The 60,948-nt window shown below is 36.9% G+C and overlaps 1 protein-coding gene across 2 annotated transcripts; it reads left to right on the top strand.

Annotated features, from left to right (window-relative positions):
* Positions 1-4,575: 4,575 nt before the first annotated feature.
* On the top strand, positions 4,576-38,493 carry LOC145781351 (uncharacterized). Of its 2 annotated transcripts, none has more exons than XM_082593135.1 (10): positions 4,576-4,712; positions 10,959-11,068; positions 16,847-16,940; positions 23,105-23,229; positions 26,194-26,247; positions 26,954-27,120; positions 28,178-28,260; positions 30,465-30,592; positions 31,526-31,663; positions 34,235-38,493. In XM_082593135.1, exons 2-10 carry the CDS (start codon positions 10,991-10,993, stop codon positions 34,937-34,939), a joined length of 1,572 nt encoding a protein of 523 aa, XP_082449261.1. In that variant the 5' UTR covers positions 4,576-4,712; positions 10,959-10,990; the 3' UTR covers positions 34,940-38,493. The 2 variants fall into 2 exon arrangements, with proteins under 2 accessions (XP_082449261.1, XP_082449260.1); XM_082593134.1 differs by lacking the exon at positions 4,576-4,712 and adding an exon at positions 9,786-9,848.
* Positions 38,494-60,948: the final 22,455 nt, after the last annotated feature.

Below are 60,948 nucleotides of genomic sequence, written 5' to 3'. Positions count from 1 at the left end.
CCAGTACTAGAACACTTACAAGACTCACATCAATTGTCAAAAACACTGATGATTTTTCTTTTCTTCGGAACGTTTTTGCTTCATTAGATCAGAGGCAAAAGACATGTCTGCTTTTAATCGATGACGTTTATGTAAAGGCAATGCTGCAATACCACGGTGGTGCCCTCTTTGGCAAAGCTGTAAATAAGCCAGATTTGCTTGCAAATACAATGCTGAGTTTTATGGTAGTATCTCTTTTTGGAGGCCCCAAGTTTGTTTGCAAAATGTTGCCTGTTAGAAAACTCGATGCAAAGTTTCTTTTTCAACAAACTCAGCAGCTTATTTCAGTAATTAAAAATTCTGGTGGAAAATTAGTTGCAATACTTTGCGATGGTAACGGGGTTAATCAAGCTTTTTTCAAATCATTTTCTACCAAACCTGGTGCTCCATGGCGAACGGTTGACGACATCTTCTTGCTGTATGATTACGTGCATTTGCTCAAGAGCGTACGCAACAATTGGATAACAGAAAAAACTCAAGAAATACAATATACTAGTGCCGGAAGAAAACGCATCGCAAAGTGGTCTGATCTGAAAGCACTTCATTGTCATGAGAAAGAAAAGCTGGTAAAACTTTCTAAACTTACTGATGTATCCATATCGCCGAAGCCTATCGAAAGACAAAAAGTATCGACTTGCCTTCAAGTTTTCTGTGACGAAACGTTGTCTGCGCTAAGAACGCACCCACTTCTTATTGATGATGCAAGCGACACTGCCATTTTCCTGCAAACCTTCATTGGCTTCTGGAAAATAGTTAATGTCACGGTCCTTATGAAGATACCAAGTTCAATGACCAACGACGTGCAGTTATCCGATCAGTGTCTGATAACAATTTGCGATACTTAACAAGCGTTGGTGATCTCGCAAAAAATTTGTCTCCAGTACTTGCTAGCTCACGCGTGAAGTCGTTGACTCGAGATACCTCATCGAACTTGGCTCATACTTGCTACGGACTGGTTGATTTGACGAAGTTTCTTCTTGTCTCTGGTACTCATGATTATGTTACTCTGGGAAGTTTTACAACAGACCCACTGGAGAAAGAGTTTGGCAAGCTTCGACAGGGTTCCGGAGGCACCTACTTTATATCCGTCCAACAAGATTTAGAAAAACATCAAATACGCAAAACCAAGCTGTGCTTGAGGTTAAACACTGATTTATTTGAAGCCACTGCGCAAGTGTCTCACACTCATAGCTGTCCTAAATGCTGCTTCAGTTTATCAGAACGTTTTTGTGATATGATTGACAGTTTGCCACAACTAGAAACATGCTTATCTGAAGATACTAAAATGGCTCTAGTGTACATTGCAGGCTATGTTTCACGACTTGATCACGATGATGAGGACACGTACAGTATTTATTCGCAGTATGGCTCTTATCTTAATGAGTTGAATCGAGGTAAATTAAAAGTACCTGGTGATTGCTTGTGTCATTGGTCATTTTTTTGCTACATCATGTTTCACGCTATTGCTGATTTAACCTGCATCTCATCACTTTGTAAGGTATTTCTAGTGATTTCAGACTTCTATGGATTTCATGTTTCGAAAGCTCACTGTCGTATTTTAAGCAATATCTTTTTTAACAACTATTCTTCACTTTATTGTCCCAGATCTGACAAAGAGCCGAGACAGAAAATTCTCAAGCTTGGGAGTTAATTATCATGGATTAGTTAACGTTAGTTTATGAGCTTTTCTGGATATTTATCTTGTTTTTTTCTTGAGTGTTCTCATTAATACTACTATAAGTCGGGTTAGCATAATAGTCAAATTATATTGACCTACTAAAGATGATGCGTATCAGCCTTGTCTCGATATTGACTTGTTTATAAGGCTTGGTGAATGATGCATTACTTTTTACACGTTAACAATTAATCTTTTAACTAACCGAGTCTAGGCTACGAGTAGCTGGTGCATTGTTTTTTACATACTTTTGGCTAGTGATGTTACCACTTTTTTAAATATCTCAGTGTTATCATGGCTCATCCACCGCAATTTTCAAGGTTGGTGTGGTACAATATCAGTATCACGAACGATTTAATTGTATTTTTCCTTTTACAAGTTTGTGATGGGCCCGTTTGATACAAGATTAAAAAATACTTAAATTGTTTACAAGACGAGTAGCGTAGCCTGCTTGGCGATTTATTTCAACTTTCAGTAGGCGACCGTTCTGTAACAACATACAGTATTAATTTTTTAAAGCTGCCACAGCTTTCGTTTCAGTGTTATAAATCTTAACGTTCAATGTCGGTTCAATTGAAGACAATGGCACTATGACGTCACTATCTGCCCCCAGTTTTAACAATCCCATTGTACGTTGTCATGGCCTCTAATATTGTCCGTCTTGGCTTCAACCAATCGAGAGCCGACCAGCCGCTCCCTGGTTTGTTTGTTTATCTTTATCCTGCATTGCGGGAAAGCGGACTTGAGCGCTATGCATCGGTGTACGCCTTCCGACGTACACCTGACCCACGCTGCAGCCGACGACAATGTCTGTTTCCGGTTGTCTACTCTGCTTATGACTTTAATTTGGAACTACCCATTACTCGAAATCGATCACTGGGTAGAGGCAATTGTCGTAAAGTTTCTTGCCCAGAGAAACAACAGCAGGTGCGGGTGGCTGGAGTCGAACACGCAGGCTCTCGACTGTGAGCCCAACGCGCTAACCACTCGGCCACTCGGCCACTGCTGGTAACAGTGGAGCTGTTAGCTCTCGCGCCGTGCGGAGGGGATCCGACCCCGTCTTGTTGTTCACCGTGTGTCATTTCTGTGTGATGTTGTCCTACTACGCATTGTGTGCCTCTCCTGCTTCATGTCCTTGCTGCAAACATCTTCATCAGAAGTCAAACGGCCACCCCGTTTAACTTCTTGCCGGGGTGTCTTGTAGCGTCTTCGGCTTTTTTTGTGTTTGCTTTAGTCTAATTGCCGTTGTGAAATTTGTGCTTGGTAGGAATTTGAAACGCTGGCTGAAAATTAGGGCCTTTCCTCGGAATTTGCACCACTTATGATGGTTGATTTACATACGTAGTTTTACGTTGTTGTAGCGTTGCGCATTTGACACTATGCTGCATTGCTTGAAGCAATAAGCCTCCTTTAAATCAATCGTTCAGCGTGAAACACAGTCAGTTTGTTAGTTTTACAGTTTTCAGTGTGGTTTCGTCTGTCGGCCAGTTGTGTGGTGCCTTATTTTCTCAGTCAGTTTGCCACGGATTCCTTTCTTGGAAGTCACGGTGTTAGTTTAATTATGGTTGTAGTGTAGTTTTTTATGTTCTAAATTAGTTTAACTCGTTCTATTTGAATTCCAGGCATTATTTGGTTACAACGTTCCGATGTGGAAGTTCATGCATTTTTTTGGAATAAACTCATACTCGCAAAAGGAGCAAGGTATTGTTCTCAAAATCATCCCCACTAAACGCTAGTAGCCTACCCGGGATGTTGCTGTAGCAGCCACAGCTAGGTATGGGCGGATGTTCAGACCACTCGACGTCCGCTACATAGACTATAAAAATATCTGGATTGTGGTTGATAGCCTTATTTTACGTCTGGAGTCGGATTGGATTGAGTGTTGCCCAGCTTTCCAGTTATTTTATTGTTTATGAACCAGTCTACTTAAAATTTCAAATTTTTTACTAAGGTTAGTGCAATTCAGAAATGTTATTCTTTTTCACTATTAGATTAGCTTAAGTTTTAGCCTACAAGCTATAATGATAACAAAAGAAAAATTTTGATGCATTATAAAAATTTCTGTTTAACCAAGCAAAAACACCAAAGAAATGCTGAAACATGCGATTTACAGAAGCGAAGCAGCTTGAATTAAAGCCCATGAAATATCAAGTTTCAATTTTCTATTACGTAATCTGTTGCATTTTTGAACACAGAGGTATAGAATCAACATTTTGTTGAAGTGATTCAATTCATTAATTTAGCCAAATCCAGAATTTAAATGTCTTCTTTTATGAAAAAAATAAAAGCAAAACATGTGGGTGGCTGCAGTCTCTGTATTTTTTATGGACGAGCCATCACTGTCTGGGAGAATAATTATGTTTAATTAAAAGGGTAGACTTATGGGAACCCCTGCAAAATACGAAAACAAAAGAAATTGTTTTGGAAGCGCGCCCCCATGCGAACAAATAAAATACGTTATTAGTAACCCACCAGAACAGCCTAAACCTAACAAAGCCTAGATTAATATTTAGAAAAAATCTACCGAGCCTCAGTCGTCCAAAGCCCCAACTGTTGGTAAATGGCTTTGCATCTCACGTTTTATAAAATTTGTTCATAGAGCTCATCTTAAGCTCTGGAAATTACTTACGTTTAACGTTTGTCCTTGCTGAAACTACTTCACCACCTGCTCAACAGTCGAAGTGACGTCATCGATGTGTTGTTCATATGCTAACTTTTGGTGTGATGAAGGCTTATGTTTTGCATATAAGATTGGATATGCCTTAGGCTAAGGAGTGGTAGGCTTTGTGGTTATTTTGAGTGTTTTTTTTTTTAAATGTGCAATTAATAAGGCTGTACATGTTAAGATTTGCCATATTCTTGGATACTTCTCAAGAAGAGTTGTCGCAACTTCTCAAAAAGTGTCTGATAATTTTTCTGCATCAACTTTTGAACCTTTCCAGTCTTTGACATATTCAGTAATTTTGCTGGAAATTGTTAGGCTATTATTATATTGAAGGTATGTGTTATTTTATCAATGTGGTTTAATGTACGATGTCTTGCCTAAGCTTTAAGGTCTAAACTAAACCTTTATACTTGACTTAAAACATGTTTTATGGCAAAACTAAATGTGATGTCATCAAAAGTGGTGTATATTGTGAGAAGTCATGTGTAATGTAAATGTGATGTTTTTCTACTTTATATCCTATCAATTATTTTTTGACTTCGCATTAATAGCCTAGCTGGTTATTACCTAAAAATCTGTTAGCAAAAGTAAAAAATTAAATAACCTGATTTATCATATATTACATTGATATCTTTTAAGCTCAAACTATCATTATTATAGCAATAGCATAGCCTAGTCATAATCTTGTTCTTGTGTATGCCTACAAATCTTCAACAATATTTCTCAACTAACAATGGTGTGTAATATGCAGAAGTAGCCAACACACTTAAATTTTTATGGGTTTCTTTTTCATATTTATTTGTAAATAAATTTTGAAATGAAATATAGGTTAGGACAGTGTTAAAACTTATGAAGAAAAACTGAACATCACCTAGGCTTAAGCATAATCATAGCTTATGTTCAAGCAAGTTTTGTTTAGGCCCTAACCCTAATGTTTGCGTGGGAAGTGCTAGCCATTAATTTTGAAACTTAAATTAAAAATAAACCTTTAGTCAAGTTCCAAAAAAATATATTGCGCACTGCAGTCCGAAGTAAAAACATGACATAAAAGGTATGGTAGGCTATGCAATTAGGCCTATATAGGTGTTAGCTAGTATTTTACTGGCTGCTCTAAACAAAACTGACTGTTTAGTTCACTTACAATACAGATGAGTTTAAAAAAATGTGGATTTTTTACAGATTGAAGAAGACATGACTATGTTTATTGTCATAAACTATTTAGCTGGCAATTAATACAAGAGTTCTTGGTGAAGCTATTCATTTTTAGAATTTTTGTTTGGTACGGTACCATTCATTGGCTTTTGAGACTAATATTAGTAGAGTATTAAATAATTTTTATGATAGCCTTTATGAATTTTCATAATGAAAACATAGATAGATGATGTTCATTATGATTTCAAACTTATCATTTTGTCATTTCTATTAATATTCTTCTGAAACTGAGCTATTTATATACTTTCCTACCCATGATATCAACATAGCCTTTTTTCTTTTGCTTAAATACTATGATCTGCTATCACTTTTAGTTTCAATCATAATGAAAAAAGCATCAGTTGGTGATATTTTCGACTGTATAGTTTACCGCTCAAAAAGCAATGTCGTCTGCAACTAACGAACAAACAAAAACATGACTCAACTTTTTAGCTGAAATGTTATTCTTTATTAAAAGAAAAAAAGGTATCAAACTGGTGCAAACTACTACCTATTTTTGCAAATTCAGCAAAACTCCTTTTATCATTATTCTTAGAAAAAAGTTTCTCTTTCTGTGGAATGTCTTAAAACTGAACGTTGTTGAAAGTAAAAATTTGAAATATTTGAAAGTAACCACATTTGCGGTACAACTGTTAGGTCATCGAAATAATGTAGGTTAGTGAGACAGTTTTATTCTTAGAAGGTACTGGCTTTCAAGTTTAAACTTTACTTTTAGTAGATGTGAACAGATGTGTAGCCTGTTTTATCAAGGTTTAATCTGCTGTTAGTAATAAATGATTTTTTTAATGCCAGTCAGGGTGATTCACTGTTGAATATAAGAAAAAGAAAAGGTTTATTTCAGCTTAAAATACGTTAAACACTGTTTATATAGTATTTGCAGCAAATATATCATGGGTTAAGTTGGTATTTACCAATGCATTTCTAATACAATAAAACATGGTTTGTTGTATGATCATCTTTGAAATATTGCGCATTAACCTGGTGTACGGTGTGTCATTATTCTTATCAGTAGAAAACGATGGCTAGTGGTGTGGCATGTAAAATCTTTATGCAATCAAACATCTTAAATGCAAAACAACCATTTTTATTTCAATCTGTAAAACTAAAATATATATTGTTTTTTTTGTGAGTAAGTAGTGTATGTTGAATTGGCAAAGGCAGTGACAACTATTAAGGTGTTTGTATGCTTTTTTGTATTATACTTAGTTGTTTCCAAGGACATATATGTAAATTAGTCATGCTTTGGCATTCCAGGGTTGTCGGTATTTTACCCAACCCAAAAAAACCCGGGTGGTTTTTTTTGAAAAAACCCACTTAAAAAAACCCAAAAAAACCCAGAGCATCATATTTGTCCAGTTTTTATTAGAAAATTAAAAAAAATGAACAAAAACACTACAAGGCACTTAAAACAAACTTTAAATTAGGACTTAAGGATGTGATTATGAAGTAAATTTCTAAGAATAAACTGAAAACGCAGTGGATATTGTACAGTACACAAAAATCAAGTAATGCCACTTTGTGTATGTATACTACATTGATTGATTGATTGAATTTTTATCCTCGGACTGGGAAAGCTTCAATGCAGAGCTTAATCCTGGCAGTTTTGCATACTTGTAGAGGCTTTGAATCACTGACGCAGGCCCGGTCACCGAGATTGACAGAGTGAAGTTTCCGATTGTTGAAGTCTTGTTGCCGGGGAACTATTCCATCCATTAGATGTCGCTGAATGGAGAGCAGTCCCTAACGTGCGTTGCTTAAGCGCACACCCCGAGAGTCGAACCAGCGCTGCTTGATCTTGAAGCTTCTTCGTTCCAGAAGTGACGCGCTAACCAATTGAGCTATCGGGGCAGACATTAAAACTCATTCATGCAAGAAGGCCTTATTGTTAAACTGGTGAAAGTACTACTCTACTGTAGTCTGTATATATGATGTGAAATACAATTTAGGAGGCTATTTACCAATTACAGATTCTGGATTCTAACGCATGGCTGTTTCAGAGCATTTGCCTAAATGGCCAATGGCCGCTCAATTGCTCAATGCTCATCCATTACTATATATAATATATATATAAATGATAAACAATATTTAAACATGATGGCATAAATGCTCCTTGCCTTCAAATCTAAAGCAAATGATGCAATAATGTGATTTCTACCACGGTAGCATCAACTTGGTATAGAAATCAGTGGATGATGCGACATCCAACTTGATCTTGAAATTAATGGATGATGCAACATTCAAGCAACAACAGCCCTAGTGCATTATTTTATTGAGTTATGCAAGCATGTACTGTGAGTGAAAGGCACTTCATTCGTAAAATGTAGTTTTGAGGTGAAATAAGCATGAATCTACCTTTTTTTGCATCTTTTAAAAAAAAAAAAAAAAAACCCGGGTTTTTCTCAACCCTGTGGCATTCCGGTACCAAGATTGCTATCATCATGTACAACTTGTTTTTAGTAAATTTGTAAGAAGAATATTATCCAACTGGCTGTAAGTGAATAATCACCAAGTTCTCTGAGCAAAAATAAGTCAGGATTAAAGTATAATAGTAAAGTAGTCTTCGCTTATTAATCCCATGGTTAATAAGCAAAGATTACTAACTTATTAAATCCTATTTGGTCCAATCCGAAATTGCTTCTATTCATTCTGCTATAAAAAACACTGCTTAGTAAACCCATAATGTTGCTTAAGCCTAATTTTCGATTACATTTGCTTGAAATTGTGTTGAAAGGCAATGCATTTTTCATCTTGCTTTTGATATAAATATCAATTTCTTTTGACGATTATTACGCTGCTAATTCAGTTTTTAATGCTCTGTGATTGTTTAGTTGTAGGCTACAAAACATGGCACAATGCTGACACAGCTCGCAAAAAAAGAAAATTTCTGCACGTTGCCAAAAATGTGTGGCATACAACAGGAAAGAACCAATCGTTGTGTCTGGTTGTTAACAAATTTAGCAACTTTCAGCTATTATGCAGTCGGCCATAAACAATCATACACATAGGAGTGGCAAAAATTCGAGGCCCGCTTAATTGGCCAACTTGCTTAATAAGCTCAAAACCATTCGATTCCGAAGAGCAGAATAAGCAGGATCTTTTGTAAATGTATATCAACAATTCTACGATTAACATGGTCTCTAAGTATGACTGCAAGTTCAGCTAACACATCTAAAATATTGATTTATGTTCAGTGTTACCCAGTAGGCGGAGTAGTTTAGATTGAAACAAAAGGCTGCACAGAGTTTAGCAGGCATTTTTAGTACTGTTTGAAGTTAAACTTGGTTTACAGCTATGTGTAAAATGTTTTCTTGAGAATTATAATAACAGTCATTTTTCATTTTGTGCCCATTGCGGCAACATACAGTACAGTTCACTGCGATCACAGATGCGATACGACAGACAACAGGAAGCAGCAAAGTGACATTATTCTTCGAGTCAAATGCTCCCCCTATTTTCGCATGTTGTTAAATGTCTTAGTCAAGACACAGCTTCATGCTCTGGAGCAGTGTTGAACCCATGTCCTTTTGAATGTCATGCAGACGTTCTCACCACTTGGCCATGCAGTCGACAAAACACAATATTCTTAATTACAAGTTGATCTTGAGTAGAAGCCTCATGGAAATAACATAAATCATCATGTTACTTACTACTAAATGAACTGCAGTTTACTATTTTATTTAGCTAACAACTGCCAATTTTTTTATGTCCCACTTGTGATGCCTACTTGAAACTTTTAAACTGAATAATATTCAGTACTGAATATTCTTCAGTTTAATCCGATTAAAATAGTTCAGAATTTGAAAGCATTTGGATTCAGTATTTTAAATTAGTACTCCTCTCTGATGAGCACCACTTCAACAGATGTACGATTGTACGTTGCAGTTTTAGTTAGTCGTATCTTCAATCAGTCTTTTTTGTAGAGCACCTTTCTCTGTTGTTAATAATGGTGGAGTATGTGGGTAGACCATTTAATGTAAAAGCAGACTGTAAAAACTAGATTTATTTTTAAATTTACAAAGTTAATTTGAACCAATCGCTTGCCTGATAGCTTTTTTAAATATTTAAAATATGTATTAATGTTATGATTGACAGAATAGATGCACTTTACTTTTTGTTTTTTATTATAATTTTATATAAAATCATTGTTATGAAATAAGCAGCTGTCAATGTTATACCTTGTCACACTATCATATCACCTTTAACAATTGGATGAAACAGTAGCGACTATGGCTACGAATATGATAAAGCGGGAAAGAGGTATTCATTCTGTTTACGTTGTTCCTCTTCTGCACACTTCTTATTAAAGTTTACAATATATCGCTGTTATATACTAGTTGCAACGGAACATAATTAGTTGCGTATATAATTGTTTTTTGAGGTGTTATGCATATCATTGGGTTGTTCAATTGGTCAGCATTAAAACAGACACATTCACCTTTATTGAAATACATTCATGCTATTTAAAACTTTTTTTATAACTAAACCCGGTGCTTTTACAGCAAGGTACATCATAATATGTGCAAAGTGCACAAACAGTATGCTTTGGTACAAATTAAACATTTACTAGTTCAAACCATAAGGACCCAAATAAAGACTCTATCTAGACCCAAAGAATGTTTTCTAAAGTATTGGTAAAATTCTGGACCTAATTTTTTTGTGCTTTTTGAAAGCTCAGTAAAAAGTTTATTGATACAATTTCTGCGTAGGTGCTGGTACAGTAGTTATGATTTCTTGTTCAGATATATATATGAGCAAGGTGCTTGTGTAATCATTGAAATGGTTTGAACCATCTCACATTAGTTCAATGTCATTCAAAATATAATGATGATTCAGTTAATTTCCTTCATACAGTATTGTGCAAATTCTACGTTTTGAAAATTTGTTTAAATTCTTGAAAGTTATTTATTGAACTTTTTGATTGTGAGAATCTTTGATACCTAGTTATTTCTGATATGAAATGAACTTTTTAAACTGCAAATGCAATGAAAAGAGAGCATAAATTTGATATATGTACTGTAGGCTATGTGATAAAATTGTCATGGAAACAACTAAAAGTTTCATTGAATGATAGAGCTAGTAGCAATGAAAATAACACTTTTTTTTTTTTTTTTTCTTAACATTTATAATAGAGTTCATATTCACATCCATTTACTGTATATAATATGATACATTTGCACCATGATGCACTGATATTGGCTTCAATTTGTCTTCCATTGCACAAAGGAAACAATTTGTAAAGTCAACCCAAATGTTGTGATTTGCATAACTGAGAAATTGTTTACAATTACCGCCTGAAATCTCATTTGGTGGCCTTTGTAGCTGTTTTTCATTTGACGGATCTTTTAAAACAGCTGATGTTTTATTTAGTGAAACGAACGCATTCCTCTGAACAATTTGAAATGGATCAACATTCCGCGTACAACCATTCTGTGCATTCTCAGCAACACGTTTCTGGCTTTAATTTACCAGAAGATTTGGTAAGCATGTTCATTGCAATTAGAAAAAAAAACATATAAAATCTATTTATGAAGCCTTTGATCTAATTTGTTTGAAGCAAACTTTTTATGCTGCTAATTTAAAAGTGGGCGTCAATGTTTTCTAATTGATTCAAAAACATAAACCGCCTTTACCTCATAACCTGCATGCAGGTATCCCACCTCATGCCACTTGTTCTGTTAGTCATAAATACCGTTGGTCAATGAACAAATTTCTTCTATTATTTGATGACGGAATGGCCCGTTTCGGCGAGTCCGATTCGGCGAGTCCGATTCGACGAGTCCGATTCGGCGAGAGCCTTTTTCGGCGAGAGCCTTTTTCGGCGAGTGCCCTATTCGGCGAGTTTTTGAAATTTTTAAAAGGAAATTATCGGGTACCGTAGCCTAATTACAATTGCCGTTTTTACATCGTTTTAACGTCGCTAAACGTTGAAATCGTGCAGAAAGGAATAAAAATAAAATGTTTGAACTATTAAATTAAAATTCGTCATGTCAGTTCAGTTAGTTTTATTTCTGACCATCATATCAAAAACAATACACGTCAACATAGCAAAGGTCGAGAAAAATGTAGAAGCGACAAAACGCGAAGTTAAAACGTGCTTGTGACCAAAGTAAGTTATTGAGTTGAAAGAAATTTGGCACGGTCGCAACACCTTCAGAAAAATTTAAGATATGAAGGGAAAATAACACAAAGACAATGTTACAAAAAAATCATGTTTATGTCTATAAGTTAGTACTTTTGAATAGTTAAAATGATTAGTTTGGATCAACAAATGTGTGACCTACAGCTTAGATTGAAAGGAAATTATCGGGTACCGTAGCCTAGTTATCCCGACCAGCAAAAATTTGTTCCAAGAACCCAGTTAGCCTAACAGTTCATTTTTACATTGTAGTAACAGAATAAAAAGGCTAACCAAATGTGTGGCCTATCGTTTTAACGTCGCTAAACGTTGAAATCGTGTAGAAAAGAAAACTTTGCTGACTAGGATACGTTGAAACTGAAAAACATTCACAGAAGCCCTACGATACGTTGCATTTGTAAGATAATGTATTCAGACGTTGAATCAATGTACAAATGAAATGTTATGCTAAATGGGTTCTTGGAACAATTCGAAAGGCTTCTGTGAATGTTTCTCAGCTTCAACGTATCCTAGTCAGCAAAGTTCTCTTTTCTATACGATTTCAACATTTAGCGACGTTAAAACGATGTAAAAACGGCAATTTTTGCTGGTCGGGATAACTGGGCTACGGCACCTGATAATTTCCTTTCAATCCAAGCTGTAGGCGGCCTACAGTAGGCCACACATTTGGTTAGCCTTTTTATTCTGTTACTACAATGTAAAAATGAACTGTTAGGCTAACTGGGTTCTTGGAACAAATCGAAAGGCTTCTGTGAATGTTTCTCAGTTTCAAAGTATCCTAGTCAGCAAAAGCTCCCTTTTCTACACGATTTCAACGTTTAGCGACGTTAACACGATAGGCCACACATTTGGTTAGCCTTTTCATTCTGTTACTACAATGTAAAAATGAACTGTGTTCTTGGAACAAATTTTTGCTGGTCGGGATAACTAGGCTACGGTACCCGATAATTTCCTTTCAATCCAAGCTGTAGGCCACACATTTGTTGATCCAAACTAATCATTTTAACTATTCAAAAGTACTAACTTATAGACATAAACAAAATTTATTTTATTTTTTTTTTGTAACATTTTCTTTATTTTATTTTCCCTTCATATCTTAAATTTTTCTGAAAGTGTTGCGACCGTGCCAAATTTCTTTCCATAGGCGCCGACTTTTCAAAAAACCTTGGGGGGCGAGAAAGGTGATGACGTCATAACCATAACGCTATTTTACTCAATTAAAATAGTCTTTGATTAAGCTTAGTGTCTTGTTTATATTAACAAATAGGTCCCAAACCGAATTTATTAGAAGCGCTGCTTGAAAGGATTAGTTTTACGCATGCAGTACGCCTAGTCGTAAAAATTTTGATATTGTTAGCTCATAATTGGAACTGTTGGAAAACAAGCCGATTCATTTCCTTTTCGTGCGAGTGAATAACAACGACCAAGACAGTGAAGTTATCGAAATAAAACGCAAAAAATCATGATCTCAAGCAGAGTGAAAACCCGCTATCAGTTTTATTAACCTCGTTTCGCTAATTTCAAAGCGTTAACAACTGCGAAGTGTTTTCTCTTCTGTTTTTTATCGAAAGTCTTTATAGTCTTTTATTGAATACAGTAGGCTATACTCGAGTAAAGGTCGAGATGTTCGCAAGTGATTTTCACCTCAAAAAGACAAGTTCAACTAACACGGGACAAGCTGTTGTCTCCTGCTCGGCAATTTTCAAAATGAACGCACTAAAAATCATTGTCGACGTAGATTACGGAGTGTGAAATCGCGTCGGCCTAAGTAAAACTTTTGAATACGTTTTTTTGACTAAAGACTAAAGCTAAAGACGCTTTTAATAGACTACGACCTATTCTATTGGATCGCAAGCTTTCTATTCTTCTGAAGGTGCGACTTCTCAAAGTGTTAGTGTGGTCTGTTCTCCAGTATGGTTGTGAAACATGGACTTTCAACACAGAAACTAGGCGTAACATTGAAGCAGCAGAAATGTGGTTTTACAGAAGAATGCTCAGGATTTCATATACTGATCACATCACAAATGCAGAAGTTTTGAACCAAGTACATCAAGATAAGGAACTATTGAACAACATAACTCAAAGGCAACTCAAATTTCTCGGTCACATTATCAGAAAGGAAGATTTCGAAAATCTCTGTCTAAGCGGCCGCCTTCTCGGGAAACGTGCTCGTGGCAGACAAAGAACAACATTTATATCCAATTTCAATACATCAATCAGCCAACCAAGAACACTTTGGGACACTGCGCGACAAAGGGAACACTGGAAAAATTTACGAACTGAGCATCTAGTTCATCAAAGGCCGCATCGGCTATGATACTGTTGATGATGATTTGCAGTGATTCAAACTTAATTTTCAAATTCAATGATTTCTTGTCAATTCTAAACTTTATGCACTTGTTGAGCAATATGCAAAGCTCACGAGACAAAACAGAAAGAGGAGATCATTTTTTTATTTTTGCGTGTAGGATATAATCGTTCTTATTATAACGTAACATTCCATGATCGTTGAAGTCGATGTCAAACCTTAGCGGCCGCATAAAACAATGATGTCAGGTTAGCTAGGTGATAATAGCGGTAAGAGACGTCGTTAATGCAGGCAATATCTGCGACCAAGACCATTAAACACCTTTTCTTTTATCGGTTTTCGATTTAATTCTCACACATTGCGAAGAAAACAATGCGTTCTGTTGAATCATAATTGTCTCACAGCGGGAAGGCCTCGTTAAAAATAGCGCGTCTAATTTAGCTGGTTTACTTAATATTGCAGTGAATAGTTACGTGACTATTCCAGCAGTGCAAGTTACTCTACCATCTACTTTGAAACTTCCATACCGTATGAGAAAGCCATGCGATCAGCTGCTGTTTTGCGGGCAAGAGCAACGTAGGCTTTTCTTGCTTTCGGCATTCTTTAAGTCCGTTTAAATTATCTAAATCTCTTTCACGAAGTGTTTTATCTTTGAAACACCACTTGTCATCACCATTTTTGTTGCCCTTCAACCATAAATTTACGGGGGGCGCCGCCCCCCGGAGGTCGGCGCGTATGTTTCTTTCAACTCAATAACTTACTTCGGTCACAAGCACGTTTCAACGTTCGTGTTTTGTCGCTTCTACCTTTTTCTACACCTTTGCTATGTTGACGTGTATTGTTTTTCATATGATGGTCAGAAATAAAAACAACTGAACTGACATGACGAATTGTAATTTAATAGTTTAAACATTTAATTTTTTTTCCTTTCTGCACGATTTCAACGTTTAGCGACGTTAAAACGATGTAAAAACGGCAATTGTAATTAGGCTACGGTATCCGATAATTTCCTTTCACAAATTTCAAAAACTCGCCGAATAGGGCACTCGCCGAAAAAGGCTCTCGCCGAATAGGGAACTCGCCGAATCGGACTAGTCGAATCGGACTCGCCGAATCGGACTCGCCGAATAGTAGCAGACCCATTTGATGAAGTGTGTAATTAAGCGATGCAACATAAAAGTATAAAATGGTTCAATGTTTGTTGACTTTCACTTGCTGTTTCTTCTCAGATAGCCAACCAGTCGGTTTTTACATTGATTCAACGTCTGCCGACATTAAATCAATACAAAAAATGACTGATTTGCTGTCTGGGTTGTATTATCAGCATTGTGTGTTGTTTGCTTCAAATATAGCATACAGTAGAACACATACCATAGCATACCGGGTTTGAAAATAAAATTTGTACAGTAGTTACATACTGACCACACATGTTTTGGCAGTGAAACATTAACTATTGGAACTGCTTCGAGTTGCAAATATTTGCATATTTACAAATAATATCAATCAGTTGCTGGCGGTTATATTATGAATTTAAGACAGCATTATAGAAAACGCTGTGAAGTAAAAGTCATTGAAGTGCTTTTTGGCAGCTATGCAGTTTATTTCAAGCGAAAAATCTGCTCATTGTTGCAGTCATTATATAGTCTAGTGTCCAATATATACTTATATTATATTGTATGTAATTTTGTATTAATTTGTATTTTTATAGTTTAAGAAAAACTAGTGGAAGTTTGTACTGATAGGCTATTATGCTTTTTCTCTAACTGTCCAGTTAAACTTAAATATTCACTTTTTCAATCTGGTTTGTTCTACGAAAAATAAGCAAGAAATCTGTTGGAACAGATTTTTTATGCTTTACATTTATTTCTTATTTTTATAAATGATTGTTTTATTCAATTTCAATTAGTTTTTTGTGAATAGACATCATTGTGAATTCCTTGATACTAGTATTTATGTTGAAAGGCGTGCTATCTTTTTTTTATCTTGAGTTACTAAAGCTTTATCAACACTGTAGCTCTAGTACTTGACTATTTATATGCTACGATGGCTTATGATAAACATAGTGTGCAATTTCTTGCTTATTTTGTTATAATGTGTAATGTGTATGTTTCATTGTTTATAGGAGAGGTACTTTCAGATTTGAATTTTGTGATGTTTCTTACAAGTGTTTTAAGGCATGCTTTAACATTGCAGACTTTGAGAACGATCCCTTAGCTATGTGTAGAAATTGCAAATCACAATTAAGGGTGATTTGCATATGAGTTAATCACACCATTGCTTACTATACCAATCTCCTGACAAACTGAGAGCTGAAATTTGCATGTAACACAGCACCATGATTACAAGTGACGTGTTTCTTCAGACGCGGTTCTTCATGATTCGTGTTATGCACTCAAAAGCGGCTGTCCAAAATTGGCATGTTTTCACTCGTGTATTGATCACACTTCTTATGACATAATATTACCAGAAGAGGTTCTAAGTTGCTTAAAAACTGAGCCTGTTCTGTTAACCATGCGGCACGTATCTTCGATCGTTTTGGGCAATTTTTCAGCTAGAAAAATGGAACGATACCTAGGCTACTGAAGCATGCTGGTTTAACTTCAGGCATTATACTTCATTTCAATCTTGGATTAAAACATCAGACCTGTGCAGAAACACACGTCTAGTCACGTGGTCAAGTATTCACCTGGCATACCGTTTGTGTTAAATAAAACCATATATATAGAGATGTTTTTTGATCAACTTATCAAGCATTTTCCCCACTTTACAATAAGATTCATGCTGTTAAATTCATTTTGGGTTGTTTTACAGTCAGAAAAGAAAATCCGGCCAAGCAGTGAGATCCTGTACGAGGACTCGATTTCTGCTTACCTCCCAAACAGGTTTTCAAATCATCATACTCCTGGTAAGTGCCTTTCATTAAACACTTTTGATCATTTTTACACAGCCCATTCTTAAAGCCCCTTCTACCGTGAGATTAACGTATCTTGCCTCACGTATGCAGCTTTGGATATTGGTTTATTATTGATTTATGCTCATACCAAAGTATGAAGCCCCACCATTGAATGCATTTTAATCAGTTTTTTTTTTTATATCGTACCGCAGGCGCTGTATGGTGTCAGGCACATCTGTTTAGTTTCTAACTTTGTTTTCATTTATATAATAGCTTGATACTTTTTTCGATGAATTCTTTTGACAGTAGAGTGTATTTCCATTTTTAGATTACTATTGAAAACGACAGTTGTCAGTTGTTGAAAATTTTTTGTTTTGAGCATCTGTCTCTTTAAATGTTCAAAAACAACTTTGACTGTGTTAAACTCTGTTAAATCTACTTTTATAATTCAGAGCTTATTTTTTACAACCGGTTTCAAACAAATGGATCTGACAGAAATACCACAGGTTTATTGAGCAGCAAAATACATGCATCGGACAATAGAAATACGTGTCAGGCGTTTTAACCACTTTTATTCACTTAACCTAACTTCATAGCATACATAATTATTCCGGATTAAACAAACGACGAAAAAGTAACATGATTGACTAACCAATGCATATTAAATGTAAAGAAAGTTGAATTTTTTGTTGGGATGCAAGTCCAGTAGTTGTTATGAGGTGCTCCTAACAGTAAACAAAGCACAACTGGCGCAAGTCGTGAGCGGCCTAGCAATCTTTCCTGCATAATTTTTAGAATGTTTTGCTTCATGCGGACGTTACACCAATATTCACCCGACACCTCACCAGAAAAAAATGGTCGTAGTTTGGCCGAAGGTTGTTCCATCACTAATGTTTTATGGGTCTTTCTGGGGTTGTGCAATGTGCATGCAACGTTTTCTGCGAAGTACGGAGAGCTTAGTTTGAAGAACAGTCATAGATGACCGGTGAAAGCAATGATTTAAAAAGTGCTTCATGGCAGAAACAACGTGAAATTGTCTGATTCGTTTATAGATAAGCAAGGTTGGGAATAAACAAGAAAGCATACGGAAATTTCTTTCAGCTTGGCTGACTACTTTCCACTGTTCAGTATTTTCTATACATTCTGATCCATGCGTCTATTTTGGTTTATAGACAATAAACAATTGGCTAACAAAAATAAGCATCCATGACAACAGCAATATTTCGCTTTCAAACGAACTTACTCTTGTTCTTGCATAATTCCAAAAAAATTCTTCACTTCGTGCCAAATACGTTGTTCTGACGGTTTCTTTGACGTATTTATTTTTCAAACCGTCACCAAACAACAAAAGCCCACTTGCATGATTTTGCCACAAGTTGTGGCTTGTGAATGATGAGTTATGGCTTGCACGCTAGTCCTGATTGATGGCAACCAAAGCTGATAGTAATGTGGGGGTCTTGTTGTGTTGGATCATCGTGGTTAGTGGGCCTAAATCTATTGCTTGAAGCCTTTATCCTTTTTTATCCCACAGGCAAACCACTTCCATAGCTTCTGAAACAAACTTTATTGTCCCTCCCTGTTTTATTTTACCACACTGCTTGGTCGCTGCCCTCTTGGTGCTTGCATTCTTTTGAAGTGGTGGCGTCATGGCACTTTTTAAAGTATGAACTCGTCAGAAAAAATGGGGATTCTCGAGTCTTGACCTCAAAAGTCAAAATATCTATTGCTTGGTCAATGGTCATATGCATTCGCAGTAAAGTTTTTAAGTAATCTAATTCTAAGTTACGGTACTCTTTATCGATGCAAATCTGCCAAAAATTCTTTAATGATTTCATTGAAATGGTTAAAGAAACCAAGCGATCAAAGCGGGGGAGACGCCATGAAGTTTGTGAACGTAAAATACATAAGTTGTGGACTACGTGAGATAGCTGACTCGAACTGGCCTTCACCTTGTGGAATGTAGAATTGTGAATGTCACATTATGGACTTGTCATCTGTATTGTGTTTTTGTTGTGAAATAATAATGTGTTGCCTTGCGAGAAAGTACGTTGATGGAATGTTGTTTGGTGGAAAAAAATCTTGTTTAGAAAAGTTAGGAAAAAAATAAAATGTGTAATAGATTAGGCCTGAAGACACGGGCATATTGCTCTTGCAAGCAGTGTAATGCATATGGCTAAAAGCCTGATTACCGTGCTGTTGGTATTTGCAACTTCACACATGCGAAGAGTTGGCTTTATTTTTGACTTGATTTTCTTCGAACTGAGATTGTTTTTCATTCTCAAGTATGGGAAGCCTCAGATATGTGAATTTTGGCTGATATTCAATTAAGAAATCAGCGTTAACTTTCACATGAACGATTAACACTAAAAAAGACGTCATCAAGACGTCGTATTACCGTGAAGCAATGCAAAAATATTATTTTTTTGCGGGCGTTTGATCAATTATGATTTCTGCTTCCTGTCCTTTATTATGAGCGTGACGAAGCTCTATGAAAGCAAGCCAGTGCGTTTGCTGTTACTCTGTGCAGGGACAAACGAAAACAACCGGGCTTGTGTATTTTGTTTCAGCTAATCAAAGCCATAGTTAGTGATAGACATTTGCTTGCGATTTTCTGTGGAAACTAATCAGAGATAAAGTTGTTATACAATGGCTATGTGTCTTTTGTAATAATTTTTTTTGACAAAACACAATTTTTTATCTTTTGGTCAAATCCTATCACGTTTGAAAACCTTACCGAAAACAATAGTGAAATTTCACGCTCTTGGTGCACGACTCCTTGCTGCGCAATTAAAGTATATTTATGCATATGTATCGAGAAAAGCTCAATTTGTTTGATATTTTTCCATTATAGAAAAGATGAACGCACCCGTAAAAGTTATTTGCTAATTAGCAAACAAAAAAAAATGCGCACTTCTAAGGCAAGAATACCTTCGCCACCGGATAGGCATATGAATATGAGCCATTGTATAAATAGAGTTGGTATCCTGTTACTGTTTTTATACGGGTTGGCTTGCGCTTTTGATTTTAAACGTAAATTATAAAGCTGGTGTGAAGACCAGTGCTTTGTTGTTTGTGTGAGACATTTTTTAGCACGAAAAAGTTGAAGTTTTCTACGATTAGACGTTGTGCTGATACAGGATTCATTCCGATCAAAGTCACTGCTATATTGGTACTGTATATAAGCTATTGGTTTTTCTAGTCAATTTGTTGATTTTGTATTTTTTACTATCGTACAGTCGGTGAAAAATAAGAAAATATTGTATATATTATATACATATAGTTCGTTGCTTGGTCGCCATTGGGTCCACCCTGATTGTTTTCTTATTGGATAAAGTCTCTGTTTTTGGGTCTGCTAAGCGTTGGTTCGATACCCTGTCGGCTCTATAAAGTGCTTAGCCTTCAAGCAGTGCGTGACAATTAGTGAGAAAATAGTTTACTTGTCTGCATCTTTACTTACAGTGCAGTGCTACACAAAAACTCTAAGTTATTAATATCGTTCCGCATACATTTTGTTAAGATTAGCAATATATTTGCGATATTACCTAGAGATATGGCGTGATTTGTTACACTCTGCAGACTTTTCCAGATTTTGACACCTTTTGCTAACTGTCTAAATGAAATTTTTTAATAGTTTAATTTTCTCATTGTTGTTCCAAGGTGACAAATTGGGTTTTAACATCACCAGGCTTTGGAAAACTAAGACAAAATGATTCAGAAAACTTCAATCAGATTGTTAGCCGCTTGTCAACACTACAAGTTTTGCAAAAAATGAAAAATAATCTTTAAAAATATCAGCCAGACCGTAGCGGTAGTCAAAATTGCAAAATGTGACAAACCAAGGCGCATCTCTAGGCAGCCATGTAGCAAATTTTATTACATTTTACATAAATTCATGTTTCCCATTCTAGGGCAATAGCACGGTGATTAGTTTTTGTCAATATTTTGTGCAGTTGCCAACCAAGTAAGTGGCTACATTAAAACATTTTGTGCTGCATTTATGTTTTATTAAAATATTTAAATCGTGCTCAATAAAAGTCGCCGACTCCACTGTAAGAAGTCGGATCGATTAGAATTGCATTAAATTTGCACATTGACACAAACTTGCCACTTTATCATTTCTCTTTTAGCCATGCTGATTAATTGCTTCCTTTTCAATATCTATCCACCACGGCCGCTATCGTGTATCAGCGTTCCAAGCAGCAAAAAGTCAGAATAAAATCTGCGTTGGACTCTACTGGGTTTTTTTTCGCTGAGGCTTTTCGGTCATTCGTCCAAAATGACTTGAAAAAATTCGGTCATTTTTTCTGATGAAAATATTTCCTTTCAAGTAGCTGATACAAACCAAAACTTGCACTTCCTGACTAGCTACAACATTAAGTTTTGCTAAAGAACGTTGTTTTTTCGGACATTTTGACCGAATTGACTATATTTTTTTCGGACATTTTGATAAAAAATCGGTCAATAACCGAAAAAAAAAACCAGCGTTGGAGTAATTTTGTAATATTTTTAGAAATAAACGCTTTGTTAAAGGAAACGTGAAGTAAACTTTGCCTTTTTGGGTACCGTTTCTTAAAAATTCCATTTTTTAAAAATTAAAGAAGACAGGAAAAATCCCCTCCATAGGTAATAGGTATGTTGCTAATATGCCCTGCTATCACCTAAATGAAATTGACATCATCTCTCCAGCCCTTGGTAGTTTTAAGGATTTTGTGGCGATTGTAAATTTTTAATCAAATTTAAAATGCTGTAACTGTTTGATACTTCGGCCTATTTTAAAAGTAGTAACGTTTTTGGACAGACTGTCACAAGCTCTTTCCGGCAATACACAGTTTGTTGTAGCTTGGATGAAAGTTAGTGGTTTATGTGCGCATTTATTACGAAATTACGAATACTATATTAGCCGGTTCTAAGTAGTAGTGCACCCACACCCAGAAATTAAGTGAAAAGAGCTAAATAACCGTATTTGAGTTGTTGAACATAAAAATAAATCAACTTTAGACTATTTTTGAATAAGTTTGCGGAAAGTCCAAGTTTGAATTTTTTTGGCTTTACTTGTAACTTTGCTCTCGAGTTTTGCATAATGAATTAAACTATTGAAAACTTGGACCTGGGCTGCAGCCATTTTGGCCTAGTACCCTAGTCCAATTTACAAGGGCCATGCAAAGTTTGTGTACTTAATTTAACGCGTTTTTTCATTTTGAAACATCACAAGCCACCATAATCAAATGAACGCAAGCCTAAAAGATAAAAAAGTGCTTTTTTATTCCCGTTTGCCAACCCCATCTCAGCGTTGGAAATTTTCGCTTAAAATATTTCAGTTTCACTTTCGACGTAAATGCCGCGATTGGGCGTTCTAGACAACGACTGATCATGTAATGTTGCCTACTAATGCTTAAAATATGTCAATAGCTTGTTGTAAGTAATACATACTGAGCTTTGGCATATCGCAATGTTCTTTAGTTGAAAGAGTCTGCGGTAGGTATTTTTGTCTTTCTCCATTGCATCAATAATTAAATTCAATACCAAAACCATGCAGTCTAAACTATCAAACCCTCAAACTGGTTAATTTCTTTTACAAACAGACTTTGAATTTTGTCACTTTTAATTGACACGAGTGATCACACCAAACTCGCTATTTTGCGCTAAAGCATCGGACTTCAAGCATTTGTGTAACAAGCCTTTACATATTTTTACAAAACCGAACTTACTTTAACCATGGCCACCTAAAGATACGGCCTGATTTGTCACATTTTGCAGAAATTTCCAGGTTTTTCTAACTTTGGGCGAACGTTTAAGTAAATTTTTCTAAAAATTAGATTTTTACTCTTTCTTTATTCTTTTCCCCAAATGACACAATAGGTTTTAACATTCTCACATGTTGAAAAACAAAGAAAATTTGATTTCGAAGATTTTAGTCAGACTGTTAATTTTCAATAACAGTCTGATTTTGCGTTTTTCAACTTACTTTTTCTCATTTGCTACTGCTTCCCCAAGGCAACAAAAAAGTTTTTTGTCATTAGGAAACCGCAAAAAGTAAAAACATCTCAAAAAATGTCAGTTAAGCACCAGCAGTAGCTGTAATCAAAATCTGCAAAATGTGACAAATCAGGCCGCATCTCCAGGTGGCCATGCTTTAACTAAGTTAATTAGGTATTTTACTAGCTGCATATGTTTAGGAAAAGACAAGGTTGGCGACATCGAAAAACGACTCTCAAAAAGACTCCCTTCTGCAGAGGAGGAAGTTGCCATGCGTGCCTCCCCTGACAGTGACTCCATCCTGGACCATTCCGAAGATTGTTTGGTGAGGCTCAACAGAACCATAGAATCTAGACGAAGCAATAATTCAATTTATGATTTAGTCTGTGTTCTACCACTGCACTGTCTACTACAGACTAATGTCAGAAGTCTGTGGTCCTGTTGGATTACCAAACTTGCAACAAACTGGTTTTCTTGATCTTTTTGTTAAAATCTGTTGTCTCAAGGTTTTGTGAGGCAAAGGTTAAATTTGTATGCTGATGGTCATTTTTAGACGTTGTAAATTTAATAGTGTTGAAACAACACTGGTTGGACAGCAAAACAAAAAATACTTTAAAGCAAAGTAGACAGTATCACACTTAATCAGAAACATCGGTTTATTTATAGAGCTTCCGCCACACAAGTGTGGCTACGGCAGCGGTTCCCAAACTGGGGTCCGCGGACTTACTGCCCGGGTCCTTGCAGCAGTTTCAGAGGGTCCGCAATGAGATTTTTTTTATTGTGATTCGATAATGAAGCTTTCTCGCGTGTAATGCTTGCTTTATTATTAGTCTTTAGTTAGCGAATGTTTTATTCTTTTAAACATTATAGCTGTACTATTATGCTGTACCAGAAAAAAAATATTAAAAAGTTTTTAAACATTAGGTGTTATGAATCCCCTTCAAATCTAATCGTTCTTTGCAATCGTAAAATTCTTTATCGACTGTCGTTGTCGTGACGTCATCTCGCGGTCGCTTTTGAATTGTCTTTTTGAGACCGACATCGTTAGAGTCAGGACGTATTTTGCTGCCTCTTAACTAGGCAGTGGTTGTTTAAATATTATTACTGAATCTCTCAACTTTGTCAACCTGGCTTTGCAAGGAAAAAAAATAAACGCTCTTCACTCCCATGAAAAGTTGACAGCTTTTAATACGAAAATAGTGCTGTGGGGTTCCAAATTGGAAAAGAAAAACTTTGTCCCTTTTCCAGAGCTTAATCAATTTTTGGATGATAACGAACTTGAAGCAGATGATGATATTATGGAAGTGATGAAATAGCACTTGTCCATTATCAGTTTTTTTTTTTTTTTTTTTGAAGAAATCTCACATTATTTTCCAAATTTAGCCTACAGGAATTTGACAAATTGCACATTTTCATTTAACACCCCATTTGCACTCAAGTTGGACGATTTACCTTCAGAATCGAATGAAATTCAAGAAGGGTTTATTGATATGATTAACGATGATGGCGCAAAACTTCTTCACGGAGAAATGCGCTGCAGTGACTTTTAGATAGAAATGGGACACTGGGACAGTCTTATCCAAATCTTTCCAAAATGGCTCTAAAAGTGCTGGTTCCTTTTGTAATCACCTATGAGTGTGAGACAGCCTTTTCCACTCTACTCAATATGAAAAACAAATACAGAAACGGATTGGATGTAGTACACGACATGAGAGATGTGCTATCCAAAACCAAACCAAAAATTGATGACTTAATTGCAGCAAAACAAGTGCACCCATCACATTGAATGCTTACCGTATTTCATAGTTTTTGCTTTTTCTTTAAATGGTGTGGTTTTTGCATTTTTCCTATAGCATTCTCTGATTTTTATAGGGCCGCAAAATATCAAAATAATTGCACAAGGTCCACCAGGAAAATTTTTTAGAAAAGTTTGGGAACCGCTGGGCTACAGTCTTATTCAAATTAGTTCTATTGGAATAAGACTATATACTGAAGAGAAGCCACACTTGTGTGGCGAAAGCTTTATGAATAAACTGATTTTTGTGATTTGATGTGATACTGCCTACTTTGTTTCAAATATTTTATCACACTACGCAATACGCATCCTAATCGGATCATCAGTTAAATCATAAGAAGATTTGATGAAAAGTTTAATAACGAAGTTTTGTTATTAAATACCCTAAAACATTGCGAATTGCTGAAGCAAAGTCACCTATTGCGGCTTTAAAGGACAAGATTCTTACAGACGACAACCGTTTGCTGAAAAAAAGTATAAAATCATAGTTTGAATATTCGGAAAAAATCAATAAGCAGCAGAGCCTTTGCTAAGCTTGTGGGTTACGTTGTTGATGGTTAGTAGCTGCTAGGTCGCGTCGCAACTGAGTACTCTTCTTCACCCTGTTGTTGTGTTATTTAGTTTCTTATCGATGGCATGCAAATGCCCATATTTTTACTCCATTCATTTCAATCAATACTTTGTCATTGTCATTGGGGTTTTGAATGGAAGACTTCCTTACTATTGTGCAACTTCAATGACTTTATGTCGCCGAATTGTCGCCAATAGAACGTTTATTTTTATTAAGAAAACTTTGCCAAAGTAAACAGCCAGCAATTTCATTCTGAAAGTTAGTAGCCTATGTACTAAGAAACCATAAAAATACGATCATATAATCGCCATTATGATGGCTCATTGCTAAACGTGGTTTTTAAAAGGGAAATTAGAAGTAATTTTTTTTTTGCTATGTTTCCATGTTCTGCTGTTTTTTTAAGTCAGTTGCTCTGGAATTAATTCCATTAGACTTTTCATCCATTTATCAAAGTTACCATTTTGCATCACTTCAACTTCGAAAAGTCAATTTTTGTGACTGAAAAATCTATTTTTTGGTTGGCCAAATATTTGCGTCCATTGCAAAAATGGTGGATTTTGTCTTTTGTTATACCGTGGCAACTTAGCAATTTGACCCGTTGTTCGGCGATGGTGGATTGTCTTATTTGCTTCCTCGATCCATTTCGTATATTCGAACTGCCAAGAAAATTTTGCCCAAGAATTTTTTCTCATTTTTGCAGTTAATGTGAGGTTATATTTCTGTAGTGACTTTCAAAGGAAATCCATTCAATGCGCATTAAATATTTATATCGTGCAGAAAGTAACCAAGAACTTCCCAAAAGAGTTCTTCATTGTGTAATGGAATGTGTCTAAAGTCTTCAATCTTTGTTTACTTATTGAATAAATATAGAACCATTCTTGGCGCAATCTGTTTTAAAATTATATCATACGATTTTCTTTTAGAATCCTGCTAACAGCATGCACGAGTTTGGCCTGAATGGACGTCCTTATCAGTTGGTAAGCAGTGTTTCCAAACTACTTTTTTCAACTAAAATATTAATTTTAACGATGCTTGAACGATATCTCTCACAACGCTGCTCATTTGTTTTTTATTTTTACATTTATTTCTACAATTATTAGCAAACCCCCAGACTTTTTCAAACATCTGCAGATGTTGACTCAATGTTAGAGGACTAATTAATATTGTCTTATCTTGATAAAATTGCAAATTTTCAATCGTCTCACTTTACAAACGGATAATTTCTGATACTGTAATAATTGCTGCTTAATTTCAGATTGATCTGCTTTTAAAAGTACAGTGATCACATGCATTATTCAAATTATTTTCTTAAAAATAATCCGGTTTTGTTGAAGCATTCGGGTGGTGATAAGAAAAAATGAACTCCCTCGATCTTTTCGAAAACTTTTGCACAAGCGTTCTTAAAATGCTCGCCGGTTTTTCATTCAGTGTGCCCCTCATGGTTGCTGAACTTCAGTGCTATCATTTCTTCGACTTTATTGTTTTATTTGTCTTCTTTCATCGTCGTGCTGGGTTTCAAGCATTAACTGCCTTTTGTATGAAAAGTTCCCAAGATTATCGGCTTTTGCTGTGTGTATTAGGTCTATGTTGGTGGTGTCTGTTTGTTTGTTTATTAGTTTAAGTAGATTAATCTTTGTCTGCCTTGTGCACGCTTTCCTTCAGTTTTTCTTAACTTATTCACAGAACGAGACGACACAGCTTGAAACACTGGAAAATTTTGCCAAAGAATTTAAGCAGAAGCGTATCAAGTTGGGTTACACCCAGGGAGATGTGGGTCTCGCCATGGGGAAGTTTTTCAAGCACGACTTCAGCCAAACGACCATTTCTAGATTTGAAGCCCTTAATTTAAGGTTGGTCAACTTGTATTGCGGTTTCTGTGAAGGATTTTGTGAAAGCTTGTATGAACCAAGCGACTTAGCCAGATAATGACGCATTTTAGCTTGTGCTTTTTTGAAAACGGCAAATATTTAACTTTAGTTTAAAAAGTCAACTTTCACATACTTTTGAAGTAATTTTCTCAATGTTTACAGCAACATGGCCATTCGCTCACCTCGGTGCGCCCGCCACGACCAGCGTTTTGTTAGTTGTTATTTACCCTAGTAAGAAAATTGCCCTAAGCGTATCCAGCTAAATATGCACCGCATTTCCTCGAGGCGTTTGAATCATGAGCTGTTACAAAGCGGCTATTGTATAACTGATGACCGACCGAGTAACCACAGTCGCTGAGTATTTCAAATATCTTTCTAATTTGTTTTTGTTACCACGCACAAAAAAGTCGTTGGTTGTTGCTGACTTTCCTATTCACGACCTGCTCACTTGCTCTGTAACAATTGAAGGCCTGAGTTGGAGAACTACTTGAGTCACATTTTTGTGGAAATTAAGTAAACACCAAAAATATGTTAAATGCTGGTCAATGTATGTCCCCGCGCAAAAATTGATAAAACTGTCTAACTTTGCTATAACCCTTCTTGCTTTATCTCAAAAGTCGTACTTTGGACTTGCAGTTTTTCAACCCAGGTCTTCAATTGTTGTTTACAGTGCATAAAATAAAAAACGAAACCTCGATCACTTGTTTGCTGGGAATCTCCTGCTTGGATCGACCATTATTGCGCTTGATGTGCGTCATAAATAGTCTTTGTGTGTTTCTTACTATCTCTTTACAATTCCGTTAATAGTTTGAATCATGAACGTGTTAGCTCGTTGGCAATGACGTGTTCACACGTTGGTGAACTTCTAGTCTTTTTGCATTCAAAGTCCTATCTTGGAATTTCTTGACATATTCCGGCCACCAAACCAGTCATTTTTATAACAAGTCATAAATTTATTGCCAGCCGTAAACAAATAACTGGTTTGCTGACTGGGGTGGGACCGATACATGATTGTGACAGCTTGACACTGTCGTTCCAGCTTCAAGAACATGTGCAAATTACGTCCAATGCTTGAAAAGTGGCTGGAATACACTCACCGTTTGGCAGAGCTATCGAAAGAAGGTGATTTATTTTCATTATTGTTTTCAGTTTTCAATAATCACTGAAAGATAATAACAGATCTTGGGGTTTATAGGCCCTGTTCTTTTTTGTTTTTTTTGCGTTGATTCAACATCTGCAGATTGCACGAAAGAATGATTTGCTGGCTAGGTAAGCAGCTGTCGGGTTCATGGGCTGTTCGCGCTCAAGCTTATCTAAAATTATAATTCCACCTCCCTTTCGGAAATCCTTGACTTTTTGACTTTAGACTCAACTTTGCAAGTTGCAAGCTAATGCAGCACACTCATGTCACACCATGTTCAACTACAGACACATCCTACCACTCACTCCGGCACCAGGAACAATAACAGTGATGGGAAGGGGTCACCGACACACTTGAGCAAAAATTATGTTAGTAGCCTATTACAACAAGTATTACATGTGGCCGTTTACCTGGTTGTGGGCATATTAGTTCCCAACCGGCAAAAAATTGGTCCTTTTCACATTGGTTCAACGTAGTAAAAACGACCAATACAGCTGTCTCGGTTCATGCTAGATCCATTTTTGAAATCCAAGATCATTCCTTGCAGTCATGTCCCTATTTATCGCCAGCCAACGGCTTACCACCAACGTCTGTGTGGTCCGGCTACCCGAAACAAGCACAGCCAGCTCTAGAATTCCAAACATGAATCGTAAATGTTATCATCGCTTATCATAGTTTTTCCTCTGGTTGTGGTAAAGGTTTGAAGGTCACTAACCGCTGCCGAGCTAACAAAACCTGTTCTTTAACATTTATTAACCTCAAAGTATGAAATCATTGGAAAAAAAGGACGAATTTTGCGAATTTGGGGAGTAGTCATTTGGCTTCGGAACATATCATCTTATGTGAACCTCGGCGTTCCGTTTGTGGTCATCATGATATGTCGCAAGTAACATGGATGAAATTCGATGTTTTTATGATGTCTGCTTTGCAAAGCGCTGAGAGCAACGCATATAAAAATACATATTATTATTATTATACAATGCTGAAGTTAACTGTTTCTTTCATTTGATTTGAATTTTTTGTTTCAAGCCAGCTCAGTGGTTGACCGGCTTTGTGGTCTCCGATAGAACTGCAACATGACATCAGTTTGCCGCAAACTGATGTTTGATCGACGCCAAACAATCCATTGTGTGGTTGCAACCAAGATTTCTTTTTATTTGAATAAAATTTGAGCTGCTTCCTGAACTCCGACACGTCTTCCGATAACCCCAACCGCTTTAAATCTTCTATTGTTACTCATCCATTTCCTCCCGTTCCCTCATACACGGACCAATCTACCATATGTGTACGAAATTTTCAATAAATTCGAGGCTGCTGCCAGCTGCTGCACAACTGGCCTCGAAGGACCCTCTGCTGCTCAACTGGCCTCCACTCAGACAGCAGAATTCGTCATTTTTACATTGATTGAACGTCTGCATACGTTGAATCAATGTAAAAATGATAGATTTTGCAGTCTGGGGAAGATGACCCTCTCCGGAAGTTGGCCTTTTCGTTGAATATGATGTTGCCATTGCATCAACGCCACAACAACTTCAGCCACATATTCTTGATGTCACATCTACACTCTACAGTGTTCGCATTCATCCTTAGCATAATTTCACTGCACTTGCACAAGAAAGAGCACAACTTGTATTATTTTAATTTAAGTCTTTGATGCAACCCAACATAAAAGCGAACCCAAGCTGACCAGAAGACAGTAGCGGCTAAAGTGGTGATAAAAGCGACGAAGCGTTCTTATTTTTCGAAATTCGTTGCATTATTTTTGCTCATCTCTGGCCAAACTTTACTCAACATTTAGTCGGCATAAAATTGGTTAATTTTTTCATGTACTGGTACACTTGATCATAGTTTGCTATTGTTGCTAAAACGCTACAAGAGACTGAAAGATATCTATGCATAAGCAATCGATCCTGTTATTTCTTTCCTCGAAATTGTTATCATGCATTCAGCCAACCAGTCCTCGATCATATAGATTCAACGTTTCCAGACTTTGATTCAATGTAAAAAGACGATTTGCTTTGCTGGCTGGGGTTAGATATGGTTCCAACACGAGCTGAAATACAAGTAAATGAAGTTGCAAAATCCCAGACAATCGAAATCATCTGCAGAGGTTGAATCAATGTAAAAATGACGGATTTTGTTGTCTGGGTAGATATTTCCGTGACGTTGAGATTTGTGATTGCAGGTAAAGAAGTAAGTTCCCTCCCTTACGATCTGCAAGTAGAGGGTGACGCAAGCAACGGACGTAGGCGTAAGAAACGCACAAGTATCGACCAGAAACGTAGAGACCTTCTGGATAAAATCTTCAACAAAGTCAGTGCAATTATTTCGCTATGCTATTTTTACGCTTTCTTTTGCTTAACTTTTGTGTTTCTAGCCAATTGCAGCACGATTGAATATCCAACTACTACAGATTGTACCTTGATCATAATCCTAAAATCGGACAGAAAAAGACAATTCGGCTTAATTTTATAGGCATATAGGCTTCAGCAAGAGGCTATTTTCACTACAAGCAGTAAACAATTAAACATAGCTTATGCTTATAAAATTAACCCAATTTGTTGTCTTCTGTACGAATTTTAGGCCACTTGACAACCGCAGTTTGCACGTAGTGGAGACGTTGTAAATGTTAACTACAAGAGAACGCCAAATTTCACACTTCGACATCTATCTTATTGCTTATTGTCAGCCCCCCTTTAAAAAATACAGGTAGCCTATTGCTGAAGCAATGTCATAACCCCTCACTTTACGCGATTCCATATTTCATTAAACCGGTTTCGACCAGTTTAAAGGAGTTTTCTTTGTACATGTTTTGCTATCCCTCCCTGCCTGACCAGTAAGTGTACTCGATCATCTGCTTGCGCTGCCCCGGTTACGTTGGTGTGAAAGTACATGTTATGTTTTCTCATTTATTTATTTCATTTAGTTGGAATTCGTAACTTTTGCATTTGCTTCTTCCCAAGAAAACCACGTCTTGCACGTGTGTTTCTGCGAAGAAGGTTTCATTTGCTTTTTTCTCATTCTTTGTGTTTTCTATTTTTCTTTCAAAAACCACAATTTATGAAGTGTTTTTCGTTATTCAAACATGATGACCTGTCGGTTTTATCGCTTTGTCTTTTCCACTAAACCAGTCTTTTCTATATTTTAACGTCTGCAGACGTTAAATCAACGTAAAAAAGACTGGTGTTTTGCCAAAGTTGTGGTTTTGCATGACCTCCTCCAAACAAGTTGATGTCGTTTCTGTAGAATCCAAAACCGACCTCAGATGACCTCCACAGCATCGCGGAAGAGTGCGGGCTCGATAAGGAAGTCGTCCGCGTGTGGTTCTGTAATCGTCGCCAGAAAGAAAAACGCATCCAGATCCACGAGCAGCAGTCGCACGAGGTAAGCTCGAAAAAAGACACGTTTTGCGTTGATTCAATATCCGGCATCGCTTTTCTTCGAGATGCTTGCGATTGGAAATGATATTTCGTGATCACTTTCACTAAAAAGTCCACGTCGATGGTCTTACTGATTTTATTGGTAAATCCTATATTGGAAACCGGTACTTTTTTCAACTGACGCTTTTTCGTGGTTTCCTCGTATGTTTTTGATTATTTGTTAAGCAAAAAAAGTGAAAACGAATTTGAAGAAAACAAATATTTATTAGTAATTTTTTTTTTTCAAAATGGACATCATTAGTTCATTACCCTTTTCTTTTATCATAGTACTCCTCCGGTCTAGAAAATTTGCACCGAGCTCGAAAGATGTTTTGTTCATTAAGTGTTTCTAGAAATGTTTGGAATATTAAAACCACAGAAGGTTTATGACTTGACACAAAGAAATTAAGTTTTTTTCTCAGCCACGACATCGCCTGGAGCCAAAACTTGACCGTGTGATGCACGTGACCCGAGTGGTATTAACTTTTGTTTACTCATTTCTCGTTGAAACAAACCTTCCTGATGTAAAATCGATTCGAATTTACTGTTTTTTTTCACCAACTTGTTTATTGAAAATTTTGTCCAAATTCCGTTCTGCTAGACAGCTAGAGTGTAAACTGCCCTACTCACGTTTTTAAAACTGGAAAATTTATTCAAACCTAAACTACAAAATTCGTCATTTTTAGATTAATTCAACGTCTGCAGACGTTGTATCAATGTAAAAATGACGGATTTTGTTGACTGGGAAGTTTCCAGCTCAAATTGATTGATAATATCATCATTAATGATCATAATCAGTTTTGGTGATAATATCTCAGCCAGCGAATGTTGCACGTCTTCAGGCGTTGAAACTTTGCAAAAAAAGAAACTTTCTCCGCCTGAGATAACGCAAAAACGACCTTATTACAACATGAAATAACATAAAATTGTGTTTTATACACAAGTTTATTCTCACTAATTTACGAACAACAGCATCGGCTTTTGAAAAGTTGAATAGCCCTTCAACTGCAGTTGCTTTGTTTTTGGCAACCTTTAGCTCTGATTTTCACTGAATTAGAAGAAGCCATTTTTGAGAAGCTGTCCGGTTCAAAGGACATTTCTATAAATCCTAGAAAGGTTTTGCATGGTCCGTTTGATTGGTGAAGATTGCTGGAGTGTGGAGTCATGTAAAAACGACTGATTGGCCAGCTGAAAAAGTGCTCAACCCAGACAGCAAATCAACCGTTTTTTGCATTGATTCAAGTCAACGTCTGCAAACGTTGAAAACTGTAAAAAATAATTGATTTGGTGTCTGGGTGTGCAGTGTGCACCTCGACCAGGGCTTTAACATCCGGGTGGGAATTACCGCGATCTAATGACTTCTTCGCTTTTTCGTTTCACTTTTTTTTTGTTAGCTCAGTACTGTACTGTATTTGTACAAAAGTTAACATTTTTTTACTTTTTAAAGCTAAAGTTTGTGTGGACACAGACCAGGAGGGAAAAATGTACACCGCAGTTTGAAGCACTGTAATAGACAAATCTTTAAATGTCATATTTGTTACGCAGCTATTGAACTAAAAATGAATAAGTCAAACTGGTGAACATGTGTAATTGTGTATTCAAGAAAATGAAGTATCTTCTGACAGGTGTCAAACCCACAACAATGCTTGATATGAACGACTCGGTTACATGTCTTGTAATGCAAAGAAAAGTAAACATGTGTTTTTGCTTGCCGAATTTTAATGTAATCTATACTGGGTGAAAACGAGAAGGGAAAAAAGGACTGAAGAATTGTTGGATATGCTAGAGATGAGAGAGACCATAGACCAACTGGCAAGGGCAAATGGAGTAAGATGGTATGGACATGTGATAAGGAGGGAGGAAGGAAGTTTTCTTAGCAAGGCACTAGATCTAAAGGTGGATGGGAAGAGGAAACGCGGTCGTCCAAGAAGAACGTGGAAACAACAAGTGAAGGATGAGTTTAAAAAAGTCGGACTGAAGGAGGAAGATGCAAGGGACAGGGTGAAATGGAGAAAAGGGATTAAGACAATTGCTGCGCGGAAACAATCGGCCACCCCCACTAGTGGGGAACAAACCGACGATGGATTATGATGATGATGATGACTGTATTCCTAATCGTTTAGCTTCATACGTCGACCGCAATAGAAAGCTTTATTACTTAGAGGTTTATGTCCCAGAATACAATTGTATCCTATACGTACGGTCCATCATGTTTCTTCGAATTTTCCTGGACAGTTATATTTTACCGTTTTTCCGGTTTTGTAAAAACGTTCGGGAAATTGAAAGCCTTGATAACAGCAGTTGTCGTATCCAGGCTTACACCCGGTGGTTGAAGATTTAGATTAATTGGACGGGAAGTCAAGGAAGCCAATCTTCGTGTCCACCTTCAGGCATGCCTTTAAGTGTCCTGCCAAAGACACAGCCGCATGCTCTTGAGCGGCGTCGAACCGGCGCCCTTTTGATTGCCGTTCCAATGTTCTATAATCCTAATACATGTACTTATTCAAATAGAATAAAGTGTGTTTTTTATCTTTAGGAAGACGTAACTCCTCCAGACTCTCCACGATCCAACATTTTTTCTATACCTCATCAAAGAGACTCCTCTTCAAGATACGAAAGCTTACCTCAACGCAATGATCTCATTCATCCTCCATTATCTGTTCCGGGATCCGTGGCCATGGCAACATCGAATCCCAAGATGGAAGATGAAATTCCAGCAAAGCGACGGAACGTGACTGCTCTTCTTGGCTTGCAAGCTCAAGACAAACAGCGGGTCGCTAAAGACGAACCTTTTAGCCCCATGGGGAAGTACCCTAACCTCGTATCGAACCCAATGGGGTTTAGCAACTCTAATTCAATCAGTCACACCATTTTACGCTCTGCTCACGCCGCACAAGGGAGTGACTTTATTCCTCCCGCGTACTCCGCGTTGGACCATGATCAATATCGAAAATCAGTGTCTAGCGCCAAAACTACCGACCTAGCCATGCATATACCTCATCCGAATTTCTACTCATCGCCAACCAGCACCAACGCCACCTCATTAGCCGCCGTCATTGGAAAAACTCTCGCGACCCCTTCTGGTGGTTCCTCGGCCGTTTTGGCAGGTATAAACAGGGCAATGCAGCCTTCTGTGCCGACTGGGTCTCAGCAGGCCCTCAACTCTTTGCTCCATCATGCATCGCCGGCCTCACTTAACCATAGCTTTCAAATCAACTCTGGCAATGCCACTACTACTTGATTAGCGGACTTTCTAACATACTTTGATAAGACGTTTGATTAATATTAGAAAGACGCCAAATTCTGAGAACTTTTACAAAGCGAAATAATTACCTGTCGTTGTGCGTTCCCAGACAGCAAAAGTCGTCATTTTTACATTGATTCAACGTAATCAATGTAAAAATGACTGATATTGCTGTCTGGATTGGTAACTGAATGTTAACGTTTATTTGCGTTGTTTGAAAATAGTGTGAAAATGGGCATTGTTCGACATACAGTGACGTGTTTTTATAAACAAACTAACAATGTTGTTCTGTTCTTTGTTTTATGTCGCCCTTGCGTCACATTGCCGGAAAAACGGCGGCAATTTCAAATGAAATATTGTTTTGAAATTAACAGAGAGAATCTATGAATCAATCAATCAAATTATCGATCACATAAACACAATATCAGTTCACGTCAATATCATTGCTTCGTTAGCAAAAAATCTTGTGAGCCATGTTATTTGAATAAATAGGAAAAGATGAAGTTGCAACTGGGCTGCAAAAGCTCCATTCAACAAGGCATTGATTTCAGGGATTTCAATTAACACAATTTCCTGTCAGAAAAGAATGTTTGTATTTTGCAGCTATGCATTGTTACCAAGTGGGTGTACACATTATGACATAGAATTAATTATCTGACTTTACATTTGTGTTATATTACGATTGCTTTTGTTTTCAGTTTGTTGAAAGCCTCCACCCTGTCAGCAAATCAGTCCCTTTTCTGCAGACGTTGAATCAATGTAAAAAATGACTGATTTGCTGGCTGGGTAGATGATAATCCTGAGCTGCAGCTTTTGTTGTTTTTTTTTAGATTATTTTGATCACGTGTTGGTATGTAACATTAATTATCAGTTTGTAAGTGAATCGTTGTGTCAACCATCGTATTGCGTTGCGTTATTAATGAGTTTTAAAAGCAAATTAGTGCAAGATAACATTTCTTGAAGAACGGGTAAAGCTGCGTTCTGTCCGACTACAATTTGTAGGCTGTTGCTAACAGTCTGACTGAAATTTTGTAAATTTCTCATTTTTTCATTGCTTGGTAGTGCAACAGCTTATGTTGCTTGGGAACGAAAAATAACTTGAGTTTTACAAAATTTCTGTCAGACTTTTAGCAACAGCCTGCAAATTGTGACAATCCAGAACGTACCTTCAGATGGTCATGGTTCAAGCAAGGCAGCTTTTATGCTAATCAGTCTATCGTGTATTTTTTACAAGTTGAACTAACCCAGACAGAAAATCAACCGTTTTTTACATTGACGTCTGCAGACGTTGAATCAATGTAAAAAATGGTTGATTTGCTGGCTGGAAAGTTTTCCAGTAAAACAAATCTTCTGCAAAAATCTCAAAACCCTGTTGCTTCCCGTTTACAATTTACTCGATAAAATTTCCTTGCACCAATCTGAGATAGAGTTTTCTTAAATAACCAAAGACTGCAAGAATAAAGTTCATTGATCAAGATAGTTGAGAACTTTTGATTTTACTTTGCATTTTATTATAAACAAACACCATAGAATTGTGTACTATTGCTTATTCTTAAGCTCACCCCCATGGCTCATGCTGATTCAATTTCCGAACCTCATGACAATAATTTCGCTTGGGTAAATTTGGTCGCAGCTATGGAGGATGGAAACTTCTGTGTGAGACTTTTTTTGCTACTACATCCCAGCTAGCTAAATCTGCAAACGTTGAATCAATGGAAAAATACCGGATTTTGCTAGCTGAGGTGTATTGGTGTATTTGAAGTTGCTATTTTTTTTACTTCTGTTCAACACACAGAACTGTTGAAGCGATGTGAAAAGTGGAAAACATTTGAATTTCTGTCAAACAAGTTCAAATTCCATGTGCCGAAAAAATGTTTCTTTTTTAAACTTGTTTGTTCTTGATTGTAACCGGTTGTCAACAACTCTTCGTTACGTCACAATAATAGTCACTGGCCGGTTAACAATTCCTGTACGTTACGTTATTGTAACGTTATTTCTCGACAAAGCGGCGCAAGCTGAAAACTCTTTATTCGTGTCCTGGACTGGTGTATTTTTGCGCTTTCTGTTATTTTCACTGAGCTTGGACTAAGTTTATGACAAAAATCCCAAATAGCACATCAGTCGTCTTTTTCATTGATTCAACGTCTGTAGACGTTGAATCAATGTAAAAAAAAAACGACTGATCTGCTGTCTGAGTCTATATCGCAAAAACAAACGTTGCACAACGTCAATGCATGGTAGAAGAACGTGGCAATGGTAATTTGCTGGAGACTCGGCCTTTTAACAGCTCTTCTGTAAATATCGTATGTTTTGAGTATATTTTTATGACATTTTGTACCTCAGGTCGTTCTCAAGTGTGATCACTGATCAGTCTAACCTTACAACCACAGTGGCAGAGGTGAGAACGAAACGTACTTGTCACATATGAAAAAAAAATTCCGATCTCTGTTAACAAGCCATTAATCTCAAATACCCTGGCAAGACATCTACACCAGAAAAAGTGCCTTTATTGGCTTAGGTGCCAATTTTATGTACAGATATCTTGGCAATGGGTTCATGGGTGCAGATGCTTGACGTGAATTAAGTTTGAATTTAATTTTGTGAATTTATGTTATTCAAATGTGACTTTTTTCACCTCTTCAATTTACAACAAACGACAGAATGTTGGTTTCAACGTCTAAAAAACAATGAAACTCCCAAACCAGTTCAATCAAATTTTATTTGTGACATCGCATCTTTGTTTTTTTCATTCAAGTTCCACTTCCATGGGCTGTAATAAAACTCATTTTGACATCTTCGACAAAGTCTTACCAGTGAAATCAATTATTTTTGCATTGGTTTAACGTTAGCAGACCTTGAATCAATGTGAAAAGTGGTTGCTAACTGAGAACGTTGTGAAGAAAATAAACCAGAGTTTATTGCATTATCAGAGGAAAAAGTTTTCTGCATAAAAAAATTCACTGACAAATGAATGTTAAAGTGCTTTTATATAAGTAACCGAACTGTTCGTCTTCTGTTTAATTAAATACCTCTCTTAGCAGGTAAATCAGTCCATTTTTACAATGTCTGCAAACGTGGAATCAAAGGTTGACTTTCTGACCGGACTGGGGATTATAATCACTCCGACAAAGCTACAAAACCTTATTGTAGCCACATGTTACAGTTTATTTCTTTAACCACTTTGGTTAGTGTTTCCATCTCTTTTCTATTTACTCAAGTTAAGAAATGCAAGATTGCTAATTTATCATTTTATTTGACCACACACGCAAATGTAATGTTTGTTACCCAGACAGCAAATCAGTCGTTTTTACATCGTTTCAACGTCTGCAGACGTTGAATCAATATAAAAAAACGACTGATTTGTTGTCTGGGAATCTCGTAGCCTACATAACGAAAATATACTCTTGGTCTGTGTTCCAGTTCAGTTATGTTTTTATTGTTTTATTTTTATGACGTAATTATGAAATTCACTTTGGTGTAATTTTTTGCCAGTACAATATTACTGAACGTTTGTTTTTTGTTGTGCGACGTATAAACGACTGATTTTCAACTAGTGCAAATTCAGATGTTTTTGTTTGCCAGCCGCAAAGACCAATTAGATATTGAATTTACATTCTTTTGCATCAATTCAACGCGAAGTGCCATGCTATTGGCGATAGTATCGTCCATTAACGTTACAAACAACATAAAATTGCTCTAAAGCTCCTCCACTACAAACTTTAACAGATTCTGTTCCCCTAACCGGTCTCTAAATAAATTCTAATGAATATTTTTTTCCAGTATTGACCGAGATGGTAAACTCGGCCCTTTTTGACGGAGTGCCGCATAGGGGGCTAATTAACTTGTTCTGTTTTGGGAGAAGTCTTGATGGCTAGTGTGGAGGCTAAGCTGGTATGGTTAGCGAAACACAATGCTCGCTGTTCTATAGTGAGTAGTCAGGTAGTGCTGACTGCTGACGCCAGGAAGATCGCTCCTTATCAGCTTACTTGTTCTCATTGCACAACCCATTGGTTGCTCTTCTCATTGATCGCTCTTCTCATTGCTCATGCTCACATTTGAAAGCTTTGTCCTTCCCGTTAGCTTAGTGGTTACGCGCCCTGCTCAAGATCACGCGGCACTGGTTCGGCTCTCGGGGTGTGCGCTTGAGCAACGCATTTCAGGACTGCTCTCCATCCAGCGGCATCTAGTGAATGGAATAATTTCCCGGCAACAATACTTTAACAATCGGAAAATTTCACTCTGTCAATCTCGGTAACCGGCCCTGCGTTAAGAGTCTCTACAAGTGTGCGAAACTACCAGGAATAGCCTATCAAAGCTTTGTCAGTCCGAGGATAAAGATTTAAAAACCAACCAAACATACTCTTGTTTTTTGCGATACCAGGAATCTATCAAGGCTTTGTCAGTCCGAGGATAAAGATTTAAAAATCAACCAACCATACTCTTGTTTTTGCGACAAGAAAATTTTTAAGCTTATTATAAAGTGTATTGACTTGGGCAACCAAAAAAACGACAAGCGTGGTCCATTCACTCGTTCGGAACAGTGTTTGTTAGTTGCACCATCAATGAACAAAGGCTAGAAATTTAGATGAGGTTAGTGTAGGCCTATGTATGCAAAGAATTTTTTGCGCCTCAAGACACAAATGGATTTGCGGTGAACCTAATCCTGAGGAATGTGGTTATATATTTGAGAAAAGCTCATTCTCTACCTGACAAGTTCGATCGGGTCTAGACGAGCCATTAAGTTCGCAAACTTCTACAACGTAGACGAAACATCATCAGCAAAATGTCAACCAATAATAATGCTTCACGTTTTCGAAGCTTTTTATTTTGAAAGAGATTCGGCAATCGTTAAATTCGTGTGTAAGATTTGTCAATTTTTTAGCAGTTTTCATTTAATCATTTGGTGATGATCATTAGGCTACGGCACACAAAAATGATTCTGAAACAAAATGGTTTAGATAGAATATTGGAATAATTTTTGTACATTTTTCAAACATTATTCAGTAGCCTACCGGAAGTTTCTATGTCTGTTTTGTGAAACAAAAAAAACTTTTCTCACTTTTGAAGAAAAAAAAGTTTTTGTTATTGTATATGCCCAATATTACTTTATAGGCTAAGAATCTGAACTGCTGCAATCTTTCTTTCATCAGGAATTACTGCAATGTCGTTCACAATTTCATTTCTGAAAAAAGATAGAGTTGTTGAAAACGAATTTTATTTCGGATAAAGCGAAACCATAGCCAACCATATGAAAGCGGTTATTGTTTACAAACAAAAAAAAGTAGGCCATTGTAAGCTCCAACAACAAACCTATGACTCAAGACTACCTATTTTATTTTGAAGAGTTGTAGGCCATAGTACTTTTTACAGTGTAGATTTTTGTGGATTTTACAGTAGGCCACTTCAACTTGGTAACCAAAAAAAAAAAAAGTTTTATTTAAAAGAAACGTACGAAAGAAATACAAAGGATTTCGTATCGAAACTTGGCTTCACGAAAAATTTTCCTTCATTTTATTTTTTTCTCAACAGCGGCTTAAAACCGGGATGCAAGCCATTTAGCCGCGCAGAAAGTTCCCTTACAATTACCAAATCTTTGGTTACCGTGATTAGCAGGATTTCGAATAATTTCTTTCATGCAAATTTTATAACCTATGTTAAATGAAATTGTATGCATAGAACTTAAATGCAGCAAACTAACTCCTGCCACCTAGAAATTGTAAATCCACAATATTGTAATGTCATTTTGCGATATCATAACATTTAACTGAATGCTGCACTACTTTCTCAGCATGTCAACGTTAAATGGTCGATTACTCAACGAATAAAATATAAATAGCAGTAACTTGACTAAAAGTGTTTAGAAAAACTATCCGCCACGCTTAATGACCCAAAGACCTTTCAGATTAGCACCAATCAGTGGGCAAGAGACACGCAGCGACCCAGAGCTTGATTCTCACTAGAAAGGTGTTTCCGGTTGCCTTTTTGCAACGTGAGAATTATGACGTATTAAAGGACCTTTTTTATTCTTGGTATCACCACTGTGATCTGGGTCAAGCATGAAATCGATAGAGTGATGCAAAGGTACCAGACGTCGCCGAGGTGTGAAAAGGACAACTTTCGCTTGCTTGGTGGGTTGGAGTAGTATTCTAACTTTTCAACGTCAGTTTTGCACTCATATGTTTATACATTGGAATTTGGAAGTATCCGGCCACCAAAACCAATCTTTTTTTCATTGATTCAACTTCTCAAATCATCGGTTAACGCATGTAGGCCAGCAAGAGCTGTTCCAGCCAGCAAAACTGGTCCTTTTTACATTGATTCATTGTCTGCAGACGTCGAATCAATGTAAAAAGGACCAGTTTTGCTGACTGGGGTAGTCCTTAACTTGAAGTTTTTTGATTAAAATATCACTTCTTTCGCTCTGTTGCTCAAATAGGTTTGTCACTGTCGTTTGGAAAAGCTTCATAACTTAAGATGGCCTGCAGCTTAACTGCGTTGTAATAAATTGCTACACGCTGCTTCCAAAATACAATGTTAAATTTGTACAAATTAAGCATCTGTGTTCTGTGTGTCATGCATTTACAATTTTTTTCTCAGAATAGGAAATTCGTCATAATAAACATAAGCAGAAGGTTTTGTCCATCCATAGTTTTGTCAGACAACAAGCATACATTGTTCATACGTTGCTTTTTTGTCAGATAGGTTTTCGTTAATGACAAACCTGGGATAGCAAGAAGAGGCACTACATTTTTTGCATTGATTTAACGTCCGCAGACGTTGAATTAATAGTACATCGCTTTGATTTGTTGGCCTGGTTGATTTCAGTGTAAGAAACTCTTAGTCATGCAACACAGCCATGGGATGGTTCTATTTTAAGATTTAGTTTCACCAAATGATAACCTGAGAAAGAGATCATATTGCACAGTGCACTTTCTAACTGTTGCAAAAAATAGCCTGCAACTAATGAACCTTCACAGTGACACGGACAGGAAAAATTTTAAACGTCGCAGCTGTGTAACGTCAAAATTCCTATACCAAACTTCTTCATGTGGTTCTTTCACAAAAAGTGGAAAAAAACACAAAACTAAAAGTTGACAAATTTAGAAAGAGCTTTTGAAGCTTAGAGAACAAATGGTCATAAAAAATGTTTTCCTTCAAAACAACAGCTTCTGATTTCTTAGACAATCTGTACGCTTTTTGCTGCACAAGTTTTTGTACCGTATCTAAATTTACTAAACAAACTTAGAGTAACATTTCATAGTCTTTTGATTCCAGTGCAATAATTACGGATTTCATTACGGTACCTGCGAAAGATTAAAAATGCAAAAACCGTATTTTGTCGATGATTCATCATTTCCGTAGGCTACGTAGCGTAGCCTATAATCCAATTAGGTTACTTACAATAAGCCCCGTTAGCTCAGTGGTTAAGCGCTCGACTCAAGATCACGCGGCGCTGGTTCGACTCTCGGGGTGTGCGCTTGAGCAACGCATTTCAGGACTGCTTTCCATTCAGCGACACCTAGTGAATGGAATACTTCCACGGCAACAAGACTTCAACAATCAGAAACTTCATTTTGCCAATCTCGGTAACCGGTCCTGCGTTAAGAGCCTCTACATTCTACAAGTATGCAAAACTACCAGGAATACCCTATCAAGGCTTTGTCAGTCCGATGATAAAGATTCAATACCAACCAACCAAACGCATAGAAAGTTTCTGAAAGAACATAGGATAATAACCCGTAAAGCATTTTCTAAATTGCTATTAAGTTACCATTCCGTTAAAAATGCCCAAGGGCCTGTACAAATTGAAGTCAAATGCGGACATTTTAATTTTGTAACACCAAGAATGTTTGCTTTGTTGCATATTAGGCTATCTAACGGTCATGTTTGTTGATCAAGCCACCGACTTATATCTCTTATGATTATGTCCAGCTAAAGCTGGTGGCGAAAAATTATACATGATTTTGTAAAGTCAACCGACGTGAAGGTTCCCAGGTCACATAGGCTACGTTTGTTTTATTAGTTGCTCAAGACTCTTTTGAATAAGTTTTGTTTGTCAATACATTGTCATATCTTTACCTGAAGATGAGATTTGTCACAGTTGTGTTTTCACATATTTTACAAACAAAAGCGGTTAGACATTTGCTTATTTATGTGTTAACTTTGGTTAACTTTTATATTACAAGTATTAGGCTACAGTAGGCTACAAATATTCTTTTTCATGGGCTGCCAAATTTGGAATAGTTTTAACTTTAAATTTTGCAAAAGTAGGCTACTGCAAAATTATCGCAATGAATTGTACAATGTAGCCAACGTTATTCAACTCGAAATAAGTTCTTTAACTTCATGAGTTATCGTTACAAAAGTGACGAAGAATAATATTCTAATTATTATAAACGAATGCTAAGTTCTTTATACAGGCACAAATTTCAAAGTCCATTGACAATATTTAGATTAGGTGAGGGGCATTTGTTAGCCTACTTAGCCACATTTACAAGTTTTTTCAAAAAGTACCTGATTGCCTACAGGGCTATCTTCAGAACTATATTATTTATTTTGATTGTGGATAAATGCCGCCGGAAAGGTTGGGCTAATGTGATAATAAATACTTGTCTATGACACTGACGTTATGATGTTTATAACTTACTACTTTTTTTCCATAAACCACATGTAGTAGCAAGCATAATTAAAATGTCGGCAAACAGCTTTTATTAAAGAGTAAGGTCTGGGCTATGTTTTTTTTTCAAGAAAAAGGAAAAAAGTTGGTACAGGACGATAGCCTACTTCATGTCGAGCGCGTGGCAATTCCTCCCTCTGGCGACAAGATTCTTGTGAGGAATGACAAGCTCGTATCTCAAAATTGTAGTTTTTTCGTTTGATTCTCTTCAGACGCTGTAGTCAGAATAAAATAAACCTAAATGTGGCGAAAAACAAGCAACTAATTCATTTGATCGTTTATTTCAGATCTTGCAGCTTACCAATACCTTAGGGCAAGCATTCTAGTGAGCTTTTTTTTCTATGTAGTCTATTGAATGGGCTAACCTACTTGTTATATTAATTTCTACTAGAGGGTTGTTGCTTGCATTGATGGTGTTAAATACAAGCTTTGGATGTTTATATCACTCGTTTCTTTGGGTACGATACTTTCAACGAAAGGCCCTTTTGTACTTTTACTGACTTTGTGTTTTTGCTGACACACGGATTAGCCTAACAGACGAATTTTTACTAATACACAGCAACCGTTTTGTTCCCAGGCGGAAGAATCACTTTTTGTAACAACGTTTAATTGCTTTAGGCCACCATGGTAGCTGTTATATTTTTTATTTTCATTCCAATATCCATGAAAAAATTGTTTGAAAATGATTTTTTCTGCTGGCTTTATTCCCACTTCAGTCGGATCGCCTCTGCAGATTGCAGTCATCCACATAAATGTGTCATCAGCACGTTCTTCCTTCACTTTCACTATTTTATATCTTCTGCCACACAACCTCTCCATCTTTTTTTCCGCCTTTCTCGCTTTCTTTTACTTAGTCTTATTCCTCTTCTGACATAATCGTCTCTCCTTACAACGAGACTCAACTATTTAAGGTGTGTCTCTTTTGTATAAACCAACCTTAAGTTTTGTTATTTTCTTTAATGCAACGCACAACCAGCTCAGTGGCCGAGTGAATTTGCCTTCGTTTCTGGTTACTGGTAGATCTGAAATCGATTCCAGGTTAAGTCAAGCCAAAGACTTTAGCAAAGGTGCCGATTTTGTTCTTTTTCGCACAACGCAGTGAGAACAAGTCGCCAAATAATGTGATGACATCATAAACCTGATATAAAATTTAAAATGAGCCCTGTCGCTAAAAGGGACTCCACCATTAGTACCAATAACAGACTGAAAACAGCAACTGAATAATATCAAATCCGTAGTATTAATCACAAAAGCAGCCGTGGAGCTACACCATAGCAATATCAATGAAGGAACGTAACCTAAACGTTACTTATATCAGCCACGTGTCAATACCATCCTAGTAGTGGTATCACCACCACAACAGTATCATCGCAATATGAATACCATCTCAGCATCGTTGCCATCACATCACCAATATCAACACATGATTGAAATAATCAGTTCACTTATATCAAAACTGACGGACTAATATCAAAATCGACTGAAGAATATCAAAACCGACTGACTAATAACAAAACCGACTGACTAATATCAAAACCGACTGAATAATATCAAAACCGACTGAAGAATATCAAAACCGACTGAAGAATATCAAAACCGACAGACTAATAACAAAACCGACTGACTAATATCAAAATCGACTGAATAATATCAAAATCGACTGCCTAATATCAAAATCGACTGAATAATGTCAAAATCGACTGAATAATATCAAAACCGACTGAATAATATCAAAACCGACTGCTTAATATCAAAACCGACTGACTAATATCAAAACCGACTGCTTAATATCAAAACCGACTGACTAATATCAAAATCGACTGACCAATATCAAAACCGACTGCCTAATATCAAAATCGATTGCTCAATATCAAAACCGACTGATTAATATCAAAACTGACTGCCTAATATCAAAACTGACTGCATAATATCAAAATCAACTGAGTAATATCAAAATCGACTGACTAATATCAAAACCGACTGCCTAATATCAAAACCAACAGAATAATATCAAAATCGACTGACTAATATCAAAACCGACCGACTAATATCAAAACCGACTGCCTAATATCAAAACCGACTGCATAATATCAAAATCAAATTAGCAGATATAAAACAAAAGTAGGCTACATTTAATCTCTTGTTATTCGCAGGGTTTTGTCGCCATATGATAGGCCCTAGCCCTAGTAATTAGGCCAGTGGTTCCCAACCGGGGGTGAATTCCCCACTAGGGGGGGGAATTTTGCAATTTTTAGGGGGGAATTTGGTTTTAGGAAATGTAAACCTTTTTAAGCCTCGTAAGTTGGCCTACACTAGAGTGTTAAAGAGGAAATTATTATTAGATTAACTTCCGATTATTTAAGCAACTGTGCACTGACATGGATGCAGGCCATCACGTAGGCCTACTTCTTTTTCATTCAAATACTCGATGGCTTTCAAGAGGAAACGTAACCAAACGAGTGTTTGAGCTCATAGACGAGCTTAGATTATTTTTTGACCTTTAAATAAAATTGGAATTTGTTGCATTGCTGAATGATGACAAATGGATTAGGTTACTTGCTTATTTGTTTGGTCCATTGAATTAACTAAATCTGAAAATGCAAGGGAAAAACACCAATATACGGTATATATCCAATCGCCATCTCCGTTCAAAGCAGATTGCGCATCAACAATTCAACATGGGTTATCTGTATCTTTGAGTCATTGAGATATTGGTAGGCTACCATGTGAATTTACAAGCTGTAGGCCTACTGCTTCCATGCTGGCTCAAGGCAGGTTGGAAGTGAGTGATTGATTAATGTCACTGTTATTAGGAGTTGTCTTAAGATACTAGAAGGCTCTGCTGTCCTGGTCGAGGGGGACTACGTTTTGTCTGGCCTCTACCTTTCGACCATCCTGGCTTGGGTGGCCCTTCAAGAAGCAGATGCCAGTACCGCTCAGCACTTAAAGATGCTTTGGTAGTTTTCACCAGCAAGCTTGATAATTGAAAGAGAAAAGTTAGAATGAACAATTCTTTAAAGTCGATGATGATTCTTTAAACATGGTAACATGTTCAAGTTAGAATGAACAATTGAACATGTTACCATGTTTAAAGAATTGTCATCGGTGCTGCTTGTTGACGGCAAAGAACAAGTTCTTCCAGAGTTGGAAAAAGAATTGATTTGCAACATCTCACAGCATTAGAACTGGAATTCATTCGATATTTTCCTGAAGTTTATGACGATGAGCTTGATTTAATAGGAAATTCATTCACATTGTTGATGAAAAACCTTCCAGATAAATTGCAGGATGAAATTTTACAACTCAAAACGGTTTCTTGCGCAAAAGACTTATTCAGAGAAAAATTAATCACTAGATTTTGGCCAATAATGTGTAATTTCTATCCCAAAGTGGCAGAGAAAGCTATTCGAAATATCCTCCCGTTTGCTTTCACTTATCTATGCGAATCAGGTTTTTCAACTCTTGGAAATGAAAACAAAAGAGCGAAACAGATTAGACGTGGAGAATGATATTCGTTGTGCTCTTTCCACTATTCTTCCACCACATTCATGAGTTGTCAAAACAACAAATCACAAGCTTCACACAGACTGTTAAATGCACTGACTCTTATACTGTATTTTGATTGAGTGTATTCTTTGAATAAAATACTTTTTAGCACCGTTCTTCATTAATTAAATTATTTTAGTATGAAAAGGAATATTAGGCGTACAGGCTAAAAAGCTTATTACTAGCGAAAGTTTAGTTTATTTTCCAAGACTTAGATTAAAATATTAATGTAAACGAGTTTTTAACAAACTAAATTTATAGGGGGGGAATTTAGATTTGAATAACGACTGAAAGGGTCCACCGGTTAAAAAAGGTTGGGAACCACTGAATTAAGCGATTAGTTTTCGTCAATTATTGTAGTAAGAAAACAACAGTGGAGTTGTTACAAACACATCGTCGGTTCGGGAAGGTTGTAATGCTTTCTCTCTGATTTTAATGTTACGTAGATATTGCGTAAATATTTGTCTTGGCAACGTCATGTTTAGGTCTCCTACATTTGTCGCCAGAGTGGCGCTGTTTTAAACTTTCGATACGAATCCTGTGGAATCATGGGACAGCGACTTTCTTGCCCTCTCGCTATGATGTCTGTGTTTTGTTGTTCAACGTAACTTTTATGTATTTAGTAAAGATATGGGCCACTGCTTTCTAAGCGCAGTCGAAAGTGAACGGCGCAAACGGCGCTTTCCATCCATCCTTCAATTTATTTGATCAGTTTAGTAGCTTGATGTGAGCATTGCCATAGCATGTATTCGCACTTTTAGTGCAGCTTCATTTATGGCATGAATATAAACAGTAATAGTTTAGTTCTATCTTTCAGATTTAAGCTCGTTGTAGGTGTTTGCCACAACTATTCGAAATCTCTCTTTTTCTTTGTCTTTAAATACCAATCTCAATTTGATATAGTTTATTTCGAATTTGTCTATTGCAAGGGTACTGTCTTTTTGAGTGGAAACGTTGGAAATTAATAGAAATTATTTGAGAGCATTTCGTTTTGGCACCTACAGACTAAACTGCAGTGATTCTTCATGTATTACGAATCAAGGATTTGGTAAGAGCTGCGAATTTCAGACGAATGTCTGGATAAATTCGTTATTCGAACAGCATTTTTTGCAACTATCCGCCTAACCTAACCCTATATCAGCAGCATGCAGATACGACCGCTCGACCAGTAACCACGAAAAAAAGCAGACTTAGGCTAGATCACTCTAATTTTGGTTGTCGTATTTTAGGTGTGTCGGAAAATATTGTACGAAACGTTCAGCTTCAATCGATTTGCTTGTTTCAACTGTTATTGCTTGTTTCAGATTAGTTTTGAAAGTATTTTTTGCTTGCTATTATAATCGTGTGCTTTACTGATAATGAGTGTTAAAATTGAAGAAGGCCAAAGGCGTGGTTCCAATATTTACGTACACGAAGGCTTTCGATATTTGTTAAATTACAGTCGAAATGGAAAGATGTACGTGCGATGTACTTTGTACAAATCAAATAACTGCAAAGGTGCGGGTACTTTTGATGCATCGTCATTGAGTATATTGGTTACGAAACCTCATAACCATGATGAGACATTGTATCAAGCTGAAGTTGTTGCTTTGAAAAGCGCTCTCAAAAGGAAAGCTGAGAATGAAACAGGAAGTTTGCGTGAACTTTTCGATAACGAAACGAGAAGTAACCCCTTTGGTGCAAGTATTTCATTCAAGGAAATGGAAAGCTCGATGTCAAAAAGAAGAGCTTCTACAGTGCCCAAAGTCCCTAAAACGATAGAAGACTTTATTGATTCCTTGATGCAAAGCGGGTTTAACACCTACTATCAACGGAATGTTGAGTGCGAAGGAAGTGTGTGTGCCATCCTTCTCTCCAGCGATACCATGAAGAGTGAACTTGAAAATTCGCACACCATACAATTTGATGGAACCTTTTTTACAGTTCCAAAGCTTTTCTTTCAGATGTTTACCATATTTGTCTTCAAAAACAACCATACGCTACCAGCCGTGATATGTTTTATGGTGTCAAAAACGAAGAAACATTATAAGGCAGTATTTTTAGAAATTAAAACAATGGTGCCTTCATTTCAGCCGACAAGGGCCATCTCTGATTTTGAGGCAGCATCACGAGGCGCTATTAAGGAAGTATTTCCCAACATCAACCTTGTAGGTTGTATGTTTCATTACAAACAAGCACTTTGGCGCCAATTGCAACACCATGGTCTAGTCAGTAGTTACTTTTCAAACAGCTCCTTGAAAAATTGGATAAAATGTGCAATGGCACTTCCGTTCGCACCCGCCTCAGATATAAATGCTGCATATGATGCATTGAATGAGCACATCGACATCACTTTACAACCATCAGGATTGCTGAAATTAGAAAAGTTCAAAAAGTATGTTAAATCATACTGGTTAGATAGGGTGCAAGCGATGGAACTCTCTGTATTTGATGTTGACATCGCCACAAACAACGGTGCAGAGTCCTTTCACGCCAAACTAAAGCAGCGTGTGAAAGTAAACAAGCCCAATGTATGGGTCTTTATGAAGAACATTAACAATGTTATAGCTGATTTCGACAACGAATATCAGCGGTTAGCAAATGGGCTGGAAATTTCGCGGCCACGCAGACAGGCTACTCAAGATCTGTTCGATTTGAGAACTGATCTGAAGGAGAAGTTTAGAAGTAATCAGATTACCCTTCTGGAATATATCCAGTCCATATCAGCCAATGAAGCAGATCTAGAAGCAGTTCATCTTGCTTCGAATATTGGAACGGATGTTGTGACAAGTCAGCCATCACAAGAAAAGTGTGTCGTTTGCCTTCAGCCTCGTTCAGCCACATTTTGCTTCGATCCCTGTGGCCACGCTAATGCATGTGAAAGTTGCGCGTCACAGATCGTAGACTTGGGATATCATTGTCCGACATGTCGTGTAACTGTGGCCAAAATAATTAAAATATTTTCATAGTTTTAACGTTGTTTGTGTTTTGCTTTGCATGTTAGATTAGTTTAATGAATGTACTGGGTCAGTAGACCAGCGTCACTTACGATCTATCAATTTTGAAATTGGTTTCGCCCAATTCTAGGCTTCAGCAAAAGGCCGAATTCGTGAAGTCGGATCGAATCTTGGATCGAACCCACAATTTCCTGTTCACAAACTCGGATTTAATCTTTGATTATTGATTCTACTTGTCTTTCATCTCAGATTTAAACAATCTTTCATTAATGAAAGAAGTGGCGAATCAGTGATTAACTTCTAATTTCTGAATAAGCCTACAAAATTGTGGGCTCAATCCGAGGTCGAGTTATAGGAGATGCGATCCGACTTTGTGAATTCGACTTTAAAACAATGATGATGTTCAGGTTGGTCTTATTCGCTATCTCTCGTCGCTGTTTTTTGTGTTGCTCCAATGTTTCTACTTTGTTGTATAGGCTACTTGTGTCTTACCTTATTGTTTTGTGTTTCGTTAAGAACTAATTTTTCATGTTGCTACTAGCAGACACGTACTATCCGAAAAAAGAAACGTAATTTTTTCATTATTTACTTTATTTCATTTTTATTAAACCTGCAACTGTATCCGATCATTTTGTACACCCTGTAAATGTTTGGTTTTGCACGTGAAATTCCTTTAATCGTGGCTTGACACTTTGAAGGTTGGGACATAGGCGTAGCCGGGGGGGGGAGGCAAAGGGGCCATGCCCTCCCAAATTTCTAAGATTTGCCTATCAATGGTTACATTATAGTAAGAAAGTAATGGCTGATGTACCCCGACTTTTGTTCCAGCTTCTCGGTGTTATGGAGAGTTACACATTATACAAGGATCGATAGACTAGGAAGCGACCCGAACGATAGAATGTACAAAGTAAACAAAATCATCCAGTTTCGGTAACTTTTTCAGTATCTGGAAAGCACACGTAAATAAATAACGCGAAATTGTAAGAATATTATACAGAAAAATTGACGAGTAATTCAAGCTAAAAACACTTTTTAGACAATTTAAAAAGTACAATTTGTAAACATTGAAAATCTGCGAAATATTTGTTGCAAAAGTTATTGTAAAACTGTTCAGAAATTAGACGTAATTAAATATTGAGAAACAATGTAGGCTACTCAGATCAATCAGGAAATTAGAGTCAGCATAAGTTTGCCTCCATTGTTTCTCAGTATTTAATTACGTCTGATTTATAAACAGTTTTACAATAACTTTTGCAACAAATGTTTGGCAGTTTTTAATGTTTCACAAATTTTACGTTTTATAATGTCTAAACAGCGTTTTTAGTCTTATTTACCAGTCACTTTTTCCCTATAATTATATTCAAGGCCGTATTAAGGGTTTATGGGGCCCTGGGCTGAGCTGAAAGTGGGGGCCCTTATCAAGTGACATTTTTTGCTAAAAAAGGTTATCGATCAATGACACTAAAAGCATTTCTCAGCAGCTGGGGGCTCTGCCTTCAAACCCAGAGTTGTGTGTATCGTGTAGTTGGTACTGTGCTTTTGCTGCGATTGGGATCGAAAAAAGCGATTAAACAAGAACATTATTTTTAGAACAACAAAATGACATAATTTGTTCAATGCTGACTTCATTAGAGGGGTGCAAACTCTCAAACTTACCCGAGCGACCCGAGCGCAATACTCTCAAACTTACCCGAACTTACCCGATTCTCTAGGCAGGCTACGCCACTGTTCTCTAGTTGTCTTTTTGAAAGCAAAACCAATCATTTTAGAGCAGATCAACAAATGTATCCATTTGTGAGATAGGTTATTACTGTTCAAAGTGAACTTGATTCTTTCTCCACAATTTTTAGTGGCAACATTTTCAATACAAATTGCTAATAGGCGATTGTTGATAGATAGCCTACTGTACGATAACATGTTCATTTTGTGCAATATACTGTTCAAAACAAACAATATTGTCCCAAGAAAATTGTGAGGAAAAACCTAGTTAATTTTCAACAGTACAGTATTTCTTCGGAAAAGATTTATTTTCTGGTTGAAAAGCAAATTTTGGAATGACAATAAACTTTTAGTGCCTGGTGTGAATGGTGTCGAATACTTAAACACAAAACTGTTGAGATACAGAGCGATCAAAGTAAGCTTAATCGTTTCACAAAAACACTAAACGTTTTGTTTTTGGCGCAACTTTACGTATGAACTGTGAATTGTTTGTCAGCTTCACACGATAAAAACAAAATCATATTCATAGGAGTAGGCTATAGGCAGGGCCGGATTAACCATTAGGCTAATAAGGCTATAGCCTTAGGCCCTGGAAAAATTCGGCCCTCAATTATTTTTTTAAGGTTAAATTTTTGTAAAGCTGGTAGTGATACAGATCCAGTACAGTAGGCCTACAGTTTTTGCTTAAAAACGAATGACTGAGTTGAGTCAATACATATGAAGAGCCCATTTCCAATACCACGTAAGCGCCACTTTTATCGAAATTGAGTTTAGAGCAGGGCTTTTCAACCGGGAGCCGTTTGTCGGAGGGTTGCGAGGCGCTTGAAATTCCAGTGTATTGTTTTCAATTCTTTTTTGCCAGAAAAGATTAAAAACTGCGTTTTTTCGCAATTGAGCGTTCCTCTACTTGAGGTTATTATATCGTTTAACAACGCTATGGTAAAAAAGCAAAATTATGTAGAATCCTATGCAAAATATAGATTTCTCAGTATCGTTTTCAACGGCATTAAAAAAATTAGTGTCGGCTATTTTGGAAGTTCTTTTAGCAACATGTGCACGCATTGACAAACTTAATAGCCTAGTTATACAGTATATCTCACTGAAATTGATTTAAATAAATCCATAAAAGATTGCAATAAACTCAAACGGTGAAAGTGCGAAAACGTAGATTATTCTCATTATTTTTTCCCTATAATCTATCTATCCAAGCTTGATAGAAAATGGAAATAACAATCGGAGGAAATATAATAAAAGCCGTAGGCCTAACAACATCGCAAAAAAACGTTTTTCGTTTCGGAAGTATACGTTGGAACAGCAAAACTAAACATAACGGGATGTCGGCATGAATCGAATTTGGTAAATTTTGCATTAAATATGCTTTTGTTGAATACTTTTAAGGGGGGTCGCAAGACTCCATTGATTGCACTGAGGGGGTCGCGGTGGAAAAAAGGTTGCAAACTCCTGGTTCAAAGTGTCATTAGGTAGAGTATTGCCATAGGTAGCCTACCTACTATCGAGTTGTCACGAGCTTAGTTGGCGGAAAGCGACGAATGGAGGTTTGATCATAGTGCTGTTTGCTTATGGCGTCATAAACATTTGTCATGTTTTAGATCAAAAAAAATTGTTTGGAAAAGTGGATTTTATGTTGCTGAAATTTATAGCGACTTAGCTTAATTATTACGGTAACTTGGTTTGCCAACTAAGCATTTTTTGTCGTGATGTGCTTGGATGGGCGATGCCTTAAACAAAGTATTGTTAATCGCTTAAAGTCAAAACATTTGGCCCCCCAAAAATTTTGGGCTGGCTACGCTATGGGGTTGGGGGGATGTCAATTCAACTTTTTTTGTATCAACAGTTGTATCTTTGAAATCACTGAAGCTACGACTACGAGATTTCTTGACTTTTCCTAAATATTATTCAGCTACAGCATATTAAAATAATTTCAATAATTTTGATCAAATACATTATCTTTTAATATAATACGGTATTTTCAGCACCTACCTCAACATTAAATAATAATAACAGCTGGACTAGTTTTCCAAAGTTGGAACGAAAACAAACAATAGCGAGAAAGTAGATTAAGTCTATTGTTATCAGACAGTTTTCTAGGAAAACTGTAGGCCTACTAATCCGCTATACAAGTGCAATTCTTCCATTGTCTGCAGGGAGGAGCAAGGGATAATTGCTTTATCGCATTAGCCTAACGCGAGCAAAAGCTTGGGCTGGACTTTCTATTGTACACCAATTGGGACTTTGATCTTTTAAGCAACTAGTCGATTTTGATATTGTTCAGTCGATTTTTGATATTAATCCGTCGGTTTTGATATTAAGCGATCGATTTTGATATTAGGCAGTCGATTTTGATATTATTCAGTCGGTTTTGATATTAAGCAGTCGGTTTTGATATTATTCAGTCGATTTTGATATTAGGCAGTCGATTTTGATATTAGGCAGTCGATTTAGATATTAGTCAGTCGGTTTTGTTGGTAGGCAGTCGATTTTGATATTAGTCAGTCGATTTTGATATCAAGCAGTCGATTTTGATATTAGGCAGTCGATTTTGATATTGTTCTGTCGATTTTGATATTAGTCAGTCGGTTTTGATATTATTCAGTCGATTTTGATATTAATCAGTCGATTTTGATATTAGTCAGTCGGTTTTGATATTAGGCAGTCGATTTTGATATTATTCAGTCGGTTTTGATATTAAGCAGTCGGTTTTGATATTAGTCAATCGATTTTGATATTAGTCAGTCGGTTTTGATATTATTCAGTCGATTTTGATATTAGTCAGTCGATTTTGATATTAGTCAGTCGATTTTGATATTATTCAGTCGGTTTTGATATTATTCAGTCGGTTTTGATATTATTCAGTCGATTTTGATATTATTCAGTCGATTTTGATATTATTCAGTCGATTTTGATATTAGTCAGTCGATTTTGATATTATTCAGTCGATTTTGATATTAGTCAGTCGGTTTTGATATTATTCAGTCGATTTTGATATTAGGCAGTCGATTTTGATATTATTCAGTCGATTTTGATATTAGGCAGTCGATTTTGATATTAATCAGTCGGTTTTGATATTAGGCAGTCGATTTTGATATTAGGCAGTTGGTTTTGATATTATTCAGTCGGTTTTGATATTATTCAGTCGATTTTGACATTATTCAGTCGATTTTGATATTATTCAGTCGATTTTGATATTAGGCAGTCGATTTTGATATTAGTCAGTCGATTTTGATATTAGTCAGTCGGTTTTGATATTAGGCAGTCGATTTTGATATTAGGCAGTTGGTTTTGATATTATTCAGTCGGTTTTGATATTATTCAGTCGATTTTGATATTAGTCAGTCGATTTTGATACTGTTCAGTTAATGATGTAATTGTATTAGATAAGGTCTTGTGCAGTCAATGTGTAGTTTCTGTTGCTGTGATAATAAGTTGTATGTTCTTAAAGTATTTGATGATATATGTCATTGTGCGATGTAGATGCGTTGTTGGTACTATTGCGGGTGATGATCTTATGATACTGATTTTGTTCTTAAGCCGTTGTTGAGTTCCTTCCAGTGGCGATATTGCTACGATTGTGTGATCGTTCCAACAATGAAGTAAATCAAGGCAAATGATATAAATGCGACACTGATCTATTTCTCTTGTTGATTTTCTGGCGCGTTCCCGCTAAAAGACCTTAGCTGTTGTAGACCGACAATATATAAAACCATAACATTGTTATTAGTGCTATTAATTCAACACAAAAAAAGAATCTAGGTAAAATTCCTCCCAGACAAAATCAACTTTATTGGTTTGGTAAATATATCCGAATAGCATTTACCAGTAAGCAAATGAGGTGAAGTTGCCTTTTTTTGCTGAACAAATAAAGATTAGAATCTGTACAATTCATTAAATTTGCAAAGAATAGTATCGAGCTGTTGCAGAGTTTGAATCAAGGTTGATAGGCTACACCAAAACAAAATTGTGCTAAATTGCTTTTGCCACTTCAACAATCCTTATTTGTATGTAGGGTTGGATGTCGTTAGTCAAAAAGCAATGACTATTTCACTATTCGATAGTGCCCAAAAAAGCAAAATAAATAATTATTAATAGCACAGATGAAACAAAACTATAGCAGTTTAACTTTATTAAGAACAGAAATAAAAACAAGGCCAAAACAGGCAAATCAACACAAAAGCAAGCCCAATAATTTGGAATCAATACCAATTAGCATAAGCACGCAGTTTAGCAGTTCAAAACTCTCAATGCCGGTACAACCTTTGCAGTCCATACATCACGTTTATTTCAAGAATGACATTTGTGTACTCTATTCCAAGCAATAATTATCTTGAAAAAAGTTGGTGCAATGTTGACTACAATAAAAACCTCGCAATTTCAGTGTCAAAAACGAGTTAAAAAGTTTAACTGGCCAAAACAAGCCCAAAAACAAGCAACCCGCAAACTCGAAAAAAACAAGCCCAAACTTGCGGGAAAACTGCAAGGTTGGCAACACTGTTAATGACTCTCACTGGCATGGTTTTTTGAACTGTGTTGCCGCAAAATTTTCCTTAATCTTTTAAAGTTCGAAAACCGGAAGGGGACTATATGTCCGATAGTAATCCGAAAACTAAATCTCGTAAATTCGTTTTGACGCCGAAGTAAGTGAATAACAAAAAGATGATTCAGCATTTCTCCTAAATATCGATTAGTGAAAAACGAATAATGATTTCGTTGCTTGCATAAAAAAGCATTGAATAATGCGCATTCGATGTTTATTTTTAAAAAGAATGGGTATAAGCATTCGATATTCAGAAAGTAACGAATAACGCTATCGAATAGTGACAAGTGACAACTAGTCGTTACTTCCAAGTTCCAACCCTGTTAGTATGTTAGCAATGATTTTGCCACTTCCTTTGGGCCTCACTCGACCTCTTAAGTGTATTAAAGTTTGGTAAGAAACCGGGATCAAACTACGTCCCTTACATATTTCCTCCTCCAAAATTGCCCATGAAAAAAATTGAGATGAAAACAATAGAGCAGCGCCTAGTCATTAATTGAAGTTTTTTGCAATTTTTTTTTCAATTTTACTGATCTTCGTTTCCGCAACTTGTTTTCAATCTTGTCAGGAAAAATTGGGCATCTTTCATTTTTCGGAAAAGAGTTAGGGTTTAGTTTAGAGTTATGTTAAGGTTTCTATGGTAAATTTCAGCTCCAATTAATGAATTAAGCGCTGCCCAACTGTTTTCAAAAAATTAGGAAAAAATGTTCAAGTGACAAAACTTGTGTCATAACTATTAGTGTAGGCATATTTGTAATTTCGTGTTTTTTTTTGTTAAAAGCAAAAACTCTCTTGTTTTTGAAAGAAAACACAATAAGCTTTAAAAAAAATTAGAGTGGCATTTTTTGTGAACATTTTTGGGGCACGAAATCCAAGATGGCGTCCAAAATGGGGCACAACAATAATTATGCAATATTTTCGTAAGTGATACAGGCTACAATTACAAATAAAATATCTGAATATATGTTTTCTGAGACAGAGAATCTAATGGAATCATCGAATTTAGGTTACATATATGACATTCGTGCCAAATTTTAAAATGTTATTCAAAATACCCCCCGCGCACCCGAAACGTATGCTAAGCTACCTACGTAATTTTGTAATTTTACACCAAGGACTGTATTAACTTAAATGCATGCATTTTTCACAAAGAATACGCAACTAGAAAACCAATGAGCATATCTAAATACAATGAAACTTGAATTAATGTTCGATCCTTTAAGTCGTATTACACGCGAAAGATGTAAGAAGTCTTAGGCCTTCTGATTAAATGGCAGATATCGTTAACAACCGACATCTACGGAATTTATAATATTTATTGAATGTCAAAGAAAGCAATTCATCATCAAATTTTCAGTCTTCATTTATCACTGGTTGGATAGTTTTGTTTTACAGCTGAGACCACAGCCACAGACTTCTGTACATGGAATATAGTTCTTGTGGCAGCTGCACCTTCCTTCGCATCCACGTTTACACCCGCACTTTATGAGTTGCAATACTGCTTTAGGAGCTGGTGGATTTAAACAACGATCTGGCGTGAAGTGACTTGAACCTGCATCAAACGTCCAACCAAATGCAGTTGGTGCTGGAAGGCAGGGATGGGGTTTGCTAGCTTTTCTCCAAATCATGCATACATAATGAGCCCGGCGAATGCAAATCTAGTGAACCAGAAGTTGGTGGGAGGTTTTCGCCTTTGGCTGCACGATTGGAGAAGAGGAACCAACGTAGGTCATTCACTTTCGTGTAGATTTTGGATCGATACAAACTACAGATAAAGCGTTCCAACTGCGAGCATACATCAGCAGGAAGATCAGTGTCATTCCCGAACATTGCTAGTGCAGTAGTGCATCCAAGATCTCATCATCACAAGACATAACTGTCTTGAAGCATAAGTCTTTGGTTCTGCCAGCAAATCTCCCAGTCATATCGGAACCAGTCAGAGCATGAAAACCTAGAAGTGCAGAAGCACGCTTTGATCCCAAGTTGTTGTATATGTTTCGAACACAAATGTCCCACTTCAATCTGCCCTTTCCCGTAAGGAAAGTTGTAGACCCGGGTAAGTGTGAATACATGTGGATGAGCAACAACAAGATGTCTGTGTCTGAGGAACGGACAACCAGTTCTGCTTCATTGGGAACAGTTAGAGCGTGCAGAACAATCAAAGTGTCTGCCTCTTCTTGGCTGTGAGTCAGGAGCGAGTCTGGAATATTAACATTGCCCTTGGTTTGTGTTATTGATGTCACCAATAGTTATTTTCAGTCTGTTGTTGGAGCTCTTGCTGTGATGTACACATTTTTCAGCTAAATACTCGGTCAGTTCTTTTTTGGTGCGGATATCTGAGAGAAAGTCCTTCAGGGAAATATTCTGAATTAAAGTGTTATCTTTCACGTGGTAATATTTTGACTTTCCCTTGGTCCTCTTTGTCTGCATCTGTTGCTTGAGTGATGTTTCGGTGTAGGCTACAGGTCAAACACCAACCTGATCTCGTCATACTGTGTAGGCTACCCATGTTACAAATTATCTGAAGAAAGGCTTCGGCAAAGTCTTAGCATGTTTTCATTTCTTCCGTTTTGGTAACTGCGTTTACCATAGCCATCCCATCAATGATGATCACTCGGTGAGTTGTCAGTTCATCTGGTGGGTCCTCAGTGGTATATTCAATTGCTGTGTCTGTCATCTTTAAGGGTAGCCTACTTGGAATGAATGGTTATCGGACAGCTGAGTAACAGTTACCTCATTCCTGTCAACTTGTACCCGTTGTCTGTTACTACCGGTATCCAGCTTTTCAAGATGACGGAGTATTGATGCCTTATCATATGCCAGCAGGAGGGATCCATCTGAAGCAAACAGTGATCGAGGCACCACACCAAACTCACACGTTCCGATGCATTCCTTGAGGTCCAGCTCCGGTCGATTTCTTGATATTACAATGAACCGATACAAGACAATAGTCCTCGCTCTTCTTTAATTTTGATTACCTTGTCTCCCATAGCCTACTGATTTTTGCAATTGCATTGGCACTTTTGAATGTAGACAGTTTCTTCCTGGTCATTTTGTCCCACACGGAAAGTTTTCCTTTTTTAGACTCTAGTCCAGTGTTTCTCAACCTTTTTTGGCCCAACGCCCGCTTCATGAACTGGCAAAATTTTACCGCCCCCCAACAAAAACGATTAATTACAAAAAGCGAATATAAAACAATCTACTATTATTACAAAAAAAAAAGTGCTCATTGCCAAGCAAAAGCCAAGCAGAGCGAATTACATCAAATATAGGCTATAACCAATTAACCATGCTCTAAAACCCTTACAGCCTGTTTTACCCTAAAAGGTAGATCATCAGAAGGTCCATATTCAAATAGAATTCTATTTCTATTAGAATATAAAGGCCTTCTGATGATTCCCCTTCTAGGGTGAATTAGGCTGTAAGGGTTTTAGAGACTAGTAGCCTAACTATATTTGATGAAAAGCAAATATATATTTGCGAGCATGAAAATAGTATAGGCTTACTGGTAGTCAGTGTGAACCTTGGGCTTGGTGAGAAAGTTCCAGTTTCTTCACATCCAGTGTAAAGCCAGTGAGAAACATTCGAAAATCACCTCTTATGACTGGTCACAGCGGTAAACCATAATCTCTTCGTGGGAAAATTGTAACGTAAGATTCCCGAATCCGTTCGTCTGTATGTAATGACCGAAAAACAAACACTCTTTTGAAACGTCTTTTCAAAAGTGTATTCCTGTAAAATTAGCCCGCGGCTATCGAAAATGGGGTGCAACGCTATACACCACTAAAAACTGTCACTACAGAACAGATTACTTGGATAAAAGACGGAATATTTGTCCAGCTAGCAAGCACTAAGCCAACAGTTAAATGTGCGACTAACTCTCAAGCAACCATTTCACAAATGACCAGAATAGATAGCAATATCTCAAATGCACGTACACAGTACTGTGACGCAATAATGAAAGACAATTATGAAGTCATTCAAACAGGTGTTCAAGCGGCTAATGCAATATTTCATCAGGTCTTACGACCGATGGTGCAATATTTGGACATTTTCTAGCAATTTCCATGACGTAAGATGCCAGCTAGGTTAAGTAGAGCATAACGGTTTTTATATGACGTTTGATTTGGTGAACAATTGGCTGGAACAATGACAAGTGGGTTTCGCTGTTTGGTATGTAGCAGAACAACACAGCTGAATCCCTTTTCCACCATGAGGTAGGAAATGCTACCACAAAGATACGAGCTCTTTGACGAAATCGTTACGCTGGGCGGTAGATGGGTTAAAGAATGCCTCCTAATAATCAAAACGCCCCCCTTAAGCCGAGGTAATGATACCGCTCCCCTGGAAAATCAAAACGCCCCCTGGGGGGCGGTACCGCCCCCGTTGAGAACCACTGCTCTAGTCCATTGCATGAGTGGCGATAGCACGTGCTCTCATCAGACCTGTAAATAAGGTGACATACTCTGTTGGTGGCAAGCGTATTAGTGGTGATACAAGGGAAATGTTTGTCTTAGAACCAGATGGAGACAACATGGAGTTGAAGACGCCCCATGTTCCTGGAGTAGAAGAGCTT

Source organism: Aplidium turbinatum, chromosome 12, assembly GCF_918807975.1.
Source record: "Aplidium turbinatum chromosome 12, kaAplTurb1.1, whole genome shotgun sequence".
NCBI classification, from domain to species: Eukaryota; Metazoa; Chordata; class Ascidiacea; order Aplousobranchia; family Polyclinidae; genus Aplidium; species Aplidium turbinatum.
The sequence above is the reverse complement of the archived record's forward strand: the minus strand, read 5'-3'. Positions and strand labels throughout refer to the sequence as shown.

Excerpts from the sequence above, each read along its gene's own strand:
- LOC145781351 (XM_082593134.1), top strand. The coding sequence starts at position 9,818 with ATGGCTACGAATATGATAAAGCGGGAAAGAG. Across the intron at positions 26,248-26,953 it reads ATGGACGTCCTTATCAGTTG|AACGAGACGACACAGCTTGA; the intron begins GTAAGCAGTGTT and ends ACTTATTCACAG. Across the intron at positions 30,593-31,525 it reads TGGATAAAATCTTCAACAAA|AATCCAAAACCGACCTCAGA; the intron begins GTCAGTGCAATT and ends TCGTTTCTGTAG.